This window comes from Heterodontus francisci, unplaced genomic scaffold, assembly GCF_036365525.1.
Source record: "Heterodontus francisci isolate sHetFra1 unplaced genomic scaffold, sHetFra1.hap1 HAP1_SCAFFOLD_52, whole genome shotgun sequence".
In the NCBI taxonomy this organism is placed as follows: Eukaryota; Metazoa; Chordata; class Chondrichthyes; order Heterodontiformes; family Heterodontidae; genus Heterodontus; species Heterodontus francisci.
The window spans coordinates 12,808,555-12,880,643 of NW_027141175.1; the positions used below are offsets into that span (position 1 = coordinate 12,808,555).

Sequence of the window (72,089 nt, forward strand, 5' to 3'; positions counted from 1 at the left end):
CCTACCCTTCACCTTTACGGGTACATGCTGGCTCTGAACTCTCACTATTTCCTCCTTGAATGACTCCCAATGGCCTTATGTAGCCTTTCCTTCAAGTAGGTGCTCCCAGTCCACTTTTGCCAGATCCTGTTTTTCATATTGATATTGGCCTTCCCCCAGCTCGGCACTTCTATTTCCGGTCCCTCATGGTCCTTTACCATAGCTCCCTTAAATATTACAGAGTTATTACCACTAAGCCCGAAATGCTCCCCCACTGATACTTTTATTACTTGTCCAGCTTCATTCCCCAGGATTAGGTCCCTTTGTCTTGTTTTGTCAAACGTTCTACCTACTGGCTCAAAAAACTCTCCGATATGCATTTTAAGAATTCCGGCCCCATTAAGCCTTTTGCTCAAAGAATATCCCAGTTAATACTGGGGGAACATGAACTCCGCTACTATAGCCCTATCAGTGTTGCACCTGCCTCAGATTTGCCTACGTATCTGCTCCTCTATCTCTCCCTGACTGTTTGGAGGCCTGTCGTAGACTGCCAGCCAAGTGATTGCCCCTTTTTTTGTTTTGAAGTTCTACCCATATGCCCTCATTTGAGGATCCCTCTAAGATATCATTCCTCCTTACTGCAGTAATTGACTCCTTGATCAACAGTGCAATGCCAACTCCTCTTTTACCCCCTCGTCTGTCTCGTCTGAAGATTCTATACCCTTGAATACTGAGCTGCCTGTCCTGCCCTTCCCACAAATATGTTTCTGTGATAGCATTAATATCATAATCCCATGTGCTAATTAATGCCCTCAAATCATTTGCCTTGTTTGTGAGACTCCTCGCATTAATAAAATAGATGCAATCCATCCTTGCATTATTAGCTGGTGCTTCAACAGGTCTGTATTTGCTCTGGCTTCCAAACTGACTTAGATTTCCTTCTTTATTTGACTGTGCATCACCCTTACTGTACCTCCAGTCTTATACCATTGTGCTACCAAATTAGTTTAACCCCCAACAGCCCCCCTCCCACCCCAACAGCACTCGCAAATCTACCAGCAAGGATGTTGATAAAAGACACACAGTCAACACACACCGATCAGACCCCAAGCACTGAGCGAGACAGATATACAACCACAGACACAGACAGACAAAGAGAATCACACACACATACATCGATCAGACCCCAGGTTCTGAGCCAGACAGATATACAAACACACACACACAAACACACACACACACACGGTGGGATGAGAACCTTTGCAAAGAGTCAGAGGAGGGATGATCAAAGACAAGGACAAAAGACAGGAAGGGGAATAGGAATAGTGAAAGGCAGAGAAAACAAGGGACAGAATCAAACAAGGCCGCAGTGAAAACTAGTGGGAAGGGACCAAATAATGTTAAAAAGGCAAGCCATAAGGCTGTGTGCCTTAAAGCGTGCAGCACTCACAATAAAGTGGATGAATTAATCGCGCAAATAGACATAAACGAGTGTGATACAGTCGGGATTACGGAGAAATGGCTGCAAGGTGACCAGGGATGGGAAATGAACATCCAGGGGTATTCAGTATTTTGGAAGGACAGACAAAAAGCGAAAGGTTGTGGAGTTGCATTGCTGGTTAAATAGGTTTTTAATACAATAATGAGGAAGGATATTAGCTCTGACGATGTGGGATATGCATGGGTACAGCTGAGAAACACTAAGGGGCAGAAAAGGTTAGTGGGGGTGTGTATAGACTCCTCAAACTGTATTGGTGATGCTCGGAATGGCATTAAACAGGAAATTATAGACGCATGCAATACAGGGACATTTGTATTTTCGGGTGTCTTTAATCAGCCTATAGATTGGACCAATCAAATTAGTCACAATACCGTAGAGGAGGAATTCATGGAGTATATACGGTATGGTTTTCTGGACCAATACGTTGAGGAACCAACTGGAGAAGAGACCATCCTAGACTGGGTATTGTGTAATGACAGAGGAATAATTCAAAATCTGGTTGTGCGAGACCCCATGGGGAAGAACGACCATAGTATGACAGAATTCTTCATTAAGATGGGGAGTGACATAGTTGATTCTGAGACTGGGGCCCTGAATCTTTGTAAAGGAAACGCTGAAGGTATAAGGCGCGAATTGTCTATGATGGACTGGGAAACGTTACTTAAAGGGATGACGGTGAAAAAGCAATGGCAAACATTCAAAGTGTGCAAGGATGGACTGAAACAATTGTTTATTTCTGCCTGGCGCAAAAGTAAAACGGGAAAGTTAGCCAATCCATGACTTACAAGGGAAATTAGAGAAAGCATTAGATCCAAGGAAGATGCATATAAATTCGCTTGAAAAAAAACCAACAAACCTTAGGATTGAGAGCAGTTTAGAATTCAGCAATGGGGTTCAAAGGGATTGATTAAGAAGGAGAACATAGAGTATGAGAGCAAGCTTGTGGGGAACATAAAAACTGACTGTGTAGGTTTATATAGAAATGTGAAGATAAAAAGATTAGTGAAGACAAATGTAGGTCCCTTATCGTCAGAAACAGGGAATTTATTATGGGGAACAAAGAGATGGCTGACCACCTAATTGTATACTTTGGTTCTGTCTTCACAAAGGAGGACACAAATATCATACCAGAAATGTTGCGGAACACAGGGTTTAGTGAGAGATGGGAACTGAAGGAAATCAGTATTAGTAGAGAAATGGTGTTGGAAAATTGGTGGGATTGAAGGCTGATAAAGTCCTCGGGCCTGATGGCCTGAATCCCAGAGTACTTAAGGAAGTGCCCGAGAAATGGTGGATGCATTTGTTTAGTTTAGAGATACAGCCCTGAAACAGGCCCTTCGGGCCACCGAGTCTGTACCGACCATCAACCACCCACTTATACTAATCCTACACTAATCCCATATTTCTACCACATCCCCACCTGTCCCTATATTTCCCTACCACCTACCTATGCTAGGGGCAATTTATAATGGCCAATTAACCTATCAACCTGCAAGTCTTTGGCATGTGGGAGGAAACCGGAGCACCCGGAGGAAACCCACGCAGACACAGGGAGAACTTGCAAATTCCACACAGGCAGCCCCCAGAATTGAACCCGGGTCGCTGGAGCTGTGAGGCTGCGGTGCTAACCACTGCGTCATCTTCCAAGATTCTATCGACTCTGGAACAGTTCCTGCAGATTGGATTTAAAAAGGGAGGTGGAGAGAAAGCAGGGTATTATAGACCAGTCAGCCTGACGTCGGTAGTGGGGAAATTTCCAGAATCCATTATCAAAGATTTTATAGCAGAGCACTTGGAGAACAGTGGTAGAATCGGATAGAGTCAGCATGGATTTACAAAAGGGATATCATGCTTGGCAAATCAACTGGAATCCTTCGAGGATGTAACTAGGAGAGATGATGAGGGGCAGCCAGTGGATGTGGTTTATTTGGACTTTCAGAAGGCATTTGAAAAAGTCCTACATAAGAGATTGACATGTAAAATTAAAACGCATGGGACTGGGGGTACTGTATTGCGATGGATAGTAAATTGGTTGGCAGACAGGAAAAAAGGAGTAGGGATAAGTGGGTCTTTTCCCGAATGGCAGGCAGTGACTAGTGGGGTACCACAGGGATCGGTGCTTGGACCCCAGCTATTCACAATATATATTTATGATTTAGATGAGGGAACTAAATGTAATATCTCCAAATTTGCTGATGACACAAAACTGGGTGAGCGGATGAGTTGTGAGGAGGATGCAGAGAGGCTTCAGGGTTATTTGGAGAATTTGAGTGAGTGGGCAAATGTATGGCAGATGCAGTATAATGTGGATAAATGTGAGGTTATCCAGTTTGGCAGCAAACACAGGAAGGCAGATTATTATCTGAACGACTCTAAACTGAGAGAGGGAAATATTTCATGAGTCCTGTGTATTCTCATTCATCAGTCGCTGAAGGTGCAACAGGTGGTAAAAACTGCAAATGGTGTGTTGGCCTTCATAGCGAGAGGGTTCGAGTACAGGAGCAGGGATGTCTTGCTGCAATTATACAGGGCCTTGGTGAGGCCACGCCTGGAATATTGTGTGCAGCTTTGGTGTCTGAGGAAGAATGCTCTTGCTATCGAGGGAGTGCAGCGAAGGTTTACCAGATTGATTCCTGGGATGGCGGGACTGACGTATGAGGAGATATTTAGTGGGTTCAAATTATATTCGCTGGAGGTCAGAATAGTGAGGGTGGATCTCATAGAAAAGTATAAAATTCTAACAGGGCATGACAGGGTAGATGTAGGACTGATGTTAACAATGGTGGGGTGAGTCCAGAACCAGGGGTCATAGTCTAAGGATACGGGGTTAACATTTCAGGACTGAGATGAGGAGAAATTTCTTCACCAAGAGAGTGGTGAGTTTGTGGCATTCGCTACCACAGAAAGAAGCTGAGGCCAAAACATTGTATGTTTTCACGAAGGAGTTAGATATAGCTCTTGGGTTTAAGGGGATCAAAGGATATGGGGCGAAAGCGGGAACAGGTTACTGAGTTAGGTGATCAGCCATGATCATAATGAATGACGGAGCAGGGCCGAATGGCCGAATGGCCGACTCCTGCTCCTACAGACATACACACACCGATCACACCACAAGCACTGAGCCAGACAGATTATACGCACACACACATGCACTGGTCAGACTCCAGGCACTGAGCTAGAGCCATATACAAACACACACTCACAAAGAGACAGACAGACACTAACACACAGCACACACACATGCATGAACACACACACACGCACAGGCACACACAGATCAGACCACAAGCACTGAACCAGACAGATATGCATACAAACACACACACACACACAAGCACTGATCAGACCCCAGGCACTGAGCTGGAGCGAAATACAAATAAATGCACACAAACAGAGACAGACACTACACACCCACAGACACACACCAATCAGACCCCCGGCACTGAGGCAGACAGTTATACAAACACTGAGACACAAACAGAGACAGACACAAACACACACACACCGATCAGAACACAGGCACTGAAACGGACAGATGGACACACTCACAAAGAGAGACAGACAGGTGTACACACAGAAACACACACGCGCACACAAACACAGATCAGACTACAAGCACTGAGCCAGACAGATATACATATACACACAAACACATAGACACAAACACTGATCAGACCCCAGGCTCTGAGCCAGACCGATATACAAGCACATACAATCAAACACAGACACACACCACACACCCACAAATGCATACCGATCAGACCTCAGGCACTGAGCCAGACAGATATACAAACACAGAGGCACAGTCACACGCACACACACACACAGCTCAGACACCGGGCACTGAGCCAGACCGATATACAAACACACACACTCACATCCACACACAAGCATAGACAGACAGACAAATACTCACCAAAGGCACACCAATCAGACCACAGGCACAGAGCCAGAGAGATATGGAAATACATACACATAAACACAGACACACATATACACAATCGCACACACGCACTTATCAGAGACCAGGCACTAAGCCAGACAGATATACAACCACATACACACAGACAGGCAGAGAAGAGACACACACACACACACACTTACACACACAATCATACCAATCAGAACCCAGCTGTGAGCCAGCCAGAGATATAAAAACGCACACACACATACACGTACACACACACTCACACAAACAGCGATCAGACCCCAGGCACTGAATCAGACAGATATACAAACACATAGATACAAACAGAGAGAGACAGACTCACACACTAACACACACACGCACACCGATCAGAACCCAGGCAGCAAGCTAGACAGATCTACAAAGAAAAACACAGACACACGTCACACACACGCCACACACTCACACACCGATCAGAACCCAGGCACCGAGCCAGGCAGATATACAAACACACACGCACACACACACAAACATACACCAACTCACACAGGCCAGCTTTGATTAAAGCCCAACCTGCTGCTGTTGGGGCACTGGTTTCCACAATCCCTTCCAGCCTCGAAATGCAGAGAGGCAGCATTGACAGATTTAATGGTTCGAATGGAGAGGAGCTTTGGTCGGATCACTGATGTCCTTTAGTTTTCCCTCATGCAGATCAGTGAGTTATAATGTACAGCCCTATGGGAGCAGACTGGTTCTATGGGAGCTGCAGGCGGTGTCCTCTTTCAAAAGGGAAGTCCATCTGCGCCCTTGACGGACCCTCGTTCGATGCCCATGCAGGCATCACCAAGTGAGTCGAGATGCTCCAACCAGACGTCAGTCCCACTGACGGTCGCACTGCCGAAAATTCCGGTTGTAAATATCTGCAGTGCCATTTTTATTACTGCAGCAAGCGTCCACCACACTGAGGTCAAAGGGGCAGATCTAGAATTCGAAAACACCCAGCCTTCAAGGAAACACTATTGGGTGGCACATGAATGAATATTAATTTGAGTGCAATTTATGAACTTAATATTAGTTAAACGTTTACCCGTGTCAATTTGTGCAGATTGTTTGGTTAATAACTTTAGTTCCTTCACAGTGTGTGGGCATGTGAATGCCTCATGCAGGGATTTTCTCTGTCCAGGTGCAGTGGAGATCTGAGCTAAATGTAAGAGAAGAATGATGTTCGTGGATCTCTGGGTGCAGGGGTGGGAGGAAGGGGTATCGGCAGCATTTCATTGCATCCGATGTTTAATCACTTGTTCTCAGACTTCTAATGTTACTCGCTGCTTCACCATGCCATGCCAGGCACCACATGGTCAGCTTTCGGTTTGGTCTCCAATTCTGCCTGCATGATGACAGTGCAGAGACTGGCACGACAGAGCCATCTCTCAGTATGGGCTCCAGGTCTGGCTGCTGATACAGCGCAGTGAGAGGGAAATTGAAAATATTTGTCAAAGAGGAGAAGTGCTTTTGTCATCCCCAATGTGATGTACCTGTCTCACTGCAGTTGCGATCCACCTCTAACCATCTCCATCTGCTGGTGTCCCTGTCTCACTGCAGTTACTGTCTCCTTTCTCACTATCTCCATCTGCTGGTGTCCCTGTCTCACTGCAGTTACTGTCCCCTCTCACCATCTCCATCAAGACTCTGCCACACTCTCCTTGGTTTCTGCAGGTGTATCCGGTCCTTTCTTAATCTGATAGACTCCTCCCCCTGAGATGTGTTTTGCAGATATCACAGACTGACATTCAGTATGAGACATGGGTGATGACAGCAACCGGTTGTCAGAGAAACTTGAAGCACACGCACAGAATGGTGTAGGTTTAAGATACTTGGGTCAATTCCTTGTGTCTGCGAGGAACTGATCAATCCTGTAAACAGTGGCACTTACACATGAACATACTGAAAATTGTAATACTAACCAAGGAACTTGCAGTAAGCACTGATATTCAGCAAATAACTTATATAAATTATGTTACACATGCAAGATCTCCTCAGAATTTCGCTTAACGGGATGTCGTATGAAAATAGAGATCTGAGGATCTGTCTGCCAACACTGTCATTTTCTGGGATCCCTATCAATAATCTGACACTCGGGCAAACGAATAAACACTGACCTTAAATCAGAAAGTGTGGGAAATACTCAACAGATCTGACAACATCTGAGGAGACAAAATTAGCATTTCAAGTCTGTGAACTTTCAGCAGAACAGGGAAAGATGAGAAATGTCATAGTTTATTTTTTGAAAGTGAAAAAAGGGGCCAAGAAGAAATAAAGTTAAGATGTGCGATAGGACGTCGGGCAGGAGAAATTATTTTTTTATTATTATGTATTTATGTGGAGTGGGCGCCCCTCACGAGACCAGCATTTATCGACCATCCTTGATTGCTTTTGAGATGGTGTGAGTTGCCTTCTTTAACTGCTGCAGACCTGGGAGTGTAGGTACACCCATAGTGCTGTAAGGAAGGGAGTGCTAGAATTTTAACACAGCGACAGTGAAGGAACGATGGTACAGTTCCAAGTCAGGATGGCGTGTTGCTTGGAGGGGATTGTTTCAGGTGGTGGTGTTCATATGTATCTGCTGCCCTTGTTCTTCGAGGTAGTAGTGGTAGCGGTTTTGGTAGGTGCTATTCGAAGGAGACTTGGTGTGTTGCCACAGTGTACCTTGCTCTTGATACACTCTGCTTGCACTGTGCGTCGGTGCTGGAGGGAATGAATGCTGAAGGTGTTGGCTGGGGTGCCAATCAAGCGGGCTACTTTCTCCTGGATGGTTTCGAGATTCCTGTGTGTTCTTGTTGCTGCACCCATTCAGGCAAGTGAAGAGTATTCCATCATACTCCTGACATGTGCCTTGTAGATGGTGAACATGCATTTGGGAGACGGGATATGAGGTACTAGCGGCAGAATTCCTAACCTCTGACTTGCGCCTGTAGCCATAGTGTTTACCTGTTTGGTCCAGTTCACTTTCTGGTTAATGGTTACCCACTGGATTTTGAAAGTGGGGGTTTCAACAATTCTAACGCCATTGAACATCAAGGGGAGATGGTTAAATTATCTCATGTCTGAGATGGTCACTGACTGGCACTTGTGTGGTGCAAATGGTACATGCCACTTATTAACACAAGAGTTGATGTTGTCAGGTCTTGCTGCATATGGACACAGGCTGCTTCAGTATATTATGAGTCACAAATGTTGTTGAACATCAGCGAATATCCCCACTTCTGACCTTATAATGGATGGAAGTTCATTGATGAAGCAGCTGAAGATGGTTGAGCTGAGCACACTGCCCTGAGGAACTCCTCATCGTGGGGCTGAGACGATTGACCTCCAACAACCACAACCAACTTTCTTTGTGCTCGGTAATACTCCAAACAGTGGAGATCTTTTCCTCTGATGCCCTTGGATTATAGTTTTTCTTGGGCTTCTTAATGTCATGCTCAGTCAAATGCTGATGTGATGTCAAAAGCTGTCACACTCCCCTCACATCAGAACTTCAACACTTTTGCCCATGTTTGGACCAAGGCTGTGATCAGGTCAGGAGCTGAGTGGCCCTGGTGGGAACCAAATTGAGCGTCAGTGAACAGGTTGTTGCTGGACAAGTGTCGCTTGAGAACACTGACTCCCCCTCCCCGCCCCCCCCCATCACTTTGCTGATGATCGAGAGTAGACTGATAAGGCGATAAGTGGCCAGGTTTGATTTCTCCTTTTTTTGTGGACAGGACATACCTGGGCAATTTTCCACATTGCATGGTGGATGCCACTGTTGTTGGCGTACTGGAACGACTTAGTTCGGCGTATGGCTAGCTCTGGAAAATAGGTTATCACTACTATTGCCGGAATATTGTCAGGGCCCATAGCATTTGCAGTATTCGGTGCCTTCAGCTATTTCATGACACGTGGAGTGAATAAGATTGGCTGAAAACTGACATCTGTGATGTTGGCGGCCTCAGGAGGAGGCCGAGATGAAACATTCACCCTGCACTTCTGGCTGAAGATAGATGTAAATATTGCAGCCTTGTCTTTTGCAGTCATGTACTGGGCTCCCCCATCAGTGAGGATGTGGATCTTTGTGGGACCTCTTCCTCCTGTTACTTGTTCATTTGTCCACCACCATTCGCGGCTGAATGCGACAGGACTACAGATCTGTTTGTGTTATTGGACCTGCACTCATCCAGGCAAGTGAGAGGGGACAGTATGAAGAATGATTTTTCTTTTAACTGTCAGCTTATAGGTGTAAGAGAGTAAGAAAAGTTTGTGGGAGGGGGGAGGAGGCGTTTTATATAAACTGTGGGAAAAATGGAGCTCATCGACCAAAGGGCTTACCTGTTTTCTCGACAAGTCTCTTGTGTGTCATGTGGCTGGAACCCTTTCCTGATTCAATAGGCTGACTTTTTAAAGCCTTTTGGAGATGGCCTGTGAGTCAGGAGGGCTGGCAATACGGGTGGGGAAGGCATCGTGTTAGGAGCTGATCTGTTCGTTGTGGAATTGTTTAGTTCTGTCTGTCGCACGCTGCTTCCACTGCTGGGCATGCGAGCAGTCCTGTGTTGTAGTTTCACCAGGCGGACACCTCATGTTTAGGTATGTTTGGTACTGCTGCTGGGAAACCCTCCTGCATTACATTGAACCAGGGTTGATCCCACGGCTTGATGGTAATGGTAGAGTGAGAGATATGCCGTGCCATGAAGTTACACATTGTGGTCGAATATAATTCTGCTGTTACTGATGGCCCAAAGCGCCTCATGGATACCCAGTTTGGAGTTGCTCGATCTGTTTAGCAATCCTTTTAGCATGGTGGCAGTGCCACACAGCACAATGGTGAGTATACCTCAATGTGAAGACAGGACTTCGTCTCCACAATGAATGTGTAGTGGTCACTCCTACCAACACTGCTATTGACAGATTCATCTGCATCATTTTTCCCTCTTGTTGGTCCCCTCAGTCGCTGCCACAGTCGCAGTCTCGATGTTGTGCCCTTTAGGACTCAGCCAGCTTGGTCAGCAGTGGTACTACCTAGCCACTCTTGCTGATGGCCATTGAAGTCTCCCACCCAGAGTACATATTATGCCCTTGCTGCGCTAAGCGTTTTGTCCAATTGGTATTCAATATGGATAAGCACTGATTCTTCAGCCAAGGCGTGGGGGAGGGGGCATGCAGGCGTGGTGGCAATCAGCGGGAGGTTTCCTTGTCCATGTTTGATCTGATGCAATGAGACTTCATGGGGTCCAGAGTCAATGTTGAGGGCTTCCAAGGCAACTTCATCCTGACTGTGTACCGCTACGCCACCAGAGTCGGTGGACATGGCCTTGCAGTGTGACAAGACATATCAGGGGATGATGATAGTGGTGTCTGCGACATTGTCCGTAATGTATGATTCCATAAGTATGACCAAGTCAGGCTGTTGCTTGCAGAGCCTGCGGGACATCCCTTCCAATTTTGGCACATGCCCCCAGATGATACGAAGGAGGATGTTGCAGAGTCGACAGGGCGTGTTTCCAGAGCCGAGGTCAATGTTGGATGGTTCTTCTGGATTCATTCCATTCCTTCGGCTTGTTAGTGGTTTGCTACAACTGAGTGGCTTGCTAGACTAGCTCAGAGGACATTTTATGAGTCAACCACATTGCTGTGGGTCTGGAGTCTACTGTAGGCCAGACCGGGTAAGGAGAGCAGATTTCCTTTCGTAAAGGACTTGAGTGAACCAGATGGATTTTTTTACACAATCGACAATCGGTTCACGGTCACCATTAGACTAACTTTTAATTCCAGATGTGTGAAATAACAGAGATAACACGGAATAAAAGGAAAAGGGAGTGCTCAGAGTTGTAGTAGAAAGAATTAGTATTATCCAGAGAGGGTATTAATTGCAGTGCAATGATAAGCTCTGTCCAAAAGCAAAAGCACGCCAAACTGACACATGGTTAAAAAATAAAATGAAATCAAATAAACTTTTAAACAACTAATGGCAGTCATGAACTGAGACCGTTGAACTCGATGTTGAGTCCAGAAGGTTGTAGAGTGTCTAATCAGAAGACGAGGTGCTTTCTTCGAGCTTGTGTTGAGCTTCACTGGAACACTGCAGGAGGCCAAGGATAGAAATGTGGGTGTGAGAGCAGGGTGGTGAATTAAAATGGCAAGTAATAGGAAGCTCGGAGTCAAGCAGCAAATACAATAATGTCACAAGACCATTAATTTTTTTGTATTGAACGCTAAGAATTCTGTGTGATGTTAAATGTTTGAGCAAAAGGAATTTCTGTGAACATGCTGCAACTTGGTGTTGGAACTGAGTTCAGATTTCCGGCACCTATTGCCAAGCAGCTCAACAGGCAAATTACAGGAATATTCATGAATGTCACCTGACTTATTGTTCGGGTTTTAGTTTCACTTTGCACTGTGAGAGATCAGTGAACTGAGCAGCATTGCAGCGAACAGGCTGGGACCTATGTTTGCAGACAAGGAAAAGAGCTACTATCTGAAAAAGTAAGATTTTCCTCTCTTGGAAAAAAAAATCCTTCATTTGCGGTGTGGTTGTGGTCTGCTTGGAGAGGGGAAAAGAGCCCTGGAGAGAGAAAAGACCGAGGAAAAGAGAAGTTGCTACATTCTGTGGTGGAAAACTACTTTGCAGAAAGGAAGCCCTGCATTGTTAAAGGAACAGAATCATATTGCCTCCAGTCGCTGAAAAATCTCTGCCTCAAGACTGATTCCTGTTGCCAGTTATATTTTAGAAAACCCAGATAGCTCAAGAAAGCTTATATTGCTAGACAGCTGCTTCAAAATCCAAGTAGGCCCGTTGCTACATCCTTTGCTGAAAGATCTGTGTGACGCCTGCTGCATACGAAATGCCTTGAACTCCAAACCATCACAAACTGTTCATTGAACCCGACTGTAGAGATTTCAAGTGGCATCCGACTATTGGACTCTGGGACACCTCACCGACCCGGGAATATGTGACCAGAATATTATGACCAAGTTATTTTATTATTCTCAGGAAACAGTTGGAAAGAGAAAAGCCTTTTCCCCCGGTTAACCGGTGTTTCCATGTATATTTGTGTGCGCATAAGAGATAGGAAGAATAAGAAGTTATAAAATCTTTTCATTTATAGATTTGTTTCATTATTGCTAAAGATTTAGTTTCTGAAAATTGTTGTTTAAAGAAATCTGGCTTGGTATGCTTTATTCTGCGGTGGGGGTGGGGGAGGGGGGTGCAAATAAAGTGTTTAAAGTGGGTATTTTTCTGGTAGCTGGAAAACTTTAAGAATAAGTTGTGACCTGTGGAGTAGTGAGACTGAATCAACTCTTGTCGTATCTGTATTCTAAATTGAAAGAAGTACAAGTAAATCGTTTCTTCACCTGGAAAAATTGCTTGTAGCCTTGGATGATGAGGAGAGAGGAGGTCAATGGTATTACACGTCCTGTAATTGCATGGGACAGTGCCATGCAAAAGGAACAAGTTGGTGGGCGATGGAGGAGTGGACCATCGTGTCGCAGAGGGAATGGTCCGTTAAGAACGCTGACATGAAGCGGAGGGGATGATGTCTTTGATTGGTCGCATCACGCTGGATGTGGCGGAAATGGGGGAAGAAGAAATCTTGGATGTGGAAGCTGCTGGGGTGGAAAGTGAAGGCAAGGAGATCACTGAAACTGTTCTGGGAGGCAGGGGTAGGAGTGAGGCCGAAGTGTGGGAATGGGTTCGACAAATGCAGACAGATGCCTGATCTGTAAATTCATTGACATTCACACTGACCCCCCAGAGTTACAAGCTAGCCAGGAAGGATCTAAAGGGAGAGCTAAGTTTAGAAAGGAGAGGACACGATAAGTCATTGGCGGATAGGATCATGGAAAATCCAAAGGCTTTCGATAGATATATCAGTAATAAAAGAGTGACCAGAGTCAGCTTAGGACCAATCAAGGATAGTAGTGGGAAGTTGTGTGTGGAATCAGAGGAGATAGGGGAAGCGTTAAATGAATATTTTCCGTCATTATTTACAGTAGAGAAAGAAAATGTTGCCGAGAAGAATACTGAGATTCAGGCTACTAGGCTAGATGGGATTGAGGTTCACAAGGAGGATGTGTTAGCAATTTTGGACAGTGTGAAAATAGATAAGTCCCCTGGGCCAGATGGGATTTATCCTAGGATTCTCTGGGAAGCGAGGGAGGAGATTGCAGAGCCTTTGATCTTGATCTTTATGTCGTCATTGTCGACAGGAATAGTGCCGGAAGACTGGAGGATAGCAAATGTTGTCCCCTTGTTCAAGAACAAAAGTAGAGACAGCCCTGGTAATTATAGACCTGTGAGCCTTACTTCGGTTGTGGGTAAAATGTTGGAAAAGGTTATAAGAGACAGGATTTATAATCATCGTGAAAAGAATAAGTTAATTAGCGATAGTCAGCACGGTTTTGTGAAGGGAAGGTCGTGCCTCACAAACCTTATTGATTTTTTGAGAAGGTGACCAAACAGGTGGATGAGGGTAAAGCAGTGGATGTGGTGTATATGGATTTCAGTAAGGCGTTTGATAAGGTTCCCCACGGTAGGCTATTGAAGAAAATACGGAAGTATGGGGTTGAAGGTGATTTAGAGCTTTGGATCAGAAACTGGCTAGCTGAAAGAAGACAGAGGGTGGTGGTTGATGGCAAATGTTCATCCTGGAGTATAGTTACTATTGGTGTACCGCAAGGATCTGTTTTGGGGCCACTGCTGTTTGTCATTTTTATAAATGACCTGGAAGAGGGTGTAGAAGGGTGGGTTAGTAAATTTGCGTATTACACTAAGGTCGGTGGAGTTGTGGATAGTGCCAAAGGATGTTGTAGGGTACAGAGGGACATAGATAGGCTGCAGAGCTGGGCTGAGAGATGGCAAATGGAGTTTAATGCGGAAAAGTGTGAGGTGATTCACTTTGGAAGGAGTAACAGGAATGCAGAGTACTGGGCTAATGGGGAGATTCTTGGTAGTGTAGATGAACAGAGAGATCTTGGTGTCCAGGTACATAAATCCCTGAAAGTTGCGACCCAGGTTAATAGGGCTGTTAAGAAGGCATATGGTGTGTTAGCTTTTATTAGTAGGGGGATCGAGTTTCGGAGCCACGAGGTCATGCTGCAGCTGTACAAAACTCTGGTGAGACCGCACCTGGAGTATTGCGTGCAGTTCTGGTCACCGCATTATAGGAAGGATGTGGAAGCTATGGAAAGGGTGCAGAGGAGATTTACTAGGATGTTGCCTGGTATGGAGGGAAGGTCTTAGGAGGAAAGGCTGAGGGACTTGAGGTTGTTTTCGTTAGAGAGAAGGAGGAGGAGAGGTGACTTAATAGAGACATATAAGATAATCAGAGGGTTAGATAGGGTGGATAGTGAGAGTCTTTTTCCTCGGATGGTGATGGCAAACACGAGGGGACATAGCTTTAAGTTGAGGGGTGATAGATATAGGACAGATGTCAGAGATAGTTTCTTTACTCAGAGAGTAGTAGGGGCGTGGAACGCCCTGCCTGCAACAGTAGTAGACTCGCCAACTTTAAGGGCATTTAAGTGGTCATTGGATAGAGATATGGATGCAAATGGAATAGTGTAGGTCAGATGGTTTCACAGGTCGGCGCAACATCGAGGGCCGAATGGCCTGTACTGCGCTGTAACGTTCTAATTGTAATTCCAAAAAAAAAGATACAAGCAGACTCCCAAAGATCCTGTTCAATTACTGTCAATTCCATGGAATACCCGGAAATATCGATACACAATCCCAGAACCGTCTATATTTCTAAGAAAATCTGGAGACATCAATATTTGGATATCGAGTCTCACAGGAACACCAGCATCAGCGAGTCGGATACAGCACACCCAAAACTGCAAGATATATCCTAATTTCAAAAGACAGTATATGGTCGTTTGACTATACACATTGAAGCTCGTAGATCATCCTCTTTCAAACTAATCTTCTCAGACGTTGATCCATTCTCTCCCTCCCTATAAAGCGGCTGATACACGGCTGTCCCTGAATTGATACTCTCTTGGACGTTTTGCGAGAATGAGATTGCATTGAAAATCTGATTCATAGCAAAGAAATTTAATTGGGCCTTATGAAAAATGACATTCATTACAGCCACTAAACAAACATGTTCAGCGAAAGACTTTCATCTGAACACGATACATATATATATATATATATATATATAGACCACAGAACACAAAAGTCCGAGTGTATCAAACCTGTGTCCTCAGTACCCTGCTCTACGGCAGCGAGGCCTGGACAACGTATGTCAGCCAAGAGCGATGTTTCAATTCATTCCATCTTCGCTGCCTCCAGAGAATCCTTGGCATCAGGTGGCAGGACCGTATCTCCAACACAGAAGTCCTCGAGGTGGCCAGCATCCCCACCAACTAATGGTACAAGGACCACAGGACACAGATTGAAGGCTTTGGGCAAGAGATACAGGTGAAATATTATTCAGAACTTTTTTATGCAGCGGTTGGTAATGATCTGGATTCTGCTGCCCACAAGGATGGTGAATGCAGAGACAACCAATGATTTCAAATTGAAATTGTACAGTAACGTGACGGAAATAAACTTGCAGGGCTATGGGGATTGAGTGGGGGAGTGGGAATAACTTTGTAGCTCCGTGAAGAAACAGCATGGAAACGATGAGCCGATATATCATCTTTAAACTGCTTCACTCTCTATCCTGCTTTTAATACACTCTTTAAAACGTTCCTCTTTGATCAAGTTTTTGGTCATTTGTTCTAATCTCTCCTTTGGACATTTGATCAAAATATCCCCTGTCTTGGTGCCATCTTTTCTTTGATAATGCTCCTGTGAAGTGCCTTGGGACAATTTGCTACCTTAAAGCTACTGTATAAATACAAGCTGGTGTACTGTGCAATGGCTGCTCCGAACTTGTCTTCTGTTGATGCCTGTAATTCCACTGAATTCGAATTTTGCATGTGTTAGTCGTTCCCCACTAGCTTGCCCAAGTATCTGTTCTTCATATGCGAGTCTTCGAACTGAGTGGTTGCCGGCTATTCAACTATGTAGGCATTGACTGCCAATTTTGCATCTGAAGCCCACGGATGCCCTCTTATTGTGTTGCAAGGCTTGTATCGCATGGTGTGTTTCCTCAGTGTCGAAGGTTGTTGGGTCAATATGAGGGTATCTCATTTGGGTTAGTGTCCACACCATTACAGCCACATCACCAGTACCCAGTTACCCCACGTCTGCCACCCAGTTCTCTTAGAACACTGTACTTATGCTGGGGGTGTAGAAACGTTCGGGGGGTGGTTTGTTTAGTAGTGGTGGTTGGGTGCTGGATGCTAATGCAACTTACTTTGTTCTTAAAAGTCATCAACCTGATTCTTTGGGAGGTAACTGGCACCCACCCGAAGGCCTGGACAGCTCACTTTTCACAGTGCTGTTGTCTTCTGTACTAACCTTCTGAGCTACCGAAGCAGCACAGGGAGTCCACACCAGCAGTTCTGGCCCTCTTGGCATCATATGCCTTGAAAAGTGCAGAAAGTGGTTTAACTCCACTGTAAGCAAACTGTTCACTTCCAGAGTTGGTGTAACTGGAACGCTCCAGCAAGTCCACCAGAATTAGAGCCCAACTCTTGGCGATCATATTTACGAGAGGGAATGGTAAGAGCACTGTGCAGGTACACCCCTGGTTGCGTTTTTAATCTCGTCACGATTCACTGTGCGGCTTCCCCCCGGGTCCTGACTTTAATCTTGCGACTATTCACTGTGTGGCTTTCCCCCGGTCCTGTGTTTAAACTTGACACGAATCTCTGTGTAGGAACCCCCGGGCCTCGTGTTTAAACTTGTGACTATTCATTGTGCAGGATTCCCCCGGGCCCTGTGTTTAAACATGACACGAATCACTGTGCAGAATCCCCCGGGCCCCGTGTTTAAGCTTGACAAGGATCACTGTGCTGGATCCCCCGGGCGCTGTGTTTAAACTTGATACAAATCACTGTGCAGTACCGCCGGGCCCGATGTTTAAACATGTGACTATTCACTGTGCTGGATCCCCCGGGCCCTGTGTTTAAACTCATAACTCTTCACTGTGCTGGATCCCCCGGCCCCTAAATTTAAACATATGACGACTAACTTTGCAGGTTGCCCAGGGCCCTTTGTTTCAACTGTGGCTATTCACTGTGCAGACTCCCCGTCTCTGTGTTTTAACTTGACATAATTCACTGTGGAGGATCCCCTGGGCCCTGTGTTTAAATTTGACACGAATCACTGTGCATGTTCCCCGCCGGGCCCTGTGTTTAAACTTGACATGAATCACTGTGCAGGATCCTCCCGGGCCCTGTGTTTAAACCTGATAGGAATCACTCTGCAGGATCCCCGGGCTTGGTGTTTAAACTCTTGACTATTCACTGTGCAGGATTCCCCCGGGCCCTGTGTTTAAACCTGACAGGAATCACTGTGCAGAAATCCCCTGGCCCCGTGTTTAAGCTTGACAAGAATCACTGTGCTGGATCCCCCGGGCGCTGTGTTTAAACTTGATACGAATAACTGTGCAGGATCCGCCGGGCGCTATGTTTAAACATGTGACTATTCACTGTGCTGGATTCCCCCCGGGCCCTAAATTTAAACATGTGACTGCTAACCTTGCAGGTTGCCCAGGGCCCTTTGTTTAAACTGTGACTATTCACTGTGCAGGCTTCCCGTCTCTGTGTTTTAACTTGACATGAATCACTGTGCAGGATCCCCTGGGCCCTGTGTTTAAAGTTGACACGAATCACTGTGAATGCTCACCCCCACCACCCACCGCCCCACCCCCGGGCCCTGTGTTTAAACTTGACAAGAATCACTGTTCAGGATCCCTCCCCCGGGGCCCTGTGTTTAAACTTGACATGAATCACTGTGCAGCATCCCCCGGGCCCAGTGTTTAACCTTGACAGGAATCACATGTGCAGGATCCCCCGGGCCCTGTTTTTAAACTCGTGACTCTTCACTGTGCAGGATCCCGCCCGGGCACTGTGTTTAAACTTGACAGGAATCACATGTGCAGGATCCCCCGGGCCCTGTGTTTAAACTTGACAGGAATCACTGTGCAGGATACCCCGGGCCCTGTGTTTAAACTCGTGACTCTTCACTGTGCAGGATCCCGCCCGGACCCTGTGTTTAAACTTGACAGGAATCACATGTGCAGGAGTCCCCTGGCCCTGTGTTTAAACATATGACTGCTAACTTTGCAGGTTCCCCAGGGCCCTGTGTTTAAACTGGACATAAATCACTGTGCAGGATCCCCCGGGCCCTCTGTTGAAATATGTGACGATTCACTGTGAAGGATCGTCCCGGGCCCTGTATTTCGAATTGTGACTATTCACCGTGCAGGTTCCACCTGGGCCCTGTGTTGAAATTTGACACGAATCAGTGTGCAGGATCCCCCCGGGCCATGTGCTTAATATTGTGAATATTCACTGTTCAGATTTCCCTTGGCCCTATTTTTAAACTTGTGACTATTCATTGTGTATGTTCCCCTGGGCCCTGTCTCTAAATCTGGGACTATTCACCGTGCAGGTTCCCCCTGGGCCATGTGTTTAAAAATGTGACTATTCGCTGTGCACGTTCCTCCCGAAATCTTAGTTTAAACTTGTGACTATTCACTGTTCAGGTTCACTTCGGCCTTGTTTTTTACACTTGTGGGTTTTTATTGTGCAGGTTTCCTCATCACGCACTGTGATTAAACTTGTGACAATTCACTCTGACGGATCCCCCGAGCCCTTTGTTTAAACTTGCGACTATTCACAGTGTAGAATCCTGACAGGCCCTGTATTTAATATTGCGATTGTTCACTGTGTATGACCACCCTGGGCCATGTGTTTTGATAGTATAAATATTCACCGTGCAGGTTTCCCTGGGCACCGTGTTTCAACGTCTGACAATTCACTCTGTAGGTTCCCCTGGGTCCTGTGTTTAAATTTTTGATTATTCACATTGCAGGTTCCCTCTGGCCCTGTGTTTAATCTTCTGACTATTCACTGCGCTGGTTCCACCCGGGCCCTCTGTTTAATCTGAAGTCGTGAGTCGAGATAAACGGGGCATTTTCAGATTGGCAGGCTGTAACTAGTGGAGTGTCGCAATGATCATTGCTGCTGCTCCAGCTATTTACCATCTAAATTCGGGACTTAGACAAAGACAGTGAGTGCAATGTTTCTAGATTTGCTGACGAAACAAAGCTAGGTACAAATGCATACTGTGAGGCTGAGACAAAAAAGATGTAGGCAGTTTAAGTGAATGGGTAACAAGGTGGAAGCTGAAAAATAATGGGGATCTGTGAGGTTATTCACCTCGTTCGCAAAATAGGAAAGCACTTTTTAAAGTGTGTGTTCTGACGGCGCTTCTACATTTTTGTTAAAATGTTTTGGGGACTCGTGTATTTTGCAATTGTAGCATTGTATTATTTGTGGAAATTGAAAATGATTCTATGGATTTACTTTTCATTTTCCTATTTGAAAACTACCTTTACTGGAAGCCACCTGTCTTCCGATAAATACCCAGCAGAGGCTTTGTGACTTGGGGGAGATTTTGTCCAGAGAACTGACAGGTCAGGATTTCTGGGGATCTGGAGCTAGACCATTGAGATATTGCTTTTGGTTTCGCTTTGGACGGTGTTTTCGGGGTGTTAACTGTTTTGAAGGCAGCTGGAGAAACCAGCCAAGCAAGCAGTCACAATCAGCACCCTGTTCCATGTCTTTGAGACGTACTTTGAAGCGAATGTAAGAGATCCATAAATTGACGTTGCATTCCGACTGAAAGGCCTGCCAGAAACCCCTGCTGTCATATTTCTCTTGGAAAGCCTATCAGACTGATCTTCAACGTCGCCTGGAAAGAAACCTTCTAGAAATGTCCTACTGACGGTGAGGGAGGGAAAGAGACGGGTAAGGAGGAAAGAGAGAATGGCTGAGGGACCGAGAGACACACACAGTAAGGGAGAGGGTGAAGAATAAAATGTCTCAAAGAGAAAGGATGGGCTCGAGGGACCGTGCAGCCTCTTCCTCTCTTCCTAAGGGCTTTTTAATATTACATCCTGAACTAAACAAGGTTATGATGATAATGTTTAGCAAATGAAATGGAATTAATTAACAATAGTTTCTCCTTTAAAATGATCATTATTAATTCACAATTTTACTTGTGTGAATTTGGGCTTGACAGATATTTGGTGTTTATTAACATCGCTGAATAAATAAATATTGGAAGATTCAATTTCACTTTGTTCCCATCCTTGTTCAAACACCTGCTGACTCACTCGAAGGTTTAAACCGAAGGAGCAGTTCTGGTGGTGCAGGGTCCCTTTAAGTGGTTGGGACTGACCCTCTCCATGTTGCCCCCTCCCCCCATCCCACTCGGTGTCACAGCGCTGGGTCACGGGTTACAGACTGTCAGTCTCCATGACTGACACATGACTCCCTTACCCCAAAGACAAGAAAAAGAAAGCAAAAATTATCTTGCTCCCTGTGAAATCAAATTGACAATCCATTGAAACCCCGAGCGTGAAATATAAAAGGCGAAAAGAGAGATTTTGATGTTTGTAAAAACATTTTTTACACAGAGGGAGGTGTTTGTGTTTATCTGTCCAAGTTGGTCAATGTGAATATATGTGTCTCTGTGTGGGTTCGTTCTCTCTCTCTCACTCTCTCTCTCTTGGTCAGTGGGAATGGCTGTGTCTGGCTGTGGATTTCTATGTGTGTGTGTGTTTATCTGGACATGTCCGTCTGCCTGTGTGTATTTGACTGTCTTTCTGTCTGTATGTGGGTTTGTCTGTGTGTGGGACAGGACACCGAAGGAGACTCTTTCATCCAATGGTGACTTTATGGGTGGAACTGAGGAACAGAAAACGATCTAAACCTGGAAGAGGTTTTGTGCATAGACTCCCTTGTCGCAGTTCTGAGGTGTCAGATTGTATAAATGCACAAATTAGGCAAGTGTGTAACAAAGGCAAAGTCGTATTAATGTGTGATTTTAACTTGCACAAAGATTGGGAGAGGCAGACTAGCATCTGTCAGAAAGGTAGTGAATTTTGTGAATGTGTCTGGGATAGCTTCCGACAGCCATGTGTCCTAGATGTAACAAGGGGAGAGGCAATATTAGATTTAGTTATGAGTAAGGAGCCAAATTTAATTAGCAGCCTAACAGGTGTGAATATTTATCAATTAGTGGTCACAACATGATTGAAATCAAGGTATCGTTTGAAAGTGAAATGCACGAATCAGCTGCTAGAATTTTAGACTTGGGTAAGGCTGACTTTCCCAGGATTAGACAGACTTTCCACAGTAAACTGGGAAGATCTCTTCATGGGTCAAACAACTGAATAACAGTGGAGTTATTGAAAGAAACATTTCACGCAATACAGAGCGAGTATATAACCCTGAGAGGAAAAAGCTCCACTTCACAGAAAAAACAGCCATGAACAACCAAAGAGATTAGGGACAGTGCAAACGGAAAAGCAAGGGCTTACAAAAATGCAAAACACAACACAGATCCGGCCGAATTGGATAAATACAAAGATCAGCAAAGGGTCACAAAGCAGCTTAAAGGAGTTACTGAAAGAGATTATGAAATGAAACTTTCAAGGGACATCAAAATCAATAAGAAGAAATTTTATAGTTACATGAAAGGAAAGCGGGTGGTCAAGAGCAATGTCGGTCCACTAAAAGCTGAAAATGGAGATATTGTCATTGATAATGGGGAAATGGCAGACATGTTGAACAATTACTTTTCCTCAGTATTTACAGTTGAAAAGGAGGATAACTTACCGGCAATCCCGAAAAATTAATAGCCGATAGGTGCAAGGGATTTAATACAATTAACGTTCAGTAAAACATCAGTAACAAAGAAATTAATGCAACTGAACAGTGAGAAATCTCCAGATACTGATGGTTTCCATGCGATGGTGTTAAAGGAAGTAGGTGAGCACATTGTAGATACCCTAACTATAGTCTTTCAGAGTTCCCCAGATTCAGGAGTGGTCCCTCTGGGCTGGAAAGTTGGACATATCACTCCATTTTTGAAGAAGAGTGTAAGAGGAAACCAAGGAAATTACAGATGAGTTAGCCTGACATCTGTGGTGGGCAAGTTGCTGGAGTCTATAATCAAGGATACCGTGACTGGACGCCGAGAATAATTTCAGTTAATCTGAGACAGCCAACGTGGATTCATGACGGGAGATCATGCCTGACAAATCTCATTGACACTTTTTTTTAAAGAGGTGACTAAGGGACTGGACAGCTGAATGTCGATGGATGTTATTTCTATGGACTTTCCAGAAGGCATTTGATAAAGTCCCACATAAGAGACTGTTAATTAAGGTAGACACCCAGGGAGTTGAGGGCAAATTACTGACATGGTTAGGAAGTTGGTTGAGTGGTCGGTGACAGAGAGTGGGGATAATGGGTAAGTATTCCCATTGGCAGGATGTAACTAGTGGTGTCCAACAGGGATCTGTGTTGGGGCTTCAATTATTCACATTTTTCATTAACGACTTGGATGATGGCATTGTAAGTCATATATTCAAATTTGCTGATGATGCGAAATTAGGCGGCATTGTAGAATGTCCAGATGATAGCATAAAGTTACAAGGAGATATAGACAGACTAGGTGAATGGAAAAAAAACTGTGGCGGATGGATTTCAATGTGGGCAAGTATGAGGTTATCCATTTTGGACCAAAAAAGTATCGCACAGGGTACTTCTAAATGGAAAGAGGTTAAGTACAGTGGATGACCAAAGAGACTTGGGGCAAAACAAAAACAAGAAATGCTGGATTCACTCAGCAGGTCTGGCAGCATCTGTGGAAAGAGAAGCAGAGTTAACGTTTCGGGTCAGTGACCCTTCTTCGGAACTGACAAATATTAGAAAAGTCACAGATTATAAACAAGTGAGGTGGGGGTTGGGCAAGAGATAACAAAGGAGAAGGTGCAGATTGGACCAGGCCACATAGCTGACCAAAAGGTCACAGAGCAAAGGCAAACAATATGTTAATGGCGTTTTGAAAGACAAAGCATTAGTACAGATTAGGTGTGAATATACTGAATATAGAACATCAGCAAGTGCAAACCTGAAGAAAAACAACCTGAAAAAAACAGTGGGTAAGCAAACTGAACAAACTAAGATGAAATGAAATAAATGCAAAAAATGTAAAAAGGAATGCAAAAAAAGGAAGAAAAAATAACTAAAAATGACTAAAAATGACCAAAAAAAAAGGAAGAAAAAATAACTAAAAATGAAAGTAAAGTGGGGGGCTGTCATGCTCTGAAATTATTGAACTCAATGTTCAGACTGGCAGGCTGTAGTGTGCCTAATCGGTAGATGAGATGCTGTTCCTCGAGCTTGCGTTGATGTTCACTGGAACACTGCAGCAATCCCAGGACAGAGATGTGAGCATGAGAGCAGGGGGGAGTGTTGAAATGGCAAGCAACCGGAAGCTCAGGGTGCTGCTTGCGGACTGAGCGGAGATGTTCCGCAAAGCGGTCACCCAGTCTGCGCTTGGTCCCCCCAATGTAGAGGAGACCACACTGTGAGCAGCGAATACAGTATACTACATTGACAAAAGTACAAGTAAATCGCTGCTTCACCTGAAAGGAGTGTTTGGGGCCTGGGATAGTGAGGAGAGAGGAGGTAAAGGGGCAGGTATTGCACCTCCTGCGATTGCAAGGGAAGGTGCCCTGGGACGGGGACGAGGTTGTGGGGGTAATGGAGGAGTGGACCAGGGTGTCACGGAGGGAACGATCCCTTCGGAATGCTGACAGGGGAAGGGAGGGGAAGATGCGACTGGTAGTGGCATCACGCTGGAGGTGGCGAAAATGGCGGAGGATGATCCTTTGGATATGGAGGCTGGTGGGATGAAAAGTGAGGACAGGGGGAACCCTGTCACGGTTCTGGGAGGGAGGGGAAGGGGTGAGGGTAGAGGTGCGGGGAATGGGTCGGACACGGTTGAGGGCCCTGTCAACCACAGTGGGGGGAAATCCTCGGTTGAGGAAAAAGGAGGTCATATCAGAAGCACCGTCATGGAAGGTAGCATCATCGGAGATGGAGAAACTGGGAGAATGGAATGGAGTCCTTACAGGAGGTAGGGTGTGAAGAAGTGTAGTCGAGGTAGCTGTGGGAGTCAGTGGGCTTATAATGGATATTGGTAGACAACCTATCCCCAGAGATGGAGACAGAGAAGTCGAGGAAGGGAAGGGAAGTGTCAGAGATGGACCATGTAAAGGTGAGAGAAAGGTGGAAATTGGAAGCAAAGTTGATAAAGTTTTCTAGTTCGGGGCGGGAGCAGGAAACGGCACCGATACAGTCATCAATGTACCGGAAAAAGAGTTGGGGGAGGGGGCCTGAGTAGGACTGGAACAAAGAATGCTTGACATATCCCACAAAAAGACAGGCATAACTAGGACCCATGCGGGTACCCATAGCGACACCTTTTACTTGAAGGAAATGCATGGAGTTGAAGGAGAAGTTGTTCAATGTGAGAACAAGTTCAGCCAGGCGGAGGAGGTTGTTGGTGGATGGGGACTGGTTGGGCCTCTGTTCCAGGAAGAAGCGGAGAGCCCTCAAACCATCCTGGTGGGGGATGGAGGTGCAGAGCGATTGGACGTCCATAGTGAAGAGGAGGCGGTTGGGACCAGGAAACTGGAAATTGTCAAAATGACGTAGGGCGTCAGAAGAGTCACGGATGTAGGTGGGAAGAGACTGGACCAGCGGAGAAAAGAGAGAGTCTAGATAGGAAGAAATAAGTTCAGTTGGGCAGGAGCAGGCTGACACAATGGGTCTGCCGGGACAGTCCTGTTTGTGGATTTTGGGAAGGAGGTAGAAGCGGGCTGTCCTGGGTTGCGGGACTATGAGGTTGGAAGCTGTAGAGGGAAGATCTCCAGAGGAGATGAGGTCAGTGACAGTCCTTTGGACGGTGGCTTGATGTTCGGTGGTGGGGTCATGGTCCAGCGGGAGGTCGGAAGAGGTGTCTGCGAGTTGGCGTTGAGCTTCTGCAAGGTAGAGGTCGGTACGCCACACAACAACAGCACCACCCTTGTCTGCAGGTTTGATGACCATGTCGGGGTTAGACCTGAGAGAACGGAGTGCCTCAAGTTCAGAGGGGGACAGGTTAGAGTGATTGAGGGGGGCAGAGAAATTGAGACGACCAATGTCTCGCCGACAGTTTTCAATGAAGAGATCAAGAGCGGGTAAGAGGCCAGGGTGAGGGGTCCAGGTAGAGGGAGAATGCTGGAGGCGGGTGAATGGGTCTGCTGGTCGGGGGGAGGACTCCTGGTCGAAGAAGTGAGCCCGGAGGCGGAGGCGAAGGAAGAAGAGCTCAACGTCATGCCGAGCGCGAAATTCATTGAGGTGGGGGCGTAAGTGAATAAAACTGAGACCTTTGCTGAGTACAGAACGCTCAGCATCAGAGAGGGGGAGGTCAGAGGGTATAGTGAATACACGGCAAGGGGTCAGATCAGAAGGGGTAGGGTCAGAGGGAAGTGAAGCGGAAGGAGGATCTGGAGGGGCATTAGTCCCCATCAGCTGCTGGAGCTTGCGTTCCTTAACACCTGAAAGGAAGAAAAAAAGTTTTTTGTTAATGCGTCGGATGAGACGTAAGATGAGATGAAACTGCGGAGTAGAACAAATTTGAGATAAGGTGAGACAGTGCTGCTGGAGAGAGAGGTCCAGTGTGTGCATATGGCGGCGCATAGCACTGAGTGTGGATCTCAGGATGCGGCGAGAGTAGCAGTCCGAGGAACGTTGTATTTCTCGGAGATACCTGTGATCCTGGGTGGTTTCAAAGCATGATGGGTGAAACTGCAGTTGGAATCCACGTGGAATCAGTCGGAGCCGGAGACAGTCACTGAGGAAGGAGATGTGGCTGTGAAAACGGGTTTTGGTAGATACCTTATCAAACACCAGGAGGGAAACAGAAAGCAATGAAGGTGAACAAGGTAAAAGAGACAAACGAAAATCCCGTCGGAGAGAAGAGCAGAACTTCTTCAAGGTAGGCATTCCTGGAAGAGAAGTGGCAGTGAATTAAACACTAAAATAAAAGCAAAATACTGCGGATGCTGGAACAAGAAATGCTGGATTCACTCAGCAGGTCTGGCAGCATCTGTGGAAAGAGAAGCAGAGTTAACGTTTCGGGTCAGTGACCCTTCTTCGGAACTGACAAATATTAGAAAAGTCACAGATTATAAACAAGTGAGGTGGGGGTTGGGCAAGAGATAACAAAGGAGAAGGTGCAGATTGGACCAGGTCACATAGCTGACCAAAAGGTCACGGAAGAGACTTGGGGGTTCAGGTGCATAGATGTTTAAAATGCTGCAAGCAAGTGCAGAAATTATTCAAAAAGGCTAATGGAATGCCAGCCTTTATATCGAGAAGACTGGAGAATAAAGACACAGAAGTTATGCTGCAGCTGTACAAAACCCTGGTTAGACCCCACTTGGAATACTGTGAGCAGCTCTGGGCACCACACCTGAGGAAGGATATATTGGCCTTAGAGGGAGTGAAATGTAGTTTTACTACAAGGACACCTGGACTACAGGGATTAAGTTACGAGGGGAGATTACACAAATTAGGCCTTTTCTCGCTCGAATTTAGAAGGTTAAGGGGTAATCTGATCGAAGTCTTCAAGATATTCACAGGAAAAGACAGGCTAGATAAAGATAAACTAATTCCACTGTTCGAAGATTCCAAAACGAGGGGACATAGTCTAAAAAGTAGGGCCAGTCCATTCAGGGGAGATGTTAGGAAGCCCTTCTTCACGCAAAGGGTGGTAGTGGCTTGGAACTCTCTCCCACAAACAGCGGTTGAATCCAGAACAGTTGTTGGCTTTAAATTTGAGATACATTTTTGTTAAACAAATATATTAAGGGATATGGGCCTAAGGCACGTATATGGAGTTAGGCTGCGGATCAGCCATGATCTCATTGAATGGTGAGACAGGCTAGAGGAGCTGAATGGCCTAATCCTGTTCCGAACTTCCTATGTTCCAATAATCTCTTAATAAAGAGCTTTCATCTTAACAACTCCGATGAATATACCGAAATATCCTGCACAAAATATCAACCAGTTGTATCATTATACTTGTCAGAACAAAAGTGCCTCTCTCAAATGCTGCCGATGTTGGGTTTATATGGGCTGATGATGCAAAGGGTGGTGGGACAGTAAGCTGTGACGAGGGCACGAAGAGACTGCAAAGGAAGATTGAAAGGTGAAGTGAGTGGGCAAGATATTGGAAGCTGGAATATCATGTGGAGAAATGTGAGGTTCTTCACTTCGGCAGGAAGAATAGAAACACAGAACATTTTTCTGATGGTGAGAAACTGTTAAATGTTGGTGTTCAGGAAGGATATACTTGCCTTCGAGGCGAGGAGAGAGAGAGAGAGCGAGACATAGAGATGTGGTGAGGGAGAAGGCCAGTATTAAATGTCCCAAAGATACTATGCAGGGTGCATTATAAAACAAAATCTGACACCAAACACACATAAGGAGAGATTAAGGCTGATGACCAAACTCTTGGTCAAAAAGGTTAGTTTTAAGGAATGTCTTTAAGCAGGAATGAGAGGTAGAGAGGCAGAGAGGTTGTGAAAAGGAATTCCCGAGTGTTAACAGGCAGTGGCATTAATTCCTGATTATTGTTAAAGATTTGTTAGGAAAGGGTATTAATATTTACGGAGCTGAGACAGCTTGATGTGGACAAGAAGCAAATCAGCCTTGACCTGATTGAATGGGTGGGACATGTTCCAGGGGCCGAATGGACTCCTTCTGTCTTCCTAAGGGTTTTATTAATATCACTGCCAATGCAATGTTGGTTTTCTGTTTGCAAAGTGCTGACAAGGTCGTGGTTCTCTCTGGTCTCCCCTAAACCCTCCAGCCAGCCTTGGAATGACTCATTGATTCATGTCTAAGGGAACCAGTCAAGGGTTCTGGTCTATATTTGCTGAGCCTTCCAGTCTCACTCAGTTTCTCGTCTATATCCGACTGTATGTCACCCCTACTGTACCTCCACTCTGTATCCCATCCACCTGCCAAATTAGTTTAACCGCTCCCACGCCCGAACGTCACGAGCAAAACTCCCAGCAAGGATGTTGGTCCCATTGCAGTTCAGGTGCAACCCATCGAACTTGTACAGGTCCCACCTTTGCCAGAAACAGACCCAGTGGTCCAGAACACTAACGCCCTTCCTCCTGCCATGCATTCATATGCTCTATCCTCTTATTCCTCTACTCACTAGCACGTGGCACTGGGAGTAATCCAGAGATTAGAACGTTTGCGGTCCTGCTTTTCAATTTGCTACTTAGCACCCTAAATACTTGTTGCATCACCTCATCCCTCTTTCTACTTATGTCGCTGGTAGCAATGAGAACCACAACCTTTGACTTTTCACCCTCCCCCTTCAGAATGTCTTGCAGCCGTTCCGTGAGATCCTTGGCCCTCGCACCAGGCAAGCAACATACCATCCTGGCGTCACTTATGCGGACACATAAACGCGTGTCTGTACCCCTTACGATAGAAGCCCCCATCACAATAATTCCCCCACTCTTTTTCCTGCCCTGCTGTGCAGCTGAGCTGCCGGTGATGCCACGGACCTGGCTTTTGCCGCGTTCCTCTGAGAAGCTATCTCCTCCAACAGTATCCAAAGTGGAACATCTGTTAGAATTAGAAATGGACCAAAGGGACACCTGCACTATCTGCCTAGTTCTTCTGCTCTGCATGTGGGGGTCACCCAATTCCCTTTCTACATGAGCAGTCTTAACCTGCAGTGTGACCACCTCCCTGTACGTGCTATCCAGGATGAGATCAACCTCGCAGATGCTCCACAGTGTCCGCTACTGCCGCTCAATATCCGAAACGCGGATTTCGAGTTGCTGCAGCTGGAGACACCTCCTGCACACGTCTTCACCCTGGACACTGGAAGTGTCCCTGACTTCCCATATCGCTCAAGAGGAGCACTCCAGGTTGCCGAGCTGCCCTGCCATAAGTTACCCTTAATTTATACCCTTAAATTACCCAACAATTAGATTATTTACACAAAGGACCTTGGGTCACTAAAAGAAACGACCTACTATATTAAAAAAAAACTTTAGAACTTTCCCTTTACCTTTACTTTCCAAACCAGATACTGAGATTTATTCTCTAACAACTGTTTTGCACCCACTGTTGAGCATTGAAGAAACTTTGTTATCCAATACAATATTTAAAATGATTATTTTTTCTTTCAAGAATCGAAATTCCATTTTATTCCAGGCTTTGCCATGTATTGTTTGTCTGTTCATTTGATTCCTCCAATAATCATTCCTTTGTCTTTGTCTCAGCTGTTGTTGCACTTCTAAATCCCAGTGGTCAAGCTCAAATATTTTCTCTCTTATTTGCATGATGTAAGTTAGGTTAAAACAGAAACTGGATTATCTTATAACTCAAATGTCTTATTGCAAGTTGCAACAAAATAGTTGCCTATTTAAAGATAAACGCAGCTCAACTGATTTTACCCCACCTAAAACACATTGATATTGTAGATGGATGTTTAATTGTGAATCCAAGGAAAAGTTACAAACCAGTTACTAATCATGTTATCATTCACAAAGTATGAAATTGACTAATTTCTTTCTTAATGAGTCCACTGATTAATTATTATGAGGATTAAGTAACGTTAGTCATTTTAAAACACCATTCCAAGAACCTCCAATTCCGCACTGGACAAAATCTGCCTCCTCCTTAATCTGATTATTGTTGTTGACCACTCTTTCTGTTCTCTAGCTCATGAGTGCTGTGATCTGCACAAATTTTGCATGTTCTTACCCTCTAAAATATCATAACCCGAAGTGACTAATCACGATGAAGAATCTGTTAAAACTTCATTGACACCCTTCAGATTGAAGACTGTCACCCCACCTGCTGATCACCTTACTCGATGACAGTCATTATTCTTTTACAGGTGTGCTGTTAATTCCTAAACTATTATCATGTAAGTACATACAATTAAAACAATAGATTATGCACGCTGGCTTATTATTTACCTCAGATACCCCTTTACTGTTGATCGGAAATGTACCGAATCATACGGATTATTTTTTCAACTAAGTTACCCAAATTCAAATAATGCTGTCATCAGTTGATAATATCTTTCATTTAATTATCTTAAAAGGAGGTTTTCCTTAATACTCAGCTACCACCTAGACAGTATTCCCATTAACTTTTTTGAAAATTACGTATGTGTATATCCCTTTAAACTCAGGGAGATTTCCTTTCGAGTGCTTGGAATAGCAACTCATATTAATTAATTTATTATTGATTTAAATGTCTTAAACAATCATTTCCATGTTTCGTTGTTTCAGATGAATTTATCAGAGACACTAATGTCTACAGTTGTTATGCGAGCTATCTGCAAATAATTACAAAGACGTTCTCCAGAAAGATAACAAATCGAAACAAATGTATGAATGAATTAATGGCAATTCCTGACTTTAAAAAAAAATAAGGCCAAACCTTCAGATCAAAATATTACCATGCTGTCATAAATGTTGCAGAAGTCTTAAGCTGCTGGTGTTGATTGATCTTTGTGACCATATGGTCCACTTATTTAGAGAAACAAAGAACACAAGGTCCATTTGGCTTGGAGCCAGATAAGTTCCTTCTGTCCAGATACACGTGGTAATTCAGGAACAGTAATTATCACCAAATCCGAGGTGGATTCAAAATTGGCTTTGTGGCAGGAAACAAATGGTAATTGTTGATTGGTGTCGCAATGACAGGAGGGCTATTTCCAGTGGTATTCCGGGGAGCTCAATACTGGTCCACTGCTTTTTGTGGAATATCTTAACGATTTGGATGTAAATGTAGACCTCATGATCACGAAGTTTGCAGACCAGACGAAGATTGGCTGTTTTGTGGATAGCAAGGAGGATAGCTGTAGATTGCAGGAAGATATTGATGGTCTGGTCACATGGGCACAAAAGTTACAAATGGAATTCCAGCCGGAGAAATACGAGGTGATGCATTTTGGGAGGTCAAACAAGACAAAGGAGTACACTTTAAATGATAAATCACTGAGAAGTGTAGAGGGAGTGAGGGGCCTTGGCGTCAATGTCCACAGATCCCTGAAAGTAGCAGGACAGGTCGATAAGGTGGTTCAGAAGGCATATGGAATCTTTTCCTTTATTCGCTGTGGTATAGAATATAAGAGCAGGGAGGTTATGCTGGAACTGTATAACTCATTGGTTAGGCCACAACTTGAGTACTGTGTGCAGTTCTGGTCACCTCATTCCAGAAAGGATGTAATTGCACTAGAGAGGGGACAGAGGAGATTTACGAGGATGTTGCCAGGACTGGAAAAATGCAAGTAGGAGGAAATATTGGATAGGCTCGGGTTATTCTCCTTTGAACAGAGAAGGGTGAGGGGAGATCTGATTGAAATGTACAACATCTTGAGAAGCCTAGATCGAGTGGAGGTGAAGAATCTATTCGCCATATCAGAGAGCTCAGTGACGAGGGGGCACAGATTCAAACTGATTGCTGGAAGAATAGAGGGTAGATGACGAAAAACGTTTTTCACCCAGAGGGTGGTAGTGATCTGGACCTCACTGCCTGAAAGAGTAGTTGAGGCAGAGACTCTCGACTCATTGAAAAGGAGTCTTGATATGCACCTCAGATGCCATAATCTGCAGGGCTAAGAACTAAATGTTGGAAGGTGGGATTGGAATAGGTGGATCCTTTTTTCGGCTGGCACAGAAACGATGGGTCAAAGTGGCCTCTTTCTGTGCCTTAAACTTTTTATGTTTCTATGATTCCATGGTTCTTGGAAGGTTAAAATACTAAGTTATTCATCTTTTCTACTGATATTCGTTCCATGTTTTTGGCCAATCTTTTACCTCATAATTCATCTTATTCTCCGGTCTTGCGGATCTATGTCTGGTTGTTCCCCTTATGGATTCCCTTCCTTGAATGAAAAAAGTTGGTCAGACTAATCAGAGCAAGATTCCACTCAACTTCACAGCCAATCATTTCGGTTTCGCCTTTTTCAACGTCTGGCCCCAAGTTACACCATTGTATGTTTTGGGGTTTTGAGGCTTAAACACTTTTATTTAAAAATTCGCGGTTCTGAATTTTCAATGTATTACAATGGTGTCCTCAGTTGTGCCTGACCTAACAAGTTGCAAATAACGGCTACTTATGAATCCAGTATAATTTATTAAGCAAGATGTTATAAATACTTAACAAAAAAGCACTGAAGACAACATGCAAGTTTCTTATCCTTCAAGGCCAGGATTCATTGAATGTTGCCAGCACAGGCGATCCCTTTGTTCTCCAGTCTCTGAATTGACATTACGTGGAACTGTGTTTCAGAATAATTAATCTACAGACACCATTGTAAACTGTACCAGCAAAGACTCCGAGTTTCCATCTTTTGGGCTTCCAAATCATTATTATGATATCCTTTGAATTAACGCTTCCATTAGTTTAACATGAGGTTCATCTGCTGACACCGCACCTCTGCAATTAGACTGAAGTATGCTAAATGCATGTCCATCTCTTATTTCCTCGGCTCCAAGAGTTAACATTTCATTGTTTGAACAAACAACACATCCTTGTAGATACAAAGCAATTGTACATCAATCTTTCCTCTTCTTATCAATAATGCCAACTGCCGTAAACAATTCACCTCAACTTTCCCAGGGTGCCAGCGTTGTGTCTAATGCAATATCAGGAAAAAACAACGTTGCTTTTAATTATAAATGTTTTCTACTGCAGATGTATTTAATTGATCAAGTCAGTTAGCAATCTGATTAAACTGCATGGCTCTTGTTTAATGATCGGTGTCATATCCAGTTTAAGCTTCTTTCACATCAGTTCCTTAATGGATTGCAATCACTCTCCTCCTGACCCCTTTACGAAGGTCATCTCTTTCCCTTTGCTCTATGCTCAATATTCTTTTTTTGACTTCTGCTAATTTACTACCGATCCTCTTGCTCTGGACCCCCTCTTCCCGCCACGAACAGCTCTAGTTTTTGTCTTTACTCCTGCAGGCCATTTTCTTCTTGATCTCCAGCGGTCACCTCTTGTCCATTAACCACTTGATCTTTAAGCTGGTCTCAGTTGCTTTGTTTGTGAATTAATTTAATAATTGATGTAACTGCATATTTCACCGCGCTCTTTAACTGCTCTCTGAACTCGGACTGAGTGGCCACATCTATAAATGTGTTTGTACAGCAACTTAAATTCCGCAGCATATATGCGACATCTTCAAAGGTATAGTAAGAATCATCATCTAAGAAATAACCATCATCAAATATATATAAAATATACACCAGCCACAGAAATATGAAACTGCCAGATATGGTGAAGAGTAAAATCATAGACTTCCTTCTTCTCTCCATTTCAGAGTCACTGTGATTATCTTTCTTGCTCTGACGTCTCAGTCTCTGACGAACACGATTGGTCACTAAAATGTGTCTGAACGTCAGAGTGTTCAGCAACAGAATTAAAATGAATGGCAATAATGGTGTTAAAACTTTTTCAAACATTGCAAATCCAATCCATAGAGTGTCAGTAAAATAGCTTGGCTTGTTAGAGCAGCCCCATTGTACATCGTCGATGACCCCTCTAGGTTTAAATCTAAAGTAGATGGGAATATTTTTTAGACAGAGGAGAATGCCGGTAGTTGTTAGAACCACAGTCGCAGTTTTCCTGGCACAATATTTTGATTTCAGCTTCTGGCAACAAATGGCGACAGATCGATCAAATGTGAAAGTGATGGTGAACCAGACGGAACAGTCGATGGCTGCACGGATCAGGACAGAGAGAGGGCGACACACAGAGGTGAGGTCCAAGAAATTTAATGGGAAATAAAGGTTATTGATTCTCCGGAGTATGATCTCAGTGATAATGACCAGTAGATCCGCCGTTGACATGGCCACCAGGTAGCGAGTGGTGCAGGTGGAGAATCCACAATTTCCCTTGGACAGGATTACAATTGACACTAAATTAACTGTAATGGAGAGAAAGGAGAAGCGGTTGCGAATTACTGAAAAAACTGAAAAACATTCCGCACTTCTCAACCCAAGCAGGAAGGATTTTAGCACAAACAACCATGTGGGTTGGGATCAGGTCAGATCGGGTCCATGGCACCAACCTGCCTCCAACACCAGCACTTCCAGATTTAACAAATCCAGGAAGGGACGAACAACTGCTCACCGGATGCTGGTCATCCAGTTCATTATAGTGACGAGGAGCCAAAAACGGGTAGATTGGTGAACGTTACCCAGTCTTCAACCACTCCCACTGTCGGAATCCATCCCGGGCTCGAATCACTCCCTGGCATTGAAGTAATTTCAGCCTGATTCGAATCAGTCCCTCGGATAGGAGGCACTCAGACGTCTTTGGCCATTCCTTCTGATGTATAAATGATTGAAATTGAACAGGGATTTGCTTGAGACAGTGCAAATATGATCAACGCACAGGCTTTCATTTCGACAGGAATATCATTAACATATTAGAAAGGCGGTGATTGAACACATAAATAATAATGTACGCTTCTGGGCTACACATGATAAAAGTATCCAGGGTAACCAACAGGTGCACACATTCTTTACGAAAAATACAATAACTGAGAGATTATAATTATCGGGATATGTTGTGGCTCGATTCTTTTGATAAGAGAAGTATGTGTGTCCAACTAATAGAGGCCTTTGAAATTATATAGGGATTAGAGAAGGAAAACGTGGACCTGATATTTCAACTTTTGCTGGTGACCAGTTCAGTATTTCCTCAAAATAAGATGATCATCAATAAATGCACGATGGAATTCAAGAGAGACCTATTTACTTGGAGTGCTGAGAATGTGGAAGTTGCAATGGAAAAAAAATAAGAAGAAGCGAGGTGAGAAAATGAGGGAGACAGGATTGGAAGGATATACAGATGGAATTAGATGAGCGGGAATGAAGAAAGCATCGTGTAGAGAGGGAAGACAGTCGTGATCTAGTTGTGCCAAATGTCCTGTTTCTGTGCTGTAAAATCGGTAACTTGTCCATTAACCAGTCATAGTCATCAGTATTATTCATAATATTGAAGAGGATTATGTATTATTGCAGTGCACTCATGACCAAACGCTTCTCAGGACCGTGCTCGGGAAGGAAATTAATCAGCATCTAATAGTGCTGTCAACAACTCTACTTCGAGTAAGAGTAAGATGGGGACCAGCATTGACTACAATGACAGATACTCCAGGAAATACATGGTACCTAGTGTTACTTTGTCCAGACCAGTTAGTCAGCCACAAGCAGTGTAATTCTCGAGTGACAGAGACTCCCAGTTAGACATGTTCACTGAGGTCAGGGGCTCCACACCAGTTGGTGCACACACACTGTATAATTCTACATTAACAGATAATTGCAGTAATCCTTACCCTCTGATATACTGCTGCTTTGAGCTGTGATTCTACAGAACACAACATTCCACATAATTCAATAACTTTACAATGCAGTGTGCCTTGAGCTAGGAACAGTTGAGACAACAGATTCAAACTGCACAGATAATTCAGGAAATTAATGCAATTATATTATTGAATATGTGTCTGTCTAACTGTAACCATTCGATCTCATGTAGTATTATCATTCCCATGGTAATGGAAGAAACCAGCTCATACACAGATTTGCAAAACTTCATTGGTTAGAGATACTTACCAGGAACGCCAATGATAGCAAGGATCAGACAGAATATTTTCCCCACCCATTGAATTGGTCGGTGCATTTTCTGCTCGGATTGATCGGTCTGTTCGTGCTGCAGGTTATACCTCTGAAATACATTCTGAGGTGACACATTCCCAGTGCATTAACTTTATACCCTCCCGGATCTCCATGGGGATACTGAGGTTGCAAAATTGTTCAAACAGTTTTTCTTAATCTTTGAACAAACAGATTAGGACAGTTGTGTTAATTCCCTGTTGATGGAATATATTTTTCACTGAAATTGAATTGGACCCATCGCCATCCCCATCCCCACCCCCCAAGACTGGGCAAATCTGATCACAACAAGCAACTAATCATAAGTGGAAGCTGTGTTAAAGAGAAATCAAGGAAGTCCTCGAAAAATCATGAGTCCCATCTGTAGATTTCATGTTGTTTCAGTGAAGACCTTCGCTCTGCATGACTATTCAGAAATTAATTTCCTAACGTCAGAGGAGCCTCTCAGGGATGTTCGTCTGCACTTTGGGTGCCCTCATTAGCTGTACAATTCTGTTCAACAATTCATAAATTCAAAGAAAAAAGGAGCATAGAATGGTTGCAACACTGCATTTGGCCATTTGGTCTGTCTTCTCCATGTCTGTTCTCTGCACGGGCACCTCAGCTAATCTGACTTCCACATCTCCTCCTCACTGACATGCATTGCTTTTCTCTTAAGTTGATTATTCAGTTCGCTTCTGATTCAATCGGTATTCACCACACCCTTAGGCAGTTCATTTCATTTCCTCAACACGTGCTGTGGAAACATACGTTTTCCCTTATGTCGCCATTGATTCTATGTATGTGTCCTTTGGTTTTCGCTACGTCTGCCAATGAGAGCAGTTTCTCTGTGCCCATTCTGTTTAAACCGTCCGTGGTTTTTAACTACTCCATCAACCTTTCTCTCAATTTGATTCTCTAATCTGTCGGCATGAAACAACTGTCACACTTGGAAATTTTCCCTTGATCATTTCCTACACCCACTCTAAAGCCGACACATTGTTCCACAAGTTCACTGCCCAGAACTGGGCACAATGTCAGGATTTTCAATGTTGTTCCATCCCTCACACGCTCTTAGTTAGTGTGGTTCCCTTTTCCACCTCTTTATCCGATACATTGATGATTGGATTTGTGTCAAAACCTTCTTTCACATTGAGCTCGAAAATTTAATCACAATTGCATTGAAATATCTGTCTCCCCCTCGCCTGAAAACGGTCCATCTGTGACCCTTCACTTCTCTTTCACGAATTCCCTCTCCATTTAAATGGACAGGCTCTGCATCAGCATTTAGTGTGATCCACCAACTCCCACAGATATATCCTCCAACTCTGCTTTGTGTAAATAATAACTTCCATTCTTTCAGTATCCTCATCGCCTTCTGTTTGTCCCAACGCTGCCATCTTCCATACCAGAGCTTTTGCAGTCTCTTCATTTCACGTTAACCGTGCATTCCTCACATTAGTTTTGCAGAGTCCTCTGCGGTATCTGTTCCATCACCCGAGTGACTGTCCTCACCTCCTTCCCTACCTTCCAGAACCAGGCTATTAATTCACTTATTCTCAATTTCCTGTCCAATGCCTCCACCTTCAATACATCATCCTCCTCCATTTCCACCATGTCCAACTAAAATCGCGAACAAAATATCTGTGTTCATTCTTCCATCACACCCAAGATCTAGTCTCCTTGCCTGCAGCTTCTTTCTATTCAAGTGCAAGAGATGCACCTATGATGATAAGGTCTTTAGAAATAAAAGCGGAAGTAGGCCATTCAGCCCAGAGATCATGTTCTGCCATTCAATACCATAATGGCTGATCTGAACATGGCTGTAATTTCAATTTCCTACCAGACAACAATAAGTCTTCACTCCCTCGCAAATGAAAAGTTAGTCTCAACCAACCTTGAATATATTCAACGACGCAGACTCCACTGCCTTCTGGGTAAGAGAATTCTAAATGTGATGGAACTTTCAAGAGAAGAAATTCCTCCTCATTACCATTTTAATTGGGAGACCACTTATTCATAAACGGTGGAGAATGTGCACAGAGATCTATGGCTGTGGTTGATCACTGAGCTGTCCGGGAAGTGGACCACGAAATTAATGTTAGGAATTGACAAAGTTCTTCAAATTCATTCACTGGAACCACTGCAAAAATGTGGAATTTGGCAAGAAGGCAGAGTTCAAGGGTATGCGTCCTTGACCAGATTAGGATCTGAGCTGTGGCATTCGGTATGCCTGTAGTTTGCGGTGGAGGGAAATGGGTTACTTGGTAAGGAGAGCAGTATGGAGATTGAGAGTCGAGGTGAGGAAGGCTGGATTACGGTTGTGGAAGCAAAGTGTGAGAGCAGCCAATATTTCAGAGGTGATCAACAGCAGGTTTCTGATGGCTTGGATACAAGGGGAGGATGCTGATTTCCGGGCTGGCTGGGGCACCAATGTGGGCTTAGCCTGAGGTCGCAAGTTGAAGGCACTTCCTTCTTGTAACTTGGACGAGGGCATTTCTGGCGAGGCTGGGATTTGTGATCCATCTTTTGTTTGCCTTGAGAACGAGATGGAGAGCCACCTTCTCGAAACCCTGGGCTTCATCTGCTTTTGACACACCGGCAGTGCAATTAGAAAGAAAGTTCTAGTATTTTTACCCAGCAATAGTGAAGAAATGGTGACGTCGTTCCAACTCAGGATGTGTATGGCTTGAGGGAACTTGCAGGTGTCCATGTTTCCATGCGTCCGCCCCCTTATCCTTTAAGGTGTTGGAGGTGGCATGCTAGAAAGGAGCTGTCGAAGTAAAATTAGTCGCGTCCTGCGTTGTGAAATTGTGTATGGTGCACACCCACACTTTTTGGGATTTTCTTCTCCCTGCTGCTTTCACATGCGTTCAAGTCCTCTGAAGAAGGAATTTTCCTCCACACAAGATCAGGGGGCAGGTTGTTCAACCTTGCCAGTCCAAGAGCGAAGTCCAAAGTATGGAAAGTCCTCATCAGGGAACTCCTCTTTGCTGCCGATGCTGCTTTAACATCTCACACTGAAGAGTGCCTGCAGAGTCTCATCGACAGGTTTGCGGCTGCCTGCAATGAATTTGGCATAACCATCAGCCTCAAGAAAACGAACATAATGGGGCAGGACGTCAGAAATGCTCCATCCATCAATACTGGCGACCACGCTCTGGAAGTGGTTCAAGAGTTCAACTACCTAGGCTCAACTATCACCAGTAACCTGTCTCTAGATGCAGAAATCAACAAGCGCATGGGAAAGGCTTCCGCTGCTATGTCCAAACTGTCCAAGAGAGGTTGGGAAAATGGCGCACTGACACGGAACACAAAAGTACGAGTGTATCAAGCCTGCGTCCTTAGTACCATGCTCAACAGCAGCGAGGCCTGGACAACGTATGTCAGCCAAGAGCGACGTCTCAATTCATTCCATTTTCGCTGCCTCCGGAGAATACTTGGCATCAGGTGGCAGGACCGTATCTCCAACACAAAAGTCCTCGAGGCGGCCAACATCCCCAGCTTATACACACTACAGAGTCAGCGACGCTTGAGATGGCTTGGCGATGTGAGCCGCATGGAAGATGGCAGGATCCCCAAAGACACATTGTACAGCGAGTTCGCCACTGGTATCAGACCCACCGGCCGTCCAAGTCTCCGCTTTAAATTTCGTCTGCAAACGCGACATGAAATCCTGTGACATTGATCACAAGTCGTCAGAGTCAGTTGCCAGCGTTCGCCAGAGCTGGCAGGCAGCCATAAAGGCGGGGCTAAAGTGTGGCGAGTCGAAGAGACTTAGTAGTTGGCAGGAAAAACGACAGAGGCGCAAGGGGAGAGCCAACTGCGTAACAGCCCCGACAAATAAATTTTTCTGCAACACCTGTGCAAGAGCCTGTCACTCTCGAATTGGCATTTATAGCCACTCCAGGCGCTGCTCCAGACACCACTGACCACGTCCAGGCGCTTACCCATTGTCTCTCGGGATAAGGAGGCCAAAGATAACACACAGCAGCCACTGTGTGCAGTGGTGGAAGGAGTTCAGTGTTGACGTGGTGCATCAGGTGCACATCAAGTGCGTTCACTTACCTGGATCTTACTGAGGCGCTTGTGTTTTGTTGGAGGTGGCACAGATCCAGGAAACTGGAGAGCATTCCATTATCTCTGACTTATGCCTTTGTAGATTGCGAACCTAAGAGGCAGTGGATGAGTTATTTGTTGCATAAATTCCAGCGCCTGATATTTTCTTGGAGCAACAATATTTATCTGGCTGGCCCAGTTAAATTTCTGATCAAAGGGAATGCCTAGGATGTTGATAATGTGGTAACTGGAAATTGACCACGATGATGAATATCAATGGGAGGTCGTTAGTTTCTCACTTGCTGCACTTGGTAATTTCCTGGCAAATGGGTGATGTAATTTTCAATGTCCTTTTATGAGCACAAGCCGGATGCAAACAATGCAAAATCTATGGTGTGGTTAGTTGGCAGTGAATGAAGACAGGTTCAGCTTGTTTGTCATTCATGCAAATTTCGTCAATCTTGGCTTCAATGTTTGACCGAATAATTGAAAGTGGAAAATTACAGGGTAGATGAAGGAAGTACAAACTGTCGTTGATCTATTTGTTGAAACAAGCCACGAGCTTCATGGTTGGCTGTGATAATTTCGAATAGATGCATTGTAATGAACAGGAAAACAAGGACAATACGCAGGGTTGTACCATATATGGACAAGAGGAGGGGTCATTGGATCTGATACAGGCTTGTTCATTCCCCTTCAATACTTAGTTACATGTTGTCAAGGGGAGGACACAATAGGGAGAGTTCTGCTGCTGTCCGTCGAACCATGGGGCTTGCAAAGCTTACTCTGGGGAGTTCGATGAACCATCTCTTCCCACTATTTGGCAGTACGTCATCGTATCAGGGGAATTGCGGTGGTGCATGTCGGGGCAATGGGAGGGCTATCATTATCTTCTTCTTGATGGATCTGTCGTTTGAGGGTCCAGTTCGTAGGTGATTGAGAAAGCTGTTAACAGCTCAGCTCTGGCACAGAGTTCTGGAAGTGACTGACAACAGATTAAAGGAGTTCCACGGAAAGTAAGTAATACAATTCCCGCCCCAGTAATTCATTGCATTTTCTGGGTTACTTAAAACAGCAACAAGAAACCTCGAACCCCGACTATGCCAGTTGGCTGTAAAGACAAAGCTGCCACAGATTTCACGTTCATGACAAACAGAAATCAAACACTCGGACTCTCTGGTGAATCAGATTCAGTCCTTTGTAAATACAAACATTTTTCTGTTTCAATAATTTCGTTACCATTCTCGGGAAGATCAGTTCCTCCCCTACATCCGAATTTTACATTTTGTTCCGAAATAGTTATGTGATTTTATGTTTGATTTCGCACAATATCAGGATGGATCAATTCTACACTTACAAACTTGACATTCAACAAACCCCCAAAAAGACTTCAAGGCAAATCTGTCAGCAAAAACATGTCTACTTCCTTCTGCCTCTCCCTTACATGAGTTGCAGTTATTGCAGATGTTTTACTTTGCGGTGAGTAGTTTTCTCATTGGATTGAATTACCCTGAGAGAAGGACTCATAGCCTCATAGAATATTTCATTCACCTGCCCTGCACGGCCTGAAGTCAGGCAAATTTCTCGCCCTGATAGAGATCAACAAAGGACAATGAAACATCCCAATTACACGATCAGATCCTGGGAAGGCGCAAAATGTAGGTTCATTATTTACCATATTTGGTAAACATGCATCTGTCAAAGGACAAAGCAGGAACCAGTCTTACTTCCACATAGGTTTATTCACAATACTCCATACAGCATAAGTGTAGACTACATTTCCCTTCTCCAGACCAGCTCCCCCGTACCCCTCCCCAGGTGGAAACTGGTTATTCCATATGCACCCTGATCTTTCCACAATTGGTATCAGCTGCTCTTAATCAGAATTAGAGCATGCAGCTTTACATACTCAATTGACAAATCATTTGCAACATTGGCTCATTAGCAGCATTTTGTTATCAGTCCATCAGTGTGTCCATTGTATTGTATTCTTTTTCTTGTGATTCTTCTTCGAATAGACAAGTTGCATGTGAGCATTTTAGCTCCACTTTGAAGACCAGAACTGCTCTTCACATGTCCTGCATTGCATGAATGCACACCCTCTGGACTGTTCATTCAACACTCACCACGAAATCTAACACTATGCCACTCACTCACACAGCGACATACACAAACACACGTAAGCAAAGTACAGTTGAAAAGAATAGTGCACTTTTAAAGTTTATAAACAAAATAATAGTTCATAATTCACTTGGCACGTTTTCGAAAAGACACAATGCAGACCTTTTGAAAAAGACGGCTTCCCTCCTGAAGTGTCGTTAAACAGCCGGAGTCGCGTGCTGAAGTGGCTTTCATGATTCTCTTGAAGGGTGTTGGAGAATTTTCTGAGCTTTGCTAATTATTTCTTAACTTTGTAAAAATAGAGAAACAGGACGCAGCTTGTAGCTAACCTAACCAATGATCAGGAAATGTAGACAGAGCAACTGACCACAATCATCTGGCTTAGGAAGGGACAGAGCTCATGATGAATTTTGGGGAAGTGAAAGCAGAGTATTCGTTACTGACTCTTCCGCTTTTATCATGTTTGTGCAACCTAGCCAGAAGTAACGGCCAAATATAGTACCTGGAGTGTGTACGTTAAATAGGGAACAATATCTTGTTATGCTCGAACTAACGCTCTACTGACCTCGGACATTGCAAAGGGCACAGAGCTGCAGTTGGTCTTGTGGTTGTCCTGTGGTTTATGCTTAATTGTGAAACTGCTAGCTCTGCTTCTTTTATACTTTATAAGTCCACGGCGATTTGTAGTTGGGGGAAGCAGCACTGGACTGCATTTAGGTGAGGTGTGCTCCCCCATGATATCATGCAATAAAAGTTTGTTCTCAACGTCTGAGTCCGGAGAATTTGTTCAACAATTGGGCACAATCTGGATTTTCTTCAACAGTTTGGCGTAGTCGGCAGGATCCCTGAGTTCACGGGATCCAAAAGAACCTCGTGAAAAAAAAACTCATCAACAGGATCAGGGGTAAGTCAACTTTTCTGCGACCCTGATATCCCAATCACCCAGCCTGAGCCAGAATTAAGAGGACAACTGCGTCCCACGTGAAGGCCAGGAATTAAGTGGGCGAAGGGAACAAAGGGGTCAAGGAAGAATTGGCTGAAACCTGATCAGAAAAGATTTAAAATTCCGCGAAGGGAAGTTGAAAAGGAGATAAGTAGAAAATCCAGTAAAATGTGGCGAATTCGGTGTAGCAGTAGTACCAAATTCCGGGAATTTGGTGATCCTAATTTGAGTTTGCACGAGCTGTTCCTCCACCGGGTGGAGTAAACAGGCTGTGGGACAAAAGGAGTTAGTACAACCGTCTGGGACGGTGAACGACTGGGGCTGTAACTAAACTACCAAATTGACCCGACAGGCACGGGATCATTGCTCCTGAGTACACGAGCCGGAATCTGGCCCCAGAGAGAGAGGCTGTGGGACGGAGGGAGAACGAAAGAGCGTTGGCCTGAGAGACAGGGGTGTGCCGGTTAGCTGACCTTGAGAATTTAACATTAACTGTGCCTGTTCGTATCCTTGTGTCTATTCCTTTGGTTGTGTCTTGTTTGTTTTCCTTTGTTTTAATGCTACTTGATTCATAGAAAAGAACGCGTAAATTTAGAAGGTTTTGAGAAAGTAGAAGTAAGAGTGGACTCAACGGCTTTCAAGAAGGAAGGGTTGCCCCCGGGGACAAGTAAACCATGTCCTCTGGAGAAAGGCGCCTCACGTCTGTTTGCCCCCTCGAAGGAGACGCAGAAGTGTCACGGTAAATATGTGTTTTAAAGATAGGTATGTTTTAAAGTAAAACCAAGTTATGATGTCTTTGATTCAACTGTGAGAATGTCGGAAGCTTCCACGAATGAATTGAATATCTGGGATGTACAGTTTGTGTTCTGCAAAACTGACTGTCGTTAAAATCTTTGTTGTCTGGCTTTCATGTTGAAAATTAAGTCTATTAAGTTGTTTGGAATTGAATGATTGCGAAAAGTGATGGTTCAGTGTGTTCATTTCTATTTAGTGTTGTGCACCCAGGAATGGGATATAAAACTGTATTATATTTTAAGTTAAAGTTTTATTTTTAGTTGGTTTTGCAACTGTGAAAAGGCAATGAACAATTTTCTGAGGGATAAGCTTCAGCCTTGAAGGTCTGAAGATGTCTGGCAGAAATATAATTTGGAGTTTGAAACATTGTTTTAATTGGAAACTCTGCTATTGTTTTATTTTACAGTCTAAATTTGAAGACATGTTTTACTGACTGTTATATTGTTTTAAGGGAAAGAAAGGATAGAAAAGGAGATATAGGAAAGATTCTGTCTGTTTAAAAAGATTAAAGTTTGTGTAAGGATCTAGTGTTAAGTCTTTTGTTGTAAGAATGTTAAATAACTTTTTCTTTAGTTTTTGGTTTTATTACAGTCATTTGAAAAGGCGCCTGAAGAAAGAGCAAGAAAAATGACGTAATTTACCTTTATTTTAAAATAAGCACGTGCTATTCTGTTCTGTGTGTAGTTAATAAGTATTATAAGTTAATAAGTCTGAATTGAATTAATACTGTTAAGGTTAATTGACCTGTTTAAGTTGAAGAACTGTTAATGTCATTTGCAACAACAATGAACTTTCAAGTTTATTAAGTCATGTTTTGGACGAGTCTTAAGTTCCAGACGTGGGACTCACTCATTTAACATCAGCAGTTTTGATTTTTAAAAAATATTATTGCAGTGAAATGGAATTGGAATCGTCTTTGTTTTAAAAATCCTTGGATTAGGAACCTCTTACAAAAGATACTAAAACATTTGGAAACAATTGGAGCTTAATCTAAAAATGCTGTCTTTCCTGATGGAGATGCTTTCCTTTGAAGTTGAAAATGTTACACATGATTTTTTTTTAAACCCTAAGGATACCAAATGGATTGAAAAGGTTTAAAATAGATAGTTCTTTTCGATCAGAAAAGAAAGGTTTTGTAATGTGACGTAGCTGAGAATGTTTTGCTCCGCCCCCTTGGAGATAAACAAAGAACTTAACCCGCTGCAGCTTTTTGCATTGCTGAGAGTCAAATTTATACATATTGGACATTGTTAAATTTTACATTTCTAAGTTGACAGATAGAATTGGACAAATTAACCTATTGGGCTCAGGGGCAGAGCCACAATGGATTATTTTTAAGCAGGTGACGGCAGGTTCCAAGGCCATGTGAGAACTGATGCCACAACAAGAGATCCAGCAGCTTTGAGAATTTAAAACTTAATTGCAGACATCAAATACCATAGCATCTTTATCAATGAGGCAAAGTGCTTGAGAAGGAAAGATACTTGCAAGCATTTCTATCCCTAACGTACAAATGTACAACCAAGTCTGGGCATAAGAAATTGGAATCTATAAACAAAATTTAATTGATATGAGTGGTTATTTAAAGCACTCAAAGGGAAATCTATCTGATATTTAAGAGGACAATCAAAGTTTTAGAAAATAACAAATTAGTGGTTTACTGTGTTGGACATTAGCAATGAGTTCTGGTCCATACAGTTGGCACAAGAGTGTCAATATAAATTTGCGTTTACGTTCAAGGGACAACAGTACATCTGGACGTGTCTCTCCCAGGGATTTTATAATAATCCATCGATATTCCACCTTCCTTCAAGAAGGTTAGAGTGAAAGTTAGGCTGAAAATGGCACCGATAATGAAGGAAAAGGTTTCTTATTTGTGAATCGCAATAACACAGGGAAAGCATGAGACAGAGCAAAAGTGAGTGCAGACAATCCTCGAACTCCCCCTAGCGCAAGATATTAAAGCTCTGAGATACAAAAAAGGACAGTTCCTATTTCAGGTTGTGAGATTAAACAGACAAGAAGCACCAACCCCCACGGTTAACCCCACATTCTAATTACTAACGAGTAAGGTTACGACCCAACAGCCACAAGTGACTGGTCTCCTTTGCCTTACCTTGACTACAGGACCAGAAAATGGACTTGCGATAATATAAACTAATAAAATTGTAGACGATAATGTAAAGCTTGAGTTGGTACCGGTAATATTGATTTTCTCAGATATCCAGCTACCTGATTGGTGCCCTGAGAAGACCCGAGAGTTGTGCAAGGTATTACTGTAACAATTGTTGAGACAGGAATTTGGTAATGAGAAAATGATAAAAACATTACATAAAGTACAATGATATTTTACCATATGTTATGGAAATTGGGAAAAGAGGTAATTGGAACAACATTGTCAATTGTCTGAGTGTAGTCTGGAAAACCAGGTGATCATATGTCATCATCCTAAATATAAAACGGCAGAATCAAAATGTGGTTTTAATGCCACTGTAAATTGCACCAGGGAAGCTAGGAAAACATTGTCAGGACTAACCCATGTGGCCTATATGGGAAAGGGGAGATATTGCTTAACCACCACAGCGAAGGAATATCAGTATGGATCTAAACGGACTTGTCCAGTGAGCAACAGTAAATTTTGGTTCAACCCACAAATACCAACCCGAGTAGGGAAGATGGAGCAGGTACAGATACATGAGCAAAAGACAGAAACAAAAAGTATTAAGGAGGATTTGACAAACTACCTCCGAGAATATGAATATACTATTCAGCCATTGCCCACACCCTTGGGTAAAGAGAGACAGCAGCGGGAAGTCATTGCAAGCTGGAACAACAGTCGAAGATGCAGAAGATGAGATTGACAAGATAAATGATTCTACCTGGCAGGAGGACTTATGGAACTGGGGCTCAAACGTGCAGATACACCCCTGGTTTAGAATTATCTCCCATGTCCTGATAGTGGTTTTGGGTATCATGGTGTTAGATGTGACATACTTAATTTGGCAACTTAAGAAATTAATTAGGCGATGTAAGAGGATGTATGAACACAGGTTGGACAGCTACCCAAAAAGCAATTAGTGTTTGAACTTGCTGTGTCAAAGGAGGGACAATTAGTTATGCTATTAAAGGGTAATTGTATAACCTTTTCATATATACTGAAAATGAGTTAATGAATGATCAATGTACTTTATGAAATTGTATTATGTTTATACAATCGATTATGTAACAGTGATGCTTAAATGAGATGGTAATTGAACAAGTGTTCCACCTTTTATTTTGTAAACAAGTATTTGAAGCCCCTGCAAAACTTTACAGAGTTCCCACAGCCCCCTTGAGATATCAGCAGGCGATGTATTGAGTGCGACCCCTCCGGGTGTTGAAGGCTGTTTCTAGACAAATAGAGACCATTAAAGGCACTTAGGTGGGATCAAGGGAAGGATTCTTAAAGGGGTTTTGAAGAGTCAAGAGGGGACTGTGAGAACAGAATTTTAGAATTTTAAGAACAGAGTTTATGGGAACATTTAAGCTGAGATTAATCAATCATGTATTGCCAGCTTGGCCTTGTGGCTGATACAGCGCGATGGCAGAAAAATATATTTTGCTTCAATGATTACTTTAAGACCCTGCCTCTCCCTCTACTCATGATGATGCTGTGTTATCATGGTATGATAAAAGGAGGGATTGTTGGAGAAATTTTTCTGAGCTTTGCTAATTATGACTTAACTTTGTAGAAGCAGAAAAGCAGGACACAGCTTGTAGCTAATCTAACCACAACCAACGGTCATAATTTGTAGACAGAGCAGCTAACCACAATCAGACATTACGGCCAGATATGGTGTCTGGAGTGGGCATTGGATTAAGGAACCAGCTTGTTATTGTTGAAACTGATGTTTTGCTGACCTCGGACTCTGCATGGTGCACAATCAAGTAGGCAGTCTTGTGACCATCTTATGGGTGTTTATCTAATTGGGAAACTGTTAGCTCTGCCTCTTTTATACGATATAAATCCACGGCGATCTGTAGCTCTTTGGGAGTAGACTTTAGGTAAGGTGTGCAACCCCATGATATCATGCAATAAAGTGTTTGATTCTCAACATCTGAGTCTGGAGAATTTGTTCAACAATTGGGAAAATCTTAATTTTCTCCATCAGTTTGAGATCAGTGGTGAGTAAGGGTTTAGAAACAATAATCAGAGGGACAGAATTTACACACATTTGGATAGGTTTACGTTATTTAACGATTGTCAGGATGAATTTTCAAAAGGCAGATCATGCTTTACGAACGTAATTGGATTTTCTGATGATGCAACTGATAAGGTTGATGAAGGAATGGGGTAATTGCTGTTCATAAAGGTTTTAAGAAAGTGTTTGATTCGATGCCACATAAAAGGCTGGTGAACAATGTTGAGCCTCATGGAAAAGAAGGGTGAGTGTCCAATTGGATCAAAAATTGGCTTAAGGACAGAAAACAGAGAAATGTGCAAAATGGTTGTTTTTCAGACTGGAGGATGGTAGACATTTCGTGTTCCCCAAGGGTCAGTGCTGCCACCTCTGCGTTTTTGGTTTTTTTTGTTATATGTTAATGACTTGAATCTTGGAATTCAGAGACGAATCCCCACATTTGCTGATGAAACCTAACTTGGAGGAATGGCAAACAGTGAGGTTTATGCAAACTTCCTGCAACAGGAGATAGATAGGCTAGCAAAATGGGCAGAGAAGTGGCAGATCGAATTTAATACAGAGGAGTGTGTGGTGATGCATTATGGCAGAAGGGATAGTGTGAGGTTTTGCAAACCGAATGGCTCAGTTCTAAAGACTTTGCAGGAACAGATGGACCTGTGTGTGGTTGTGCAAAGATCTTTGAAAGTGGCAGGACATATTGAGATAGTGATTGCTACGCATATGAGATATTGGGGTTCTTAAATGGAGGCATAGTGTACAAAAGCGGGAACGTTATGCTGAAAATGTATGCAGCTCTGGTTAGGCCCCAAATGGAGTATTGTATCCAGTTCTAGTCATCACAGTTTAGGACGCATATGAGTTTGCTTGAGAGGCTGCAGAGCAAATTTATCTGTATAGTTCCAGGGATGGGAGATTTCCGTTAGAAGGTGAGGTTGCAAAAGCTGGGGTTGTTCTCCCTAGAGCAAAGGATATTGAGAGAATATTTACTGGAAGTGGACTAAATTATGACAGAATCACAGAGTTGTTGCAGCGCAGAAGGAGGCCATTCAGCCCATCGTATCTGCACCAGCTCTCTGAGTGAGCACTTCCGTTAGTGCCATTTTCCTGCCTTATCCCCATAAGCCTACATATTCTTCTTTTTCGTGTTACGAAATAATTACCTGTCGGTTGTGTCAAATGAACCTGTCTCTATCGCACTCTCTGGCCGCATATTCCAGATCCTAACCACTGGCTGTGTGAACACGTTTTCCTCATGTTGGGATGTTTTTTTTTAACCAAGTACATTAACTCTATCCCCACCCGTTGATCCTCGGATGAGTGGGGACAGTTTCTCCCTACCTACCTGTCTAGACATCTCATGATGTTGACAAGTTTAGATACGATAGACAAGGAAGAGCTGTTTCCATTAACTGATTAAACAAGGACTGTGGGACACAGATTGAAAGTTTTGAGTAAGAGATGCAGGGGGAATATGAGGAAGAAAGTTTATAAGCAGTAGATCATAATGACCTGGAACTCACAGCCCATGAGGGTGGTGGAAGCAGAGACAAATCAAAGATTTAGAAACATAGGAACATAAGACCATAAAAGCAGGAGTAGTCCATCCAGCCCATCGAGACTGACCTGCCATTTCGTATGATCATGGCTGATCGACCACTTCATTACCTTTTCCGCACATATCCCCTCATGTCATTTGTATTTAGAAATCTGTCAATCTCTGCTTTGAACATACTCAATGACTGTGCGTCCACAGCCCTCTGGAGACAGAGTTCCAAAGATTAACAGCCCTCGGAGTAGAGATTTCGCCTAAACTCTGTCCTTAGTGGCATCCCCCTTATTTTGAAATTGTGTCCCCTGGTTCTAGAGTCCCCAGCCAGGGGAAGTACCTTAGCTGCATCTACCCTGTCTATCCCTTTAACTACTTTATATATTTCAAAGAGATCACCTCTCATTCTTCGGAACGCTAGAGAATGCAGGCCCAGTTTCCTCAATTTCTCTTCAGAGGACAGGCCTGTCATCCCAGGAACAAGTCTGGTGAACCTTCATTGCTCTCCCTCCTAAAGTAAGTGGAACAAAGCTGCACACAATACTCCAAATGTGGGTTAACCAAATTTGGATATGATTGACTTCACTCCTCCTGTACTCAAATCATCTTGTGATGAAGGGTAACATACCATGAGCCTTCCTAATTGCTTGCTGCACCTGCATGTTAGCATTCACTGACTTATTGACAAGGACACCCAGGTCCCTTTTGTACATGTACACTATCTAATATCTTACCATTTAAGAAATACTCTGCACATCTATTCCTCTTACCAAAGTGCATCACCTCACAGTTTTCCACATTATATTCCATCTGCCACGTTCTTGCCTACTCACTGAGCCTGTCTATATCCCCTTGAAGCCTTTTTGCATCTCCTTCACAACACACCTTTCCACGTAGTTTTGAGTCATCTGCCAACCTATAAATATTGCATTTGGTGCCCACATCGAAAGCATTGATACATATTGTAAATAACTGTGGCCCAGGCACTGATCCCTGTGGCACCCCATTAGTCACAGCCTGCCAACGTGAGAATGACAATTTTATGTCTACTCTCTCTTTTCTGCTTTGAAACCGATCCTTAATCCATGCCAGTATATGAAGTCCTATTCCATGTGCTTAATTTTTTCTAACCAACCTCCTGTGGGGAACTTTATCAAACGCCTCCTGAAAATCCAAGTACACCACGTCCACCGACACTGATTCTCTTTGTAACATCCTCAGAAAACTCCACAGGTTCATCAAACATGACTTCCCATTCATAAATCCATGTTAACTATGCCCAATCATATCATTATTATCCACATGTCCGTTCATAACATCATTTAGAATCGATTCAAGCATTTTCCCAACGACTGATGTCAGGCTAACAGCTCTGTAATTCCCTATTTTTTCTGTCCCTCCCTTGTTAAATAGTAGGGTGCCATTTGCTACCGTTCAATCGGAAGAACCGCTCCAGAATCTATATAATTTTGGAGGATGATCACCAATGCATCCAGTATCTCCATAGCTGCCTCTTTCAACACTGGGATGTAGAATATCACTTCCTGGGGACTTATCAACCTTCTGCCCTATTAATTCTGCAAGGCAACATTCTTACTAATACTAATTTCCTTCAATTACTCATTCACCCTAACCCCTCGGATCTCTAATTCTGGGCGATTTCTTGTATTTTCCTCAGTGAAGACAGACGCAAAGTAATCAATTACCTTCTCTGCCGTTTCTCTATTCCTCATTATAAATTCTCCTGATTCTGCCTGTAATGGGCCCACATATTGTTAGCCAAGTGATTCCATTTTATGTACCTGTAGAAGCTTTTACAGTCGGGTTTTATATCTTTTCTAGCTAGCATTCATATTCTAGTTTATCAATTTTGTAGGACTTTTCTTTTAATCATACACAATCCTTAACTTCCTCTGTTGTCCATGGTTGACTGCCTTTAATTTTGTGGTTTATGTGCCTTGAAGGAATGTATAGTTGCTGTAAACTATGTGATATTTCTTTAAAGAATATCCATTGTCTATGCACGGTCCTTTCTTTTCGTGTATTTTTCCAATCCACCTCGGCAAATTTGCCCCTCATACCTTCATAACTTCTTTTGTTCAAACTTAACACCCTGGCTTAAGATTGAGCTACCTCACTTTCAAACATAATGTAAAATTCAATTATATTACGGTCATTCATCCCTAAAGGTTATTTTACAATAAGATTATTAATTAGCCCTGTCTTATTACACAACACTAGATCTAAAATTTCCCGTTCTCTAGTCAGTTCCTCAACATACTCCTTTAGAAACCCATCCATAACACACTCCAGAGACACATCATCCATAACATTCTAATTAGGTTTACCCAGTCGATATGAAGGTTGAACTCACACGTGCTTTCTGCATTACCCATGATGCCTGGTTCTCTAATCTTCTGATTAATTCCATGCCCCACACTACCACTACTGTTTGGTGGCCTATAAACAAACCCTACCAATGTTTGCTGCCCCTTGTTGTTTCTTAACTCCACCCAAACAGATTTCATATTTTGTTCTTCAGACCTGAGATCCTTGTCAAAAGCCTTAGTAAAATCCATGCAGACCACATCCATTGCACTATCCTCAACAATCCACCTTGTTACTTCCTAAGAAATTGAATTGAGTTAGTAAGACGCGACCTTCCCTTAAAAAAAATTATGCTGACCATCCCTGATTAATCTCTGCTTTTCCATGTGGCAGTATATCCTGTCAGAATTGATTGTAATAATTTACGTAAATAATCTTGAGATTCTCAGAATATGCAATGGATGGTGGGACCCAAGGATGTACAGAAGGTCAGGGGGATCTTGGTGTAAATTTCAATAGATCACTGAAGGCAGCAGCACATGTAGATAATGTGGTTAGGAAGGCATATGGGACACTTGCCTTCATTAGTCCAGGCATAGAATACACGAGCCCAGAGGTTATGATGCAGACTTATAAAACACTGGTTAGGCCACAGCTGTTGTACTCTGTACAGTTCTGGGCACCACTCCATAGGAAGGATGTGAGTGCACTGGAGAGGGTGCAGAGGAGGTTCACCAGGATGTTGCCTGGTCTGTAGCATGTCAGCGATGAAGCGAAACTGAAAAGTCTAGGGTTGATTTCCTTAGAAAAGAGAAGGCTGAGGGGGGACATTATTGAGGCCCAGAAAATTACGAATGGCATTGATAGGTTAGATAGGAAGAAACGTTTTCCCTTAACGGAGGGGTCCAGAACCAATGGGCAGAGATTTAAGGTAAGGGGCAAGAGGTTTAGAGGGGATGTGAAGAAAAACATTTTCACCCAGAGGGTGGTTGGAATCTGGAATACACAGCCTGAAGAGCTGGTCGAGGCAGGAACCCTCACAACATTTAAGAAGTATTTAGATGAGAACTTGAAATGCCATAGAATACAAGGCCAAGCGTTGGAAAATGGGATTAGAATGGTTAAGTGTTCGATAGCCGGCTCAGACACAATGTGCCGAAGGACCTGTTTCTTTGCTGCATAATTCGTTGACTCGATTACTCTAATCTGCCTACCTCCTAGGTTAGACTGATCCACCCATAATCGTTTTCCCTATCCCTTGCAATGTTGTTTTTTTTTTTGAAGCAATGATGCAATGTCCACAGACGTTCAATCTTTTGGTACCTGGCCTGTATCTCGTGAGATTTGAAGATGATCTGCAGAGCATTCGCTAATTCCTCCATGGCTTCCTTTAACAACCTGGGATACAATCCATCCGTGCTGACAATTTATCCACTTTCAGGAATGCCAGACCCTCCCGTACTTCCACTATCATTATGCTTATTTTATCTAATATTTCACACTCCTCCTCCATTATTACACTGTCTGGATCATCCCTCTCCTTTGAGAAGAAGGAGACAAAACGCTCATTGAGAACACTATCCGCATCTTCTGCATCCATGCATAAGTTGCCCTGGACATCTTTGATATGCCCTACCCTTTCCTTAGTTATCCATTTCTCTTAATGTACTCAAAAACATCTTTGGGTTCTCTTCGATTTTACGAGAAAATAATTATTTTTCATGTCTTCTTTTTACTTTCCTAATTTCCACTGATATTTCACCCCTGCACTGCCTTTACTCCTTTAGGCTTTCTAAAGTATTGCGTTTTGTGTGACCATCATAAGCTTTATTTTACTGCTTTATCTTACCCTGTCTGCTTCTAGATAACCAGGGGGCTATAGATTTGGCATTGCCACACTTTATCTTTGCCAGGACATGTCTACACTGTGCATGTAAAATCTCGCTTTTAAATGTCTCCCACTGTTTACCCCTGACTTTCCTTGAAGTAGCTTTATCAAGTCAATTTTCGCCAGATCACCTCTCAGCTTCGTAAAACTTTGCTTCCCCCAATTTAGAACCTTTATTCCTGTTTTATCTTTGTCCTTTTTTCCATGATTATGCTAAAACTACCTGCATTATAGTCACCGTCTCCAAAATGGTCACCCACTGTTGCTTCATCCACTTGCCCAACTTCAGTTCAGAAGAATAAATCTAGAATTGCGCCCCGTCTCATTGGGCTTGTTCTGTGCTGGCGAAAACAAAGTTCTCTTGAATACAGTTGAAGAATTTATTACCCTCTGTGCCCTTCATACTATTTGTATCCCGGTTGTTATTGGGGTAGTTTATATCCCCATCCATTATTGCCCTATTGTTTTTGCACTCAGATATTTGCCTGCATGTTTGTTCTTCTATCTCGCTCTCACAATTTTGGATTCTATAGTACACCCATAGTAGTGTGGCTGTCCTTTTTTTATTTCTTAGCACCACCCACATCATCCCTCATCAAAGCTGTTGTTGGTTCCTTAACCCTGCTTAACCCTTAACCCACGACCCCTGCTTTTTATCAGCCTCTCTATCCTGCCTGAAAAACTTTTATCCATGTATGTTGATCTGCCATCATTGCCCGTCTTTAAGCCAAGTTTCTGTTCCAGCAATGTTGTCATGTTGCCAAGTGTATATCGGTGTCCTGGGTTCATTGGTTTTATTTGCTAGATTCATTGGATGTAAATACATTCCTTTTTTACACTGACACATTCTAATGTTGCACACTTTTTAACCTTTGCTTCTTTTGTCTTTCAGAGTTTCTCGCTAATTTTCTGCCTGCCGAATCCTGTCCTGAATTTGTCCCATCTGAACCTGCGCGCTTGTTCCCATTCCTCTGCTAATCTAGTTTAAACCATCCCCAACAGTACGAGCAATCCTTCCTGCAGAGCAATTTGTCCCAGTCCTGTTCGGGTGTAGACTGTACGGCTTGTACAGATTCGGTTCAGACTCAGACATCGGCCTAAGAGCGTTAAATGGTTCACTGATAGTAGACGGAGTTTATTATGGATACCGATGGCTTTGCTTTTTACATGATTTAATTTACACGTACATTATTGCTGTAAAACGGGGTTTCCAGATCTCATAGCTGGAAATCGAGAATTAGCAGGGGCAGCAAAAACCACAGCAAAGATGAGTGAGTAAATAACAAGAACAGTAATACAGTGAGCAATGGTTCACACAGCTAATAGATGGAGATAAAGATTTACCAGGATGAACAACAGCAGCAAGCAGGGCAGAGTAAATGATAAGAACAGTAATGCAGTTAAACACGGTTTATAAAATTACAAGCTGTATAGTCAGACTTACCCGGGACACCAGTGAGAGCCAACATGGGACAGTAAATGTACTGAATAATCTGATGTGCACGATGGATCTGAGAGTTGAATGACAGCCAATCATATTGTGTAGAAAAAGAGTAAAGTTGTGAGGATAAACTCCTGCCCATCGTTGTATCATTCCAAACTATTGTTCTCAAATTCTGATCCACTGTTGTAACATTCCAATCTATTGTTCTCAGATTCTGATCTATCCTCTCGCTCGCTCGAGAGCCGCTGACCCCTATTAGTTACGAGGTTGTGGCTCGACACAGACACTATGGGATAACACATTGAAAAGAGTCCTTTATTAATAGAAGAAAGAAACCCTCCACTGGTAGAATAAGGGTCCATGGAGACTGATATTAATTACAGACACTGAACAAACAGTTCAGTTCACACCTTTCAATCCATCACTACAATAAAGGAGAATAATGACACTGTCTGGATTGAATGCATGAGGGAGGTGTTGAGGGGAGGAGTGGTGGAAATAGCAGAGGCTCTGGCCAGAATTGTCCAATCCTCCTTGAATATGGGAGTGAAGACAGAGGAATTGAGGGTGGTAAGTGTTAGACCCTATGTAAGAAAAAAGAGAGATGGGGCAAATCCTGCAATTACTGAACAGTCAGACTAGCGTCGCAACTGAGAATTTTTGTCGAGGTCACCTTGGGATGTTTTATAACATATAAATCGCGTTGTTCTTGTTGGTGAATTTCTCTGTGGGAGAAGCCGCCGGTCACAGATAGGCCTGACTAGCCAGCAGTGGACCTGCAACCGAGGAGTACAAAATTTCTAAAATTTTCACCCATAGAGAAATGCTAAGAAGTATACATTTTCCTGAGAGATATTGCAACAAAGGCTCTCTCGAATGATTCTATGATTGTCCTCTGAGGAGAGACTAGTAGTAGAGGCCTATATTCCTTTGAGTTTGTCAAATTTAAGATTATCTGTTGAAACACATAAAATCGTTATAGAACTTGGCAGAGTAGATGCTGAGACGACTTTTCCCCTGACTGCTTAGACTAGATCGAGAGGCCACAGTCTCGGAGTAAGAGTTCAGCCATTATGGATCTGTCTTTCTGTGGTAATTGTATTCTTTCATGGGATGTAGGCGTCTCTGCTAAGGTCAGCATTTGTTGCCCATCGCTAATGTCCATGAGCAGGTTACACTGAATCGATCTGATGAAAATTAGTTCCAACAAAATGATCAAAATTAACAACCCGAAAGGGCTGTGGATGCTCAGTCATTGCGATTGATAAATTTTGCATATTAAAGGAATCAATGGATATGGGGATAGTTTGGGAGCGTGGTGCTGAAGTAGAAGATCGCCATGATCTTATTAAAGCGTGGAGCAGAGTCGAAGGGGCTTGTAGTCAACCCCTGCTCCTATGCATATCCTTCTGCGCCTAACCTGAAGGTGCTGACTGTGGCTGGAATACAGAGTAAAGCTTACTCCACACTGTTCCATCAAACACTCCCAGGGCGTGTACAGCATGGGGTTAGATATAGAGTAAGGCTTCCTCTACACTGTTCCATCAAACTCTCCCAGGGCAAGTACAACACAGTGCTAGACACAGAGTAAAACCCCCTCTACACTGTCCCCATCAAATACTCCGAGGACAGATACAGAGTAAAACTGCCTCTATACTGTCCCTGTGAAAACTCCCATGGAAGGTAAAGCATGGGTTAGATACAGATTAAAGCTCCCTCGACACTGTCCCATCAATCTCTCCCAGGGCACGTACAGCACGGGGTTAGATGCAGAGTAAATCTCCCTCTGCACTACAAATGGGTTAGATACAGAATAAAGCTCTTTCTGCACTTTCCAATCAAACAATCCCAGCCCATACTGAGCATGACTCTGGGAGATTGATTACAAGGCAATGTGGCAATGTCATAAAGAACAACCATTCAGCCCATTTGGTCCTCTCCTTGTTTCTTTAATGGTGGCGATCTGGGTCTTCATATCTCAAAACACACCCCACTGTGTTCAAACTGAGAATCCCAGCGTGGAATGATGGAACATCAGGTCTCAAAACACATCCCACGCTGTTCATACTGAGAATCCCAGGGTGGAATGATGGGACATCAGGTCTCAGAACACATCCCACGCTGTTCATACTGAGAATCCCAAGTGATGGACCAAGATACAGAGTACGAAACAAAACCAAGGGCAGAGGAAGGTGGATAAGAGGTAAATCAAGAAGGAGAATCTGAGAGACACCAGTGTTCAATGTTAGAGTCGGTAAATTTCAGGGGGAGAATACTGAGTTCAGTAGTTTTAGTATCGAGGGAGATGGGGAGACTGGTGTGGAATCCATCACAGTGAGGATTAGTGGGGAGGGCGTTTCTATAGGGCTGTGTATTAGGGGATTCAGATGGACAAGAGAGGAAAGGTCAGAGGAGCAATTACTGCAGCAGTGTCCAAAAATATTGAGAGAGAAAGGGGTAGGTTCGTGGTTAGAGTGGACCATGGGCAGTCTGTTAAACTGTCTGTTTGTTGTGACCCGTTTTCCTTCTGTAGGCCAGAGACACACACACCCCATTAAACGCAACCAATGTCCTTTGGGCTGGGGAGGTCTCCCTTTGTGAAACATCAGCTTTTAGTAAAGCTTTTCATTTTGGCATTCATATGGTGTGAAATGTGCTGCAGAGCATCCGGCACCATCAGCTTTAAGGTGCACTAAGTACACATCAGCTAACTTCATTAGCTGTAAAACAGGATGGGGCATTCTGAAGCCATGAAATGCACTATACAAATAGAAGTCTCCATTAACAAAGGAGAAAAGGCCCAAAATGGAGCACTCAGTCGCAGAACATAAGTCTCCTCTTATCTTAGTGAAAGCAAAGGCACAAAGATGATTTAATTCACATAAGTCTGGAATATTGAACCCCTGCCCAGTTTCAAGGATTATTGACATCAATTCAAATAAACCCTAACTGGTAGAACATGGTTCAGTCCAACATGTGATTAACAGCAGCAAGAAGAGCAGAATCCAGCCCCTGCAGTCACTTGTGAACTCACTGGTGTTTCCACAGATTGAATGTCTGAGTGAATACCTTCCCAAACATGGAGCACGTATAAGGCCTCTCCGCATTGTAATTGTGTTGCTGTTTCATAAGTACATTTCTGCTTTCACAGCTCTTCTCAATATCAGAAAACTCCTTTCACAGCGAAACGGTTGATGTGTTAGAAGGTGGGATGAGTGAGCGAATTTCTTTCCACACACGGAGCATGCGAACGACCTCTCACTAGTGTCTGTTTCATCAGATGTTTCCTGCTTTAAAAGCTCTTCTCACATTCGCGACATTTAAATGGTCTCTTATAATTGCGAACATGTTGGTGTTCAGTGAGGTGAGATGACTGAATCCCTTTCCACACATGGAACACTAGAATGGTCTCTCCCCAGCATCAGTGTGTTGATGAATTTCCAGCTTGAATGGGTAATTGAATCCCTTCCCACAGTCCCCACATTTCCATGGTTCCTCTCCAGATCGGTTGATCTGTTGAACCTCATCCTGATACAAAACACGTATACAATTTCTCCCCGCTGTGAATGGTGTGAACGTTTCTACAGGTTGCGTAACTGGTTAACATATTTCTCCTTCTATATTAAAACGGGCAATGATTTTCAGCTCCTAAAGTATTGAAAGAAATGTTCAGATTTTGATGTGATGTTTGCGTTTCCTATCTACAAATTCTCCTATTCTAAAACTGTGTAAAAGGAGTTTTCAGAAGTTAGTAAATTACAGAAATTCAGAGCAAACAATTTATTTTTTCTCTGTACGATTCATTCATGGGGTGTGGGCATCACTGGAAAAGGCAACATATTGTCCACCCCTGATTGTTCTTCAGAAGGTGGTGGTGAACAGCCTTCCTGAACCACTGCTGCCCATGTGCTGTCCGTACACCCACAATGATGTTGGAGAGGGCGATCCAGGAATTCGACCCAGTGATGATGAAACAGTATCAATACATTTCCAACACAGGAAGGTGTGTGACTGGGAGGGGAACATGCAATTGGTGGTGTTCCTATGTTTCTACTGTCATGTCTTTTCTGCACATTTGTGCCAAGGCTGTAATGAAGTCTGCAGCCGATTACCCTGGCGGGACCAAGCTGAGCATTGGTCAACAGGTTATTGGTGAGTAAGAGGCCAGAATTGGAGGAGCACAGTTTTCCTAAAATCATGGAATGACACAGCACAGAAGAAGGCCATTCAGCCCATCATGCCCAGGCAAGCCCTTTGAAGGAGATGTGCAATTTAGACCCACTCTCCTGCCATTCACCTGTAGTCCTGAAAATGTTTCCAATTCAAGTATTCATCCCTTTTGAAAGTTACTATTGAATCTGCTTCCACCATCATTTTGGGCAGTGGATTCCAGATCAAAACAACTCACTGCATAACGTCTTCCATCATGTCACCTCTGTTTCTTTTCCCAATTACCTTAAATCTCTTCTGTCTGCTACCGACTGTTCTGACACTGGAAAGGGTTTCCCCTCATTCAGAGGGTTCTATGGCTGAATGAGGTCACTGAAATAGGGAGTGGGTGATGCCAAGGAAGGAATTGAAAAAAAGGATGAGTATTTTAAAGGCTGATGTTCCCAGTACAGAATGTAACTCATTACTAAATAAAAGTATGTGTCTTTAACTGCTCAATATGCAGAAGTGTCAGATACAGAATGAGGGACTATCATTCACTGTATCTTTAACTAAGAGTAACATAGAAAAAGGGAAAGGAATGGCCTATACATACCTGGTCAATGAAGTGACTGAATTGGAACTCCAAGAAAAAAAAAGGGACAAATGTTAAGCTACTTTGTTGAAAAAACAATTTCCATGTAACTATTAAAAGATAAAGTGTTTAACAAAGGTTCATACTTACTCAATGAGCCGGCTAACGCAGATTGCATACTTCAGGCACCACGATGAGTTACAAAACATGCTAGTGCCTTGGCCTCCAGCCCCAGAGCTTCTTCTTGTTGTTTCCCAGGACAATCAATCACCACTCACTAACATTGCATTGTCAGATGAATTTCAAAGGCTCAGAAGGAAAAATAAGAAATAATATTAGAGAAACATGATTCAATTTTTAAAATCTACTTAAAATCAAATCAAATGAATTGTTGCCTGAGCTTGGTGGGGAGTGGCTGTGGATGGTGTTCACTGTTTTGTACCACTGTATTTTTCTATACATATGAAACAGGATCTGCCTCTTCATTCCATTGGACAAATGGCAGATAATCTTACCCAGGATGCTCCTCGCGGGTGACTACGGCCGATCTCCATCAGAATGTCTGCTGCAGACCCCAGGAATCGTCTATGCACGGAGCATGTGCGGTGTGGCTCCAGGAAGCTGAGAGGAGGCGTGAGAAGCCTCAGCAACACCAAGGCTCGAATTTTATGGTCACCAAATGAGCGGACTGATGGCTGGGTCTGTGAAATTGAGTTGGAGGCGACGGCGGCGGGTGGGGGTAGGGGTGGGGAAAGGGGTTTGGCGTGGCTGCTCCAAACCTCTTCCACCCCGTTGTAATTTTACACGGGCTGTGGCAGCAAGAAATGGTTCACCTGCCCCAGGCCAATGAAGACCCTTAAGCAGACAATTAACTGGCACCTAAGGCCCTCCACCTGACGCCGCGAGTGTTTTGCCCTCAGCAGCCTTTAGGCGTGGATGGGGACTCCCACCTAACGAAAAGTTCCAGCCCATGTCTCAGGCCCCGAATCTGAGCCGCCAGCCCCGGCGGATGTGCAGCGAGGGTCACAGCGAGAGAGACGGGGCACAATTACAGCGGTGGTGCAGCGTCTCCGCCGTCCGAGCAGCCACTTCCCGATTTCTTCTCCCATTTCCACCAAGTCAGGAAGCCTGTGAGCTGATTGGCTGGTAAGTATTGTAACTTTTTCCCTTTCTCCCAGGTTAATCTAAGTAGCTGGAAATGAACATTCCAATTTTCTTCAGAATAAGGATTAAGTGTTACATGTTTGGTTCTTACCATGTTATCAGTGTGCCAGAACATTTTCCTTCTTCCCAGTATGGGTTCGTGCATGCGCCTGTCTACGTCATCAATTAATGACTGCAGTAATTAAACATTATTATTTGTTTCATAACTATATGAACTCCACACCAGTCTGTGTGACTCCTTCAAACGCCATGATGCATCTGTTTCCAGTCTCTCCCACAGGATCTCTTTATTCTTATTCTTTATTCTTTGCACTCTCTCAAGATTAACCCTTGTACTACATATCGCACCAAGTCGTTATCCCAATACATGTTTACATACATTAACTCTTTTTATTTACATATTACACACTCCCCCCGAGGTCTCAGATTTCACCAGTTCAATCTGCCAAGAGGCTTCACAGCTCTCTGTGGGCTTGTTGTTGTCAGATGTGGAAGATTGGTAGTCTTTCTCTGATCAGTTGTGTCTTGATTCGGATCGTCTTCATTGAGATTTGTAGTTTTAAATGCATTTTGAATTGTCGGTCAATATTTGAGTTGTGTAGATGTATGATCAACTGATGTCTTTGCTGTAAAGGGAGAAGATTCTTCTATTTCTCCATCCAGCACATTCTTTCGTTCGTCGTGTACAAATTCGCTGTTGAATTTTGTCTTTCTGCTCTTACCTATTGCCCTTCTGACAACTTTTGTAGGTTTCTGGTCCAGTACCTCCTGTGATAATTATGCCTCACTTTGTTACACTACGACTTTTCTTTGTCTTGTCCTGTCTAATAATTCTTACTTTTAACCTTGGAAGCAATTTCTTGGGTAGAATTGTCTTGCCATTTCTGATGGCATTAATCGGCATAATAATGGAGCAATGCTAAATGGAAATCTTGATTATTCTTCAACATAGTTTTAATGCACAGTTTGTGTTCGGCAGGGTCCACTCAGCTCCTGAACACATTATCCCACACCCCCAAACCGGTTCAAACATGGACAAAAGAGCTGAACTCAAGACGTGTTATGAGAGGGACTGCACTTGAAATCAAGGCAGCATTTGACCGAGTATGGCATCAATGAGTCCTCGCAAAACTGAAGTCAATGTAAATCAGTGGGAAAACTCCCCGTTGGTTGGAATTGTACATGACACAAAGGAAGATGGTTGTGGTTGTTGGACGTCAATGGCCTCAGCTCCAACAAATCACTGCTGTAGTTCCTCAGTGTAGTGTTCTAGCCCCAACCGTCTTCAGCTGCTTTGTCAATGACCCTCCGTCAATCATAAGGTGAGAAGTGGGGTTGATCGCTGATGATAACACAATGTTCAGCACCATTTGTGATTCCTCAGATATTGAAGCAGTCCGTGTAGAAATGTGACAAGACCCGGACAACATCCAGGGTCGGGGTGAAAAATGATAAGTAACAACCGCGCCACGCAACTGCAAGGCAATCACCACCTCCAACAAGAGAGAATCAAACCAGGAAATGTCATGAGTAATGTTGAATCCTCCACTATCAACATCCTGGGGGTTACCATTAACCAGAAACTAAACTGCAGTAGCCATTTAAATACCATTGCTGCAAGAGCACGTCAGAGGCTAGGAATCCTGCGGTGAGTAACTCAGCTTCTGACTCCCCAAAACCTGTCCATCATCTACAAGGCACCAGTGAGGTGTGTGATGGAATACTCTCCATTGCCTGGATGGGTGCAGCTCCAACAACACTCAAGAAGCTCGACACCATCCAGGAAAACGCAGCCCGCTTGATTGACACTGCATAGAATCCCCCTCAACACCTAGGCACAGTAGCAACGGGGTGTATCAAATCCTGAAACCCCCTTCATAACCGCACTGTGGGTGTACATACCCCACATTGACTGCAGCAGTTCAGGAAGGTAGTTCACCACCTCTTCGCAAAGTCAATTCGGGGTGCGTAATAAATGCTGGCCTACCTAACAACGCCCACATCCCAGACACGAATAAAAAATATTTCTGACTGCTCCCTCAGCTTCTCAATTTTATTGTGGATACTTAGGAGAAATTGTTAAATGAACAATCCATATTTTTTCTGCAAAATGCCGGAAGTAATCAATTGCAAATTGTGGTCCATTATCCGAGTTTATCTGATCAAGTATATCATGTGTTGCGAAAACTTCGTGCAAAACCCTGATGACTGCTTCAGTTGTTGCCTGTATCCGTTTAGTTTCGATCTATCTTGAGAAGTATTCAATTATAATTAGACAGGATCACCCCTCAAAGAAGAATAAATTCCTCGCCAACCATTCTCATGATGTAGTTGGGAATTCGGTCTAAATTAAAGGTTCTCTTTCATTCTGTGAGCTGTTTTATTAGTTCATGGGATGTGGGCGTCGCTTGCTCGGCCAACATTTATTGCCCCTCCCTAATTTCCCTTGCGAAGGTGGTGGTGACCTGCCTTCTTTAACTGCTGTAGTCCTTGGGGTGTAGGTACACCAACAGTGCTGTTAGAAAGGGGCTTCCATGATTTTAACTCAGAAACGGTGACAGAATGGCAATATTGTTTCAATTCAGGACGTTGTGTAATTTAGAGGGGAACATGCAGGTGTTCCCATGCATATGCTGCCCTTGATATTCTCGATGGGAATTGGAAAGTGCTGTTGAAGAGCCTTGATGAGTGCATCTTGAAGATGCACTGTGCATATGTCACAATTCGAAATCAGTTATTTTATATCCTTCGAGATTCTTGGCCACCACACAGACTCGAGCCCCTGTTTTACATTTAGTTATGCCCTTTGACCCTGGTGTATTTTGTCCATGATGTCCAGTCTGACTGAGTCTGAAATTACCAGTCTTCCCTCCTATACCAGCAAATCATCCAATATAGTAAAGTGTCCTCTATATTCGAAGACGATTTTCATTCTCTTATCCTTGGGAGTCTATTGTGGCCAATCTTTCTTTAACTTTTGAAAATACAGATGCATTCTTCATCTTGTCTCGGTGCCTGACAAATGTGTTGGAGTCTGTTTGAACATGCCAGACATTGTGATGTAGTGACCTGCGAATATGACTCGATGTCATTAATAAAGTTATCATCCTGTCGAGTAGGATTATCAGCCATCATTCGGGACAATGCATCTGCTGTCGTTTGCTGGGGCAGTTGCCATGTACATATGCTGTTTTACACGTGAACCACTTAAGCCTCAGCCGGAATCTCTTGATCTGTGCTGGCATCCTAGTGAGTTCATTTTCCTCAAGCATGAAAACCATAGGTTTGTGCTCTGTCTCAGTGACAATCTTTAAGCCTGAAATGTAGTTTGAAAAGTTCTCACAAGCCGAGGTGACAGTGAGAGAGTCCTTCTCTAACGCAGTCTATCTCTACTCCATGTCAAGCAGTGCTTGTAATGCGTAATAAACTTCCATTGGGCTGTTCTTGGAAACATACTGTGGACGAGGCGTTAGCTGCGATTGCAGTTTATAATGAAGGGTTGCAATGAGCTCAAACATCCGGCGAAATCAGCATCTTCTCGATCCGTTGGAATGCTTGTTTCTAATGTGAATCCCAGCATTATGCCTGAGATTTTCTGGGCAGTTGTCACAAATTCGGAACGTGGGCTAGATTAACTAGGAATGTTGCCAACTGATTGACAATGCAAAGAAACCATTGAAGATCATGAGTCGAAGTAGGAAGTGGAAATTCACTAATTGCTTTTATCTGTTTTGGGTTGGCCATTATCTGCCAATTCGCTACTTCTGACAATGTGTCCCAAAAATGAATGGACGTTTTTGTAAACCCACATATCTCATTCAATGTTGGGCCTTCATTCTGCAGATGATTCAACACTGTTCTAACACTTTGGCTATATTTCTCTATGGACTCCCTGTAAATTAAGGATGTCGCCCATGTGTCAGATTGCACCATCGACGCCTTGCAGAATATTTGACATAGTTCTCTGGAATATTTCTGGAGCTCAAGTGATTCCAAATGGAAGATGGTTGCAACAAAATATTCTAAAGAGAGTAATGAAAGTCTTCAATAACTTGGTTTCTTATCTAACGGCGCCTGCAACAGCCACTATTCACATCAGCCTTCGTGAAGACAGTACTTCTGGAACCTTTGCCAAACTTTTGTCCACTCAGGCCATTGGATGAACTTCTGATGCCACTGCCGTATTAAGTTGAGTTACTTCTATACAAATACGAAGACCACCCCGTTTGATTTAGGAATAGGAACCATTCCTGAGCACCTATCTGTAGGCTCAGTGTAATAAAACAAATGAGTCCCATCTGGTCATGTCTTCTAATTGATGTGTGCATGGAAGCTCCTCGGATCTTTCTACAAACTAAGTCTCTACTCGGTCTTCAGTCACCCTAGACCTGCAAACAATTTTGGAAATTCCTTTTGAAAGTGTCTCCTGAAGTTTTGTTGCTTCACATCTTCTCCTTTCTCTGGAAGATGAAGGTCAATGCAAGCTCTTCTGCTTAAAAGTGAGAACTGCTGATTTCTTAGGAAATACAGTGTTTCTAATATTTGTTTTCCCTTCTACTGGAGAGTTGCCTGCAACTTCCACTTGATTTCCATTTCAACCCTTCTTTGGCCATGTAACTGGGTTTCCTTTGGTTACAAGAAAGGTGTGGAGAGCCACTGTTCTTTGTCTGATCAAAATGTTTCACTTGATCCGGTGTAGAGTTTGAAATTAATGATCTATCCATTGTCATATACGTCTGCACACCAAACTGCTTGATTCGCATCATTGATGTTGCCAAGAATATGTTTTGCTTCGACTGCTGCAGGAGGTTGTTTTACTTCAGTAACCCCTCTAATCTTAAATGTTTTTGCTTTCTCCAGCGCTTGAGGTAGTCAAGATTTAATGTTGGCACATCTTACTGAAGTGCCATTGTTTAATGCAATGAAAGCATTAAGCTCCACTGGCAGGAAATTGTTCGCACCTATGAGTAATTTTGGTGTAACGTTGCTGGCAGATTTTAAAGCCACTCGTCAGTTACACTACGCCAATCTCCAACCCACCCTGACCCAGACTGCCGCAGTAAACCTTTTCTTCTAGTGCCTGCTTTTCAGCTCACTGGTGAAGGCACTGAACACTTGCAGGAGATGTCCTGAACCAAGATCGTTGCTCATCGCGCAGGATTTGTCTATAATTGGAGCGCTGATTGAAGCAGGGATCTCAAGCGTTTATAATGTCTTCAAATTTGGCTGATGTCCCTTTAATACTTATCTTACTTTTATATCATCAGCGAGAACACCAATTAAATATAATCGTGTATTCACTTCTCTACGTCAGACCAGATGTAATCCCATATCGAAGAAACATTTTTTTACATAATACTCAGCTTCGAGTCTGATTGGGTCCGTCATGATTTTTAAAACTGTCCGGCATTCCCAATGTCTTATCTATGATATTTCACTTCATATAGTTTTTCAAGAGTGCTCCCCTTTAATAAACTCAGATTTTTTTTATAAAGGCTAGCTTGCTTTGAATGAGTGTAGCACGTATTTTTGCGCGTCCTTTGCTGTTTCAATAAGCATAGAGCCATAGAATCATTGAGTTATGCACCACAGAAACAGGTCCTTCCGCCTATCGCATCTGTGCCGGCCATCAAGCACCTAACTATTCTAATCTCATTTTCCAGGACTTGGCCGGTAGTCTTGTATGCTAAGGCATTTCAAGTGCTCATCTTACTACTTCTTAAATGTTGTGAGGGTTCCTGCCTCTACCACCCCTTCAGGCAGTGCGTTCCAGATTCCAACCACCCTCTGGGTGATTTTCTTCACTCAATTCCCCTCTAAACCTCCTGCCCCTCACCTAAAATCTATGACCCATGGTTATTGACCCCTCTGCTAAGGGAAAAAGCTTCTTCCTATCTAACCTATAACTACCCATCATAATTTTGTAAACCTCAATCATGTCCCCTCTCAGCCTTCTCTGCTGCAAGGAAAACAACCCTTGCCTTTTCCGTCTCTCTTCACAGCTGAAATTCTCCAGCCAAGGCAACATCCTGGTGAATCCCCTCTGCACCCTCTCCAGTGCAATCACATCCTTCCTTTAGTGCGGTGCCGGAACTGTACACAGTACTCCAGCTGTGGCCGAACTGGCGTTTTATACAGCTCCATCATAACCTCCCTGCTCTTTTATTCTATGCCTCGATGAATAAAGGCAAGTATCCCATATGCCTTCCTAACCTTGTCTACCTGTGCTGCTGCCTTCAGTGATTTATAGACAAGTACACCAAGGTACCTCTGACCTTCTCTACTTCCTAGGTACCTATTGTATAATCCCTTGCTTTGTTAGTCCTCTCAAAATGCAGAAATCCACTCTTCTCAGGATAAAATTCCATTTGCCTCTGCTCCACCCATCTTACAAGCCCACCTATATCACCCTGCAATCTAAGGCTTTCCTCCTCACTATTTACGACACCACCAATTGTCGTGTCATCTGTGAACTTACTGATGATGCCTCCTACATTCCAGTCTAAATCATTAATGTACACCAGAAACAGCAAAAGTCCCAGCACCGATCCCTGCGGTACACCACTGGTCACAGGCTTCCACTCGTAAAAACAACCCTTCAATATTACCCTCTGTTTCCTGCTACTAAGCCAATTTTGGGATCCAATTTGCCAAATTACCCTGGATCCCATGGGTGCTAACCTTCTTGACCAATCTTCCATGCGAGTCCCATTGAAAATCCTAACCGAAGTCCTTGTGGACTACATCAACTGCTTTACCCTCATCTACACATCTCGTCACCGCCTCGAAAAATTCAATCAAGTTAGTTAGACACGATCTCTCCCTGACTGTCATGCTGACTGTCCCTGATTAATCCCTGCCTCTACAAATGGAGATTAATCCTGTCTCTCAGAATTTGTTTCCAACAGTTTTCCAACCAGTGATGTTAGGCTCACCAGCCAGTAATCACCTCGTTTATCCCTGCTACCCTTCTTCAACAATGTTACCACATTCGCTGTCCTCCAGTCCGCTGGTACCTCTCCTGTGGCCACAGAGGAGTTGAAAATTGGTGTTAGAGCCCCTGCCTTGTCCCCCCTTGCCTCATATAACAGTCTGGGATACATCTCATCTGGGGCTTTATCCAATTTTAATCTTGCTAAAACTGCTAATACTTCCTCACTTTCAATGCTAATATGTTCAAGTACATTGCACTCCCTCTCCCTGATCTCTGCACCTACATTGTCCTTCGCCATAGTGAACACTGATGAAAAGTAATCATTTAAAACATCACCTGTGTCCTCCGGCTCCACACACAGATTGCCACATTGGACCCGAATGGGCCCTACTCCTTCCCTAGTTATTCAATAGCCCTTAATAGACTTATAAAATGCCTGAATAATTACCTTTATGTTGCCCACCAGTGTTTTTCACGTCCCCTCTTCGCTCTGCTAATTACACTTTTTAAATGCCACCTAGACTTTCTATACTCCTCTTGTGCCTCCGCTGTTTGCAGCAATCTGACTCGGCCACAAGCCTCCTTCGTACCCTGATCCAATCCTCTTTACCCCTTGACATCCAGGGTTCCCTGGACCTGATGGTCCTGCCCTTCACATTAACAGGTACATGTCGGCTCTGCACTCTCACTGTTTCCTCTGTGAATGACTCCCATTGATCTGATGTCGACTAGCTGCTCCCAGTCCACTTTGGCCCCATCCTGCTTTATCATCTTAAAATCCGCCTTCTCCCATTTCAGTACCTTTATTTTCGATCCATCTTTGTCCTTTTCCATAACTACCTTAAATCGTACAGAGTTATGGTCACTATCGCCGAAATGCACCCCCACTGACACTTCTACCACTTGTCCGGCTTCATTCCCTAGGTCCAGTACCACCCCTTCTCTTGCAGGACTATCTACGTGCTGGCTCAAAAAGCTCTCCTGTCTGCATTTTAAGAATTCCGCCCGCTTTAAGCCTTTTGCACTAAGGCTACCCCAGTTGATATTGGGGAAGTTGAAATCCCCTACAGTTATTACACTATTACTTTTAGAACTATTTCAGATTTGCCTACATATCTGCTCTTCTATCTCTCCCTGACTGTTTGGCGGCCTGTAGTACAGTCCCAGCCACGTGATTACCCCCTTTTTGCTTTTCAGGTTCTACCCATATGGCCTCATTTGCGGACCTTTCTTAGATGTCATCCCTCATTACTGCAGTAATTGACTACTTGATCAATAGTGCAATGTCACCTCCTCTTCTACCCCCTCCTCTGTGATGCCTGGAGATTCTATGCCCTGGAATATTGAGCTGCCAGTTCTGCCCTTCCCTCAACCATGTCTCAGTGATCGCAATAATATCGTAATGCCATATGCTAATCAATGCCCTCAATTCATCTGCCTTACTGGTAAGACTCCTGTCATTAAAACAGATGCAATCCAGCCTTGCATTTTTCACTTGTGCCTCAGCAGGTCCATATTTTCTGTGCCTTCCAAAGTGACTCATTTTCTCTTCTATATTCGACTGCATTTCGCCCCCCCCCCTACAGTAACTCCACTCTGCATTCCATCCCCCTGCCAAGTTAGTTTAAAGCCCCACCTCACCCCCCAACAGCACTAGAAAACCTTCCAGCAAGGATGTTGGTCCCGTTCTGGTTCAGGTACAATCAGTCCAACTTGTACAGGTCCCACCTTTGCCAGAGCAGACCCGGTGATCCAGGAAACTAAAGCCTTCCCTCCTGCATCACCTTCTGAGCCATGCACGCATCTGCTGCATCCTCCTATTCCTATACTCTCCAGCATGTGACACTGGGAGTAATCCAGAAATTGCAACCTTTGAGGTCCTGCTTTTTAGTCTGCTACCTAGTTTCCTTAATTCCTGTTGCAGGACTTCATTCCTCTTTCTACATATGTCCTTGGTAGCAATGTGTACCACGACCTCTGACTCTCAGTTCAGAGTATCTTGCAGCTGCTCCCAGACGTCATTGACCAAGCACCAGGGAGGCAACATACCATCCTGGAGTCTCATTTGTGGCCACAGAAACGCCTGCCTCTCTCCTTACGGTTGAATCACCTTTCAGTATGGCTCTCCCACTCGTAATCAGCCTCTCCTGTGCAGCAGAGCCATCCGTGCTGCCATGAACCAGGTTGCTGCAGCTTTCCCCTGGGAGGCCATCCCCCCGCCCATCCCACCCCCTCCCCCAAACCCCCCAAACAGTATCCAACGCGCTATATCAGTTTGACAGAGGGATGGCCAGAGGGGTCCCCTGCACGATCTGCCTGCGCCTACTACACCTCCTGGTGGTCACCCATCCCTTTTCTGCCTCTGCAGCCATAACCTGCGCTGTGACCACCTCAGTAAATGTGCTATCCACGACGTCCTCAGCATTGGAGATGCTTCACATTGAGTCCATTCACAGCTCCAACTGCGCAATGCGGCAGCTATTAGCTGCAGCTGGGCACACACACTGCACACATGGTCGCCAGGGACACTGGAAGTGTCCCTGAATTCCCACATTGCACAGGAGCAGCATGCCACGGGGCTCAGCTCTCCTGCCATGACTTATCCTTAGAATAAGCTCCTTTGTTACTCCCTTTAATTTTGAGTACAAATTTGGAAAGGGACCTTATTCTACTCAAACACTACCTACAACTATCTAAATTCCCTACCTTTACTTTTACTTCGGCTATTGAAAGTAGTAACAAAATGTAGAAATACACACCTACTCCTACTTACCAATCAGCTGCCTCCCTTGCAACGCGTCGCTTTTTGAACTGTGACGCCAGTGATGCACAATGCAGCCATTTCATGTGCAATGCTCCGCAGATTTTTTTTGATATGCACTGCAGCCATTTAAAGTGACGTACAGTACGACTATTTTTAATGATATGCTCTGATCCATTTTAAGTAAATTATGCAGTGCAACCACTTTAGGTGATATGCAGTGTGATCTTTCTGGATGATATGAAATGGAACCATTTTAAGTTGCATGCAGTGTGTTCATTTATCTGATAAATTTATGAAGCATTATAAAGGGCTATAAAGAAGTAAAGTCTGTTGTAAAGAGTTTTAAAGCATTATGATGTTTTATAAAACATGATTATGAAGAGTAAATCGCGATGTAAAGTATTTTGATTAGTGTCAAAGTATTACAGAGGGTTAAAATGATGATAAGGTATGATAAAGATGGTATAAATGTTGTACCGGGTCGTAATTCATGAGAAAGAATTGTGAAGCATTATAAAAGATTATAAACAATTTTAAATGATTATAAGGGTTATAAATAATTATAAAAAGATTATAAAGACTCCAAGTGATTATGAAGAATTCTCCCTCAGCCTCAGACACACATCACCATGGGGAAGAGGCCGCACACACACTCCCCATCTGCAACGGGAACAGGTCCCGTCACCATGGGAGAAGGCCCCACCACTACTCCTCACATCACAGGGAGCAGGTCTAGCACCCAGACTGCTGTCACCATAGAGAACAGGCGCCGCAACCCCTGCCCCCGGGCCTGCACCCCCGCGACCCCCGCCACCATTGGGAACAAATACCGCCCCCAGCATTCTATCACCATGGAGAACAGGCCCCGCCCCATAATACCACCATAAAGGCCAGCCCCGCTTAGTCATCACAGGCCCACCCCCAAACTGCTGGGAATAGTCAGTGATTCAGCTGCTTTCATCGTGAAGTTAATTTAAGAATTGGAGTAAAGGGATATTTCAGCACATTGCTCAACTGCTCTCTAAACTGAGTCTGCGTCACGGCATAAATCGCACTGTTGATGCAGCAACTC

General features: G+C 43.7%; 2 protein-coding genes across 2 annotated transcripts in view; both read right to left on the reverse strand.

The window, feature by feature from the left end:
* Positions 1-32,645: 32,645 nt before the first annotated feature.
* On the reverse strand, positions 32,646-47,845 carry LOC137362414 (probable G-protein coupled receptor 139). Its single transcript, XM_068026821.1, has 3 exons — positions 47,833-47,845; positions 42,449-42,559; positions 32,646-34,374 (listed from the first exon to the last, which is right to left on the reverse strand). Exons 1-3 carry the CDS (start codon positions 47,843-47,845, stop codon positions 33,479-33,481), a joined length of 1,020 nt encoding a protein of 339 aa, XP_067882922.1. The 3' UTR covers positions 32,646-33,478.
* Positions 47,846-71,974: 24,129 nt separating this feature from the next.
* Positions 71,975-72,089, reverse strand: part of LOC137362415 (probable G-protein coupled receptor 139) — a 21,679-nt gene continuing 21,564 nt past the window's right edge. Inside the window, exon 2 of the mRNA XM_068026822.1 lies at positions 71,975-72,089. This exon is cut by the window's right edge and continues 787 nt beyond it. Within this exon, the coding sequence (XP_067882923.1) occupies positions 71,975-72,089 (115 nt within the window).

What these genes read in the sequence shown, in the direction of transcription:
- LOC137362414 (XM_068026821.1), bottom strand. An exon ending in GAAGCCGTCTTTTTCAAAAG is followed by an intron (nt 34,375 to 42,448) that starts GTCTGCATTGTG and finishes TCTCCATTACAG; the next exon opens with TTAATTTAGTGTCAATTGTA.